Genomic DNA, 72089 nt, shown 5'->3' with positions numbered 1-72089 from the left:
CTCAACCAAACCATGTCTGAATGACCTGAAATTTTGCGCACACATCACAAATAACATAACAAAGCTACAGCAACTCTCAGAATTCCATTCCGACCCTCGGATCAAAATCTCACCTATCAACCGGAATTCGCTAAAATACTAACTTCGCCAATTCAAGCCTAATTCTACACCGGACCTCTAAAATTACTTCTGATCACCCTCCTAAGTCACAAATCATCTCCCGGAGCTAACCGAACCATCAGAATTTACATCCGAGCCCTCTAACTCATAAGTCAGTGTTCGGTTGACTTTTTCAACTTAAGCCTTCTTAAAAGAGACTAAGTGTCTCAATTCCTTTCAAAACCTTTCCGAAACAACTCGTTCACACCCAACACTGATAATGAAGCATAAAGAAATAGGAAATGGGGAAAACGGGGCGGTAACTTACGAGACGACGGGTCGGATCGTCACAAATACCCATTACGAGCAAAGAATATAAATGCATAGAAAACATAAAGTCTCTAAACAAATTCTAAAATAATTGCATAACAACAGTTTATGAATATTCTAAAAGAAATTCTTTTCTTTTTCTAAAAAAAATTACTTCTCTTTATACTTTGGGAGTTCCAACTATCTTGACTTAATTCTATCTCAGTCACCGTGTGATCGGCACGGGTTCAATCCCAACCTGATCGAATAGGCCCAATCTACGAGGTGCCACTCGCTTCATGGATCTCAACGCTCATGCATCATACCTTAGCATGGCTAAGTAATTTCTCAGCAACGAGACACTCGGCCCATGTGCTCCCTACTTTGGCACAAGTAGTTTTAGGAAGTCAACGCCTTGGCCAGGAATCTCGGCTTGGACGATGAACCCTTTTCAGAATAAAGGATACTCTCAAGAATCTTTTCTTTCTACATCTTCTTGTGACTTTTCAAGTCTATATCTTTTCTTTTTGGAACATCATGTACATGCTCATGTTGTTATCCTTAAATGTAAAGCATTGCATAATAATGAAATAAACATCTAGAAGTATTTCTAAAAATTCTTGCTTCTTCATAAATTTTCAACATGAAAAATAGGATATAAGAATAACACAAAAATCTGAAAATTTATGCACATATATCATAATAAATCATCTAAACTTTTGCTAGAACAATTCTAAGTTAATAGGTACTCACTCGCTCCAATTAAGTAAATATAAACTCTTTTAAGAAATTCATCAAACACCTTGTATGTGTGCTTTTGTGAGTTAAACCACTTTGGAAAAGGGTTATATCAACTCATCTCAAAACTTCTCGAGCCAATACGCAGGCCTCAGTCTAATTGACACCAGTCAAACAATTGATTCTACAACAACCGGTGCATTTTAATCAATTTTAAAGTTTCACACTAAAACATGAAATTTATTGATGATATAGAGGAAGAAAGGAATTAACTATCCAATTCTTACATACTGCTACTTTAGGGTAATTGACAATAGGAAATTTTATATACCTGAGTTCAAGAATTGGTAGTTTGTAAAGAACCCTAAAATTTTCTTTTCGTTCCTGCTGCTTTGCGCTTGCTGCGTAAACAAAATAACATTATGTTTCTTGTATAAGGGCTAAGCAACGTGCTTCTTATTAGTTTGCTTAATGGTTTGCCTTCCACAGCCCTTTATGGGCTAAGGCACGTGCTTCTTATTTTTGTTTTGTTTTTCCTTTTCTTTTTTTTCTTTTTTTTTGGTTTTGACTTAACTAGTATTAACTTATACATACTTTTAATATTTAATAATATTAAAATTATTAATATTCCCTATTTGCATATTCAATTATTTATAAATAGAAAAGTAACTTAAAAATTAATTACAGGGGTTTAAAGCCGAATAGAAGTATAATTTAAGAATAAAAAAATTAAATTAAATTTTATATTTAGCGCGTCTTGAAACTTATATAAATTTGAGGAGTGTTATAACTTCCATGTTAGTTGCTAGTGTTGTGACCGGAGGCGGAAGCGGAGGCGGAGGTGGAGGTGGAGGTGGATGTTAAACATCTCAAGGGAGGACGTATACCATTTACTTGGTTCACTTGCTTATGTTTCACTTGATGTTGTGTTTGTGTCTTCTGTCATTAAATGGCTATGAGTTGCACATTAATTTCTGTGTGTATCGACTTGCTTTTTATTTGGAGAACATTTGAGCTTAGTTCTCGCAGCTGTCTTTTTAGTGGGGAAATTCTCATAATTTCTTTACAGCTTGTTTGGATGGTTGTTACGTGTTGCATTGTATGATATTGTTAATTTAAATACAATGTTTGTTTTTATTATTATTAAATATTATTATATTATACTAGCTTTAGGGTACGTGCGTTGCACGTGTTTATCGCGTCAATCAATTAAAATTTATATAAAAGAACAAGTTACGTAAAATTGTAATGGACATTAAAGTAGATGCAAACATTTGTTTATTAAGTTGATGTGATAGTTAGAGTTACAATAATTGGACCTACAACGATAAATAATTTGATTAAGTTTGTTATGATGCATTTACTAAAATGCCAAATATTTTAGCAAAGAATATTAAAAGTAAATATGCATGTATATTATTGTGGGAAAAAATACATGTAAATTACTAAAAAAAATATTAATCATAGGATTAAAATATTGTACGTACATTTAATGTTAGATAAAAAAAACTGTAGTAACAATATTTTGGAGAGGAAAGTTTTATGTCAAATATGTGAAAGAAATTTATTGACGATGTAGTTCTAAATATTAGGAGTTTCTATATAGTTAAAATAAGAAAAAAAATAAGTTTTAATAATTAAAATTTTATTTGATTTTAAAATTTTAGATAATAGAATTAATTAAATAATAGCTTTGACTAATATGAAAGCTATTTCAAAGGATAAAAAATGCAAATAAAATTTTGCTAAGGAGCTTCTTGCTTTTAAGTTAGTATCAATAGATGGAAAGTACGCGTTGCATCTTATTATACGTTCGCTGGGTTACCTCGTATTAATGAGAATAATTTTTTAAAAATAACATAAATATTATTCAAAAGATGTGCTTACGTTTAATATAAGAATTAACAAAAAATTATAAGTTTTAAATGATAATTGTGTTAATCATGTTTAGGAATTTGATCTATTCTAGTAGGTTTTTCTTTAGTTTGTTCTAATACTTGCTTTATTATATAAAAATATCAGAGGAATAACATTTGATTCAAAGGTGAAATTATATTTTATGTCTACCCGCTTTGAAAGTTTTAAAATTATAATAATTAAGACTCTTGAACCTAAAATTAATGTTCGAAGCTAAAAGTAGGATTTCAAGGCATATGGCCTACGTGCCTTGGAACTTGGAAGTCCTAATTTGAATTTGTAATATATGGATTTTAAGCTTCTAAATTTAAAAACGTGATTTTTCTTTTACAAATAAGGTATAGTACATAATCAGAATAGAAAAAAAATTAATACATAAATTTAATTAATTTTGACGTCCTAAATATTTAAGAAACAATTAAAGTCCTAAATAATTAAATAACTATTTTGTTCAGTGCAAATTTTTTGACACTTTCTAAAGTAAAATTGTGTAAGTTTCGATGATAAAAACAGTAGAATAGTAAAGCTTCTTTTATAAAAGCATTACATATATAATTGAAACATGAAAAGATTTATGTAAGGTAAAATTATATATAGTTAAAATAAATAAAGATTTTAAAAAAAATAGAGATCCTAAAACAAAAAAGAGTTCAAAGTGCTTATTTTGTACCGAATAACTTATAAAAAATTAATCTAAAATGAGTACAAAGTGATCGAAACTTTCCTAGTATAAACGAAAGTGCTTGAAATTTAATTGAGTCAAAATTTTATTTAAAAAGCCTCCTAAAACTAAAAGGAGTTACAAAGTGGTCACTTTCCTAGGATAAATCGTGTTTAAAATTTAATACTTCTAAATTTAAGTGGAGGTAGAAAGTGAAAAACTATCATAAGTCTAAAATTAAATGGAATTTGAAAGTGACGACAATTTTATTAAAAGATCATCTTAAACATATAAGTGGTACAAAGTTTCAGAAATTTTCCTGGTGGTAATTGAAAGTTCATAAAATTTAATACTACTAAATCTACATGGATTTGAAAAGGCACGACTTGTAGATCTAAAAGGAATAGAAAAATTAAAGTCCTAAATAGTAGGATAATCATTAAATGAGTATTCCTAAATATTAGGAAATCTATTAAACAAAATATTTTTAACTATTAGAGAAATAATTAAATGACTGTTTTATCTAGTGTGAACTTTATATTTAGAGGGTAAAAAAGACGAACGGCATTTCGTTCAGGGCCTTCGTGCTTTTTAGTTCCAATGAATAAATTATTTTTAAAAATTTCATGAGGTAAAATCTTAATTGATTTTAGAGTATTAAATATTTGGACTTCCTACATAGTTCAAATAAAAAAATTATAACTAAAATATTATTTAATTGCAAAATCTTAAAATTTTAAGAAAAATAATGTAATACAGTTTTGTCCAATATAAGAACTATTAAAAGCAACTAAAAACGGAGAAAAAAGGTCCAATAACAGCACGAAAAATAGTAAAAGAAATAACATGACTAAAGGTTAAAGCATACAGTCTAATACAAAAAGGATTATATTCAACCAAGCTTTACAATCCAGATCAGCAAAATAAGATGTATTGGTTAAATACGTGCATGCAAAATTTAACTACTTGTCATGACCCGAACTTTTCCCACTCTCGAGAGTCGTGATGGAGCCTACTAATGAGAGCTAGGCAAGCCAACCCTTAACTACCTTTTTCATTAAGCAATTTACTTCTTTTAACTATTATCAGTAATAGTCAAACAACGAAATTAAATAAATAAGCGGAAGAATTAAATCAAAGAAACTGAACAATAATGCGGAAATCAACATAAGCCTCTACCCAAGAACTAGTGTCATATCACTCACGAACTTCTAAGAGTACTAAATACAACCGTTTGAAAGAAAAATATAAATTGTTTGTCTCGAATACATGAGATAACAGACTGAAATAAAAGATAGAGGAGACGTCGGTCCTGCGGACTCCTGCAAGGCTACCTCGGTGTCTCACTGGACTGAAGGCTGGCTCTCGCGCTACTGCTGCTGTCCAAGACCTGGATCTGTGCAAAAGAGCATAGAGTGTAGTATCAGCACAACCGACCCCATGTGCTGGTAAGTGCCTAGCCTAACTTTGGCGAAGTAGTGACGAGGCTAGGACCAGACTCCAGATAAACTTGTGCAGTTCATATATATATATAGCGGAAAAGAGATACAAAAATAACCAGTCAATATGGGAGGGGAAAACATGTTGTGGGGGAGATAATATTTCTGAATGAAAAAAAACATCAAGTAAGGAAATAAACAACATAACTAGAATATCAACAAGGAAGCAGAAATCAACAATTTGCATGGCATGACCCTTCGTGCTTTTACTCTCGTCCTCACCAAAAATAATACACGGCATCACCCTTCGTGTTTTACGCTCTTTCTTACCCAAACAACAATCACAAGGTAAATAGGGTAAGGGAATCTATAAACTCGAAGTAAATTAGATACAACAAGTAATGAAAGAAACAATATGACTCGGATTTAAATAAGGAATCAGAAACCAACAAATGCACGGCATCACCCTTCGTGCTTTTACTCTCGTCCTCACCAAGGCAATCATATAATAAAGATGTGCACGGCATCACCCTTCGTGCTTTTACTCTCTTTCCTCACCATATAATCAATAAAATCGGCACGGAATGGTACATCGTGGGGCACGGCATCACCCTTCGTGCTTTTACACTCTTTCCTCACAATAGCAAACAATGCACGGCATCACCCTTCGTGCTTTTTCGCTACTCCTCACCCAAACAACAATCACAAACATGGGCAAGGGAGTAAACAAATAATAATAGAAGTCCCTGCAAGGGAATACAATTAAACAGCTAAATTCCGGTAAGGGAACAATATCAATAAATCTCAATATCTCGGTAAGGGAGATAATCAGCAAAGCAATAAACATCCCAACAAGCGAACAAATCGATAACTCTTTCTCTTTCTTTCACTTCTTACTCCATAACTCACTTTACCACTTGAACCAATGCTCCAAAGGGTTCAATTATCTCCTATACTTTCACAATACCACTCGATCCAATGCTCCTCGAAGTTCAAAGATCACAATTTCTTTCACATGCTCTTTACAACATATAGAAATTATCATTTAGGCATGAAAGATACAACAAAATCAGAATATCGGCAATATAAGGACTCACGGTCATACTAGACACCAACGTATCGTCACCATGCCTATACGTCGTACTCGACAATTAGCAAGTAGCAATTAAGACTCAACTCCTAATCCCTTAAGCTAAGGTTAGACCAAACACTTACCTCGAAGCTTTGAACACCACTCAAGCCTCAATTATAGCTTTACCTCCTTGATTCCACCACCAATCCGCTCGAATCTAGTCACAAGTTACTTAATTACATCAATAAGTGCTAAATGAATCAACCCCAATGCATGAAAATGGGTTTTCCCAAAGTTTTACCCAAAAAGTCAAAATCACCCCCGGGCCCACATGGTCGAAACCCGATGTTCGGACATAAACCCGATTACCCATCCCCCCACGAATCCAAATGTATAATTTGTTTTGAAATCAGACCTCAAATTGAGGTTCAAATCCCCAATTTTTGGAAAACCTAGGTTCTACCCAAAACACCCAATTTCCCTCATGAAAATCTGTGATTTTAAGTTGAAATAATGTTAAAAGATGTTAATGATTGAAGAAAACTAGTTAAAAACAACTTGCAATTGATTTGGAGAAGAAAGGTTGTTTGAAAAATCGCCTCTTATGTTTTTGGGGTTTTGAAAAATGAAAAATAACTGAAAATCCCGTCTATTTATACCCCTCTCAGACCCTCGCCGCGGGCCGCATAAAAAGGACTGCGGCCGCAGAGCTCCACCGCGGACCTCATTAAATGGACTGCAGCCGCACAGGCCTCCCTGAAGACCTGCAGTTCAGCACCCTGCGCGGACCACACAAAGACGACTGCGGCCGCACAGCCTCCACCGTGCCCCGCACAAGGGCGACCGCGGCCGTGCTGGCCCATCCGTGGTCACACGCGATTTCTCACGGACCGCACTAAAGGGTTCATAGGCCTGCAACTTCTTGAACCTGCAGCATTTGACTTTCTAAGCCTAAGGCATCCCGGAACCTACTCAAACTCACCCGAGCCCTCGAAACTCCAATCCAAGTATACACACAACCTCAAAAACATCATACGGACATATTCGTGTAATCAAATTACCAAAATAATATCACGAGCTCGAATAAAACCTCGAGATCAATGAAATTTCTCAAAACTCTTTTAAACATCACATTTCTCAATTAAGGTCCGGATCGCATCAAACGACGTCCGTTTTTAACCAAATTTCACAGGAATGACTCAAGTCATATATAAGACCTGTACCGGGTGCCGGAACCAAAATACGGGCCCGATACCAACTCATTCTAATCAAATTTCATTTCAATATTCCTTAACAATTTCAGAAAAACAATTTTACTCAGAAATTCATTTCTCAGGCTTGGGACCTCGGAATTCGATTCCGGGCATACGCCCAAGTCCTATATTTTCCTACGGACCCTCCGGGACAGTCAAATCACGGGTCCGGGTCCATTTACCCAAAATGTTGACTAAAGTCAAATTTATCCATTTTAAACTCAAAACGTAGCATTTTTCACAGAATTTCATATTTAAGCTTTCCGGCTACGCGCCCGGACTGTGCACGCAAATCGAGGCGACTTTGAATGAAGTTTTCGAGGCCTCGAAAGCACATAATGGATAAGAATGCAGGTGATGACCCTTTGGGTCGTCACATTCTCCACCTCTAAAACAACCGTTCGTCTTCGAACGGACAGAAGAAGGAAGTACCTGAGTCGGGGAAAAGATGAGGATAACGGCTCCACATATCGGACTCAGACTCCCAGGTCGATGCCTTAGGAGGCTGACCTCTCCACTGAACACGAACAGAAGGGAAACTCTTGGATCTCAACTGACGAACCTACCGGTCTAGAATAGCTACCGGCTCCTCCTTATAGGACAAGTCCCTGTCCAACTGGACAGTGCTGAAATCTAACACGTGGGATGGATCGCCGTGATACCTCCGAAGCATGGACACATGGAACACTGGATGCACGGCTGATAGGCTCGGCGGCAATGCAAGTCTATAAGCCATCTCTCCCACTCGATCAAGAATCTCAAACGGACCAATGAACCTAGGGCTAAGCTTGCCCTTCTTCTCAAATCTCATCATGCCCTTCATAGGCGACACTCGGAGCAGTACCCGCTCACCAACCATAAAAGTCACATCTCGAACCTTACGATTTGCATAGATCTTTTGCCTGGACTGGGCTGTACGCAGTCTATCCTGAATGATCCTGACCTTGTCCAAGGCTTCCTGAACTAGATCCGTACCCAACAACCGAGCCTCTCCCGGTTCAAACCATCCAACAGGAGATTGACACCGCCTACCATATAAAGCCTCATAAGGAGCCATCTGGATCTCGACTGGTAACTGTTGTTGTAGGTGTCACACCTCCTTTTTACGCCCCCGCAAGGGGACAAGGGAGTTTTTCCAATTGAAGGACAATCGAGACGGGATTGGTTTATTTATTTCAGAGTCGCCACTTGGGAGATTTAGGGTGTCCCAAGTCACCAATTTTAATCCCGAATCGAGGAAAAGAATGACTCCATATTACAGTCTGCGTACCAGAAATCCGGATAAGGAGTTCTGTTAACCCGAGAGAAGGTGTTAGGCATTCCCGAGTTCCGTGGTTCTAGCATGGTCGCTCAACTGTTATATTCGGCTTGATTATCTGATTTTATACAAATATGAACTTATGTGCAAAATTTAACTTTTAACCGCTTTTATCATTTACTGTTATTTTTATCAAGAATTGCAACATCGTAGAAACACATCTCGAACCACATCGCATCAATGCACCTGTGGTTGTTGGCGTATTTCAACTATGTTGAGATTTAGATTTGGGTCACATAAATGTGCACCCGAGTTTAAGAAAATTAAATTATTAAAGGCGCGGCTAAAGCGACTAGCGTATCATTTACTTTGGGTAGGGCCATGGAATTTTGCTAAACGGTCCATCCCGAAGTCTAAGCAATGTTAAAGTAAATATTACTGAGGGCCCCGCAATTTTATATTTTTATTCGGCGAGGCTCATCTCATTCTTATTTTTTAAAAGGAATTTGCAACGTCGTGGACATGCATCTCGAACCACGTCACAATCAATGTACCCGTGATCAGAGACACATTTCAACTCCGTTGAGATTTGGATTTGGGTCACATAAATGCGCACCCGAATTTAAGAAAGTAATTTAATTAAATCGCGTCTAAAGAGGCTAACGTGTTATAATCTTTGGGGAAGACAGTGGAATTCACTAAACAGTCCATCCCAAATTCTAAGTATTTATTATGACTAATTATTTAGGGCCCCGCGATTTGCATTTTTATTTGGCGAGGCTCGTCTCATTGTCTTTAAAAGGATAAACCTACAATGACTATATTTTCTATTAAGTTCGTCTCTAAAATAAAGAAAATCTCTTAATTATTTACATGCTGAAAAACGTAACTTATTAGTTATTAGTTTACAGCTAATGCGAATGGAAAATTGCGATCGAGTTTGTACAAAGAAAAACTGCTTTCATTCTAGATTCTATTATTCAATAATAGTGAAACATGAAATTGACACACCATAATATCAAAACAAATTACCTAGTATTTGATTAATTCAACTAACATTATTAGATGAAGAAGTTATACATATGCAACCCCATTACTTATTAATAAATCGACTACATTTTTATACAAAGAAAGGAAAATTATATTCAACAACAAATCTAAATAGGAGGGATTCAACAGGAACAACGCCTGATTAATATTTCATTTTCGCTTCAAGCCGAGAGTGTACAAATGTGTACCTGGAAATGACAGTACAAGAAGAAAAGAAGTAGGAGTCAGCAGCAATAATACCACAGCAACAGCAAATTCAGCAACACCGCAAACCAGTAACAACCAGTAGAATAACCCAGTAACAGATTGAAAACTCAGCAATACCAAAGTGCAATCACAGTCAAAGCAGAAGAGAGAACAGATACAAGAGGCAGTAGTTTCGGATTTTTGAATAACACTCGAGAAAAGCAAACAGAAATTATTCGAGTGAAAGTTCAAATTGCATTTCTCTTTTACTCTCAAAATGTTTCAAGTCTGTCCGCTCTCAAGTGTAAAAATCTCTCAATAATCTCCACCCTTTTTTCTCTCAATGTTCAAGTCCTCCCAATAATGTTCCACCCTTTTTATGTCAAGAATAATTCTTATTTATAGCAAGACCTTGTCTTGAATTCCCAACCCCAAATTATTCCCCCAATGGCATGCTTTGTCCTCACTATTAAATGTCTTCTTTATTTTAAACCTTGTCCCCCACGCGTACATTAAATAAATGCCACATTACCAACCCATTACAATATGTCCCCCATGCCTACATTAAACAAGTACAATATTCCTTCCCATTATGTTTTGTCTTGTTCCCCATTATATTAAACAAGTACATCAAAAACTCCACCCCATTATATTTTGTCCCCCATGCTTAACATAAAGAATCAAAATAATGTTCAATTACCAAACTACCCCTCCGACCTTATTGCAATTACAAATCTACCCCCGAATGCAATGCAATTTACCAAATTACCCCTCTGCTCTAAACAATCAATTAATCATAACTTGACCAAAATATAGTCAAGATGACCAATTTCTCAACAATCTTCAACAACAATTATATGAACACGATGAACAACACAACTCCATATTAATGGAACTAAATTAACCATATCGGGAACCAATCCTGGTTAATTTAGCAAGGATACAACAATACAAACAACAAAATACATGATTCAAACTAAATCAAACCAATCAAAAACAACATAAACTCACATTAAATCACTGGATTTAAACATGAACTTCAAACCAAGACGAACATGAAACAAAACATGACGGATTCACATGATTCAAACAACATTACTAATTTGAGATGAACAAAATATTAAACTAACAAATATTTACATAAACAATAATACAAACATGAAATAAACATGAAAAACAACTAATTAAACTTCTATTTTGAAATCTGAAAATTAATTTAACAAAACATATGAACATGAACAAAACCAAAAATCAAATATCTAACCATAGACATGAACAAAACAAACATTTTCCGCTTTTAGATTCGAAAAATATCAAAACAAAATACGGACAAAATAAAACTCAAAAAATCTACTAACCGAATCGAACAACATACATACGGACTGTTTCGACGACCCTCGACCAAAGCTCGGCCACACGACGACGAACGAACTTAAGAAGCCAACTGAAACCGCGCCGAAGCAGCAGCAGCAGTTGTCGCGGCAGAAGTGAAGGAACAAGGCAGCTGGGGGTTCGTTTGGTTACATGAAGGAGCTGGGGTTCGTTTGCAAAGAAAAATGAAGGCAGAAAAAGCAGCGATGAAGACTGGTCATGGTTGTTCGAGCTGAAGAAGACGAAGTGAGGCAGCAGCAGCTCGGACGGCGAGGTTGAAACAGAAGTAGCAGCCTGATGGGTCTGTTTGGCTCGAACGGGACGTCGAGCAGCTGTTCGTCAAGGAGGAAGATGAAGCAGCAGCTTGGACGACGACGACGTCCATGGCGGAACGGGCTGGACGACGAGGGCAGTGACAGCAGTAGCAGGTTTGGTTTAGACTCAAGGAGAGGTTGGACGTCGTTGAGGAAGTGACGGAGTAGGGTTGAGGATGAAGAAGAACCAACAATGAAGGTGTTCGACGGAGGGCTCGTCGTTGGTTCGAAGAAGACGGAGGCAGCGGGCAGTCCATGGGCGAGCTTGAGCTCGCCATGGAGAAGACGAAGCAGCAAAAAGGCATCCATGGGAGCTTGTCTTGGCGCTTTGGAGGAGAAGAAGCAAAAGGGTGTGGGGGGCAGATGTTTTCTTAGTTTTTAGGGTTTTTGGTTTTTTTTTTTTTTTTTGTGTTTTGTTTTGTGTTTTGAACAAATGAAGAAAGGGGTGTTGGGTATTTGGGTTAATGGGGTGGACCGGGTCGACCCGTGTGAAGATGGACTGGGTCATGGAGAAGATTGGACAATTATTTGGGCCTGAGGTTGAAATTTGAAAAAGTGGCCCAATCCGATTTTTCTTTGTATTTTTGTTATTTTTTCTTCTTTTATTTTCTAAAACTAAATTATAAAAGTACTTAAATTATTATTAAGAACTAAATTAAGTTATAAAAGCGCAAATTAACCCCCAATAACAATTAACGCACAATTAAGTAATAATTAAGCATAAAATTGTTCGTTTGGACATTAAATGCTAAAAATGCAAAAGATGCCTATTTTTGTAATTTTTAATTTTTGTAAAACTCATTTAATTACTAACAATTGTAGAATTAAATCCTACATGCAAAATGTGACATATTTTTATATTTTTTATTAATTTAACAAATAAGCGAACACAGACAAATACAAATAATTATCCAAAAATATCACAAAAATACTCAAAATTGCACACCAAGGAAAATCATTTTATTTTGCATTTTTTTGGAGTATTTCTCATATAGGGCAAAAATCACGTGCTTACAGCTGCCCCTCTTTGCCCGGAGACACGAAGGGTTTTCGTGCAAAGATAAAGCGAGCGATTTTTGCCCATTTTTTTGAAAAAGATTTAACCGAACCTTTGCTTCAAAGTTTTCCTACATATCCCTGGCTAAAGGGGAATCAGGTTAATGTAGTTCGGGAAGTTTTGGTAGCTGGGACTACCGTGGGACTGCAATGTTACTGTTGTTGCATGCTGTTATCACTGCTTACCGATCTCCTTGTTACACCGTGTTTAAAAGAAAACAAGAAGCTAGGCTAGACTGTAACTTGTTCTTGTTGCCTTGCTTTCTTGTCGGCTTGTGTTTCATCCGGTGCTTTTCTTCCTTGAATTTTGGAATGATACTGGCCCTTTGCTTTTCTGAATACCAGTTTTCATCATTTTGCTCGGTCCGCTAGGGACATGGCTTTCTTCATCAAGCTTTCGGCGGTTCCTCTGGTGGGTACGACTCTCTTCATCAGACTTGTTATGCTGGGCATGATTTAATGTTCACAAGCCGCTTCTTTCAAAACGCGTCTTTTCTTCCCTTTGACTCATGCGCCTGAATTTGTTCTGTTTCCCGGTGCTGGGGATTTTATTGTTACTGCTGGGGATTCCTGTTGTAACCCTCCGTTTTATTGTCTTCTGACTTGATCTCGAAATGTATGCCTCTGTTATCTGGGCGGGCTCCCAACTTCAACGCTTGAAATATAAAGACTGAAATGTATGCCTCTGTTATCTGGGCGGGCTCCCAACTTCAATGCTTGAAATATAAAGACTGAATGTATGCCTCTGTTATTATGGGCGGGCTCCCAACTTCAATGCTTGAAAGTAAAGACTGAATGTATTCCTCTGTTATTATGGGCGGGCTCCCAACTTCAACGCTTGAAAGTAAAGACTGAATGTATTCCTCTGTTATTATGGGCGGGCTCCCAACTTCAACACTTGAAAAGTAAAGACTGGAATGTATGCCTCTGTTATCTGGGCGGGCTCCCAACTTCAACACTCGAAACGTAAAGACTGAATGTATTCCTCTATTATTATGGGCGGTCTCCCAACTTCAACACTTGAAAAAAGACTGAATGTATGCCTCTGTTATATAGGCGGGCTCCCAACTTCAACATTTAAAAGTAAAGACTGAATGTATGGCTCTGTTATATGGACGGGCTCCCAACTTCAACACCTGAAATGTAAAAACTGAATGTATTCCTCTATTATTATGGGCGGGCTCCCAACTTCAACGTTTGAAATGAAAAGACTGAAATGTATGCCTCTGTTATTATGGGCGGGCTCCCAACTTCAACACTTGAAATGTAAAGACTGAATGTATTCCTTTGTTATTATGGGTGGGCTCCCAACTTCAACACTTGAAAATTAAAGACTGAATGTATTCCTCTGTTATTATGGGCTGGCTCCCAACTTCAACACTTGAAAATTAAAGACTGAAATGTATGCCTCTGTTATCTGGGCGGGCTCCCAACTTCAACGCTTGAAAAGTAAAGACTGAATGTATGCCTCTGTTATTTGGGCGGGCTCCCAACTTCAACGCTTGAAAAGTAAAGACTGAAATGTATGCCTCTGTTCTATGGGCGGGCTCCCAACTTCAACACTTGAAAAGTAAAGACCGGAATGCATTCCTCTCGTTATACAGGTGGGCGCCTGGCTTCAACAACAACTTTTTAAAATAAACGTCATTCCTCTCTTCAGGCGGGCTCCTGATTTCAACAACAACTTAGGAGGAAATGCCTCTCCTATGGGTAAAAATAAACTTAGGAGGAAATACATCTCCTATGGGTAAAACTAGACTTAGGAGGAAGTGCGTCTCCTATTGGCAAAACTAGACTTAGGAAGTGCATCTCCTATTGGTAAAACTAGACTTAGGAAGTGCGTCTCCTATTGGTAAAACTAGACTTAGGAAGTGCGTCTCCTATTGGTAAAGACGTGGAATGTATTCCCTTGTTATACAGGTGGGCGCCTAATGGTAATGAAACGAAAAATGGTATGCCCGCATTATACTGGTGGGCAACCTAGAATATGAAATGAACAGACAAAAAGTATTCCTCTCGTTATTCAGGTGAGCGCCTGTCTTCAAACAAACAACTTAGAAAAATAAAATCTTATTCGAGGGCGGATGAACCCAAAATATCCTATTCGAGGGCGGATAAACCCAAAATATCCTATTAAAGGGCGGATGACCCCAAAATATCCTTAAGACTTGAAAATGTCTTACCTCGAATACTTGCTGGGGATTATTTTGCTTGGGATGAATTTTCCCTTTCTACCTTCCCCATTATGGGTTGTCCGACCCTCTTGAAATTTGGTCGAAAAATCCGTCGAAGATGCTTCTACATCTCGATGATCCGCTGGGGATAACTCTGCTGAAGATAACTCTGCTGAGTAAATATGTTATCTTACTCCTTCCAGAACTACTTCCTTTTGAGTAGGATGTTTCATTCCCCTGCAAACTACTTCCCCTTTTTATTTTTTATTTATTTATTTATTTATTATTATTATTATTATTATTATTATTATTATTATTATTATTATTATTATTATTATTATTATTATTATTATTATTATTATTATTATTATTAGCTTCTTCCTTTGAAGACTAACTCCTTTGAGACTCGTTTTGCCTTTCCACGAAAGGAACCGCTGAGGATACCGATTTTCACCAAACTTGTGTTGGACTGCTCGAAACTGCTAGGGATAACACTGTCGAGGATAATACTGTTGGGGGATTCTGATTCTTTCAGAACTAGTGCTTCACTGAGCTCAAGTTTCATCCCTTTGCTGGGGAACAACTTCCTCCATAGAAACTTATTATGTTGGGGGCAACACTAGTTCTAAGACCACTTCCCTTGAGACTGGCGTTATCTTTATTCTTCCCCGAATGGGTACCTGACTTCCAGAAAATTTTCTAAATGGAAGGAAAATTTTCTGCCCCAGTTTGATAATATCCCTTGCGGCACGCATTTCTGGCATCAATGCCATTTCCCTTACCTGTTTCAAATCAAACAAAATTTGTTAGTTTAAAACATGGTGGTTGGTTGTGATACTCTTACTGGGATGGCTTTTCCCTTTCTCCTTCCTTGCTCTGCGTTCCACAACTTGTTGGGGATGATATTATTTGCTGGGGATAATCCCATTCTGCTGGGGATATCCCTCTTCTTTTGTGGCATAGACGGAAACTGGCATTTCCCCGATCTTTTTTAGTATCATATGGATTTCCCAAACCATGCTCACTGCTCTCCTTGCTTTGTCCACGGGCCTCGGCCTTGAGGTTTATAACCTTTGATTTCGGCAAGGATATCCCTTTTTGACACTCGTCAATCCTTTCGTCAATTCCCTTTTGCTGGGGATATTTTTCTTGACACTGGACTCGCGCTTGTTCCTTGCTGACTAAACCACTTGGATGTACTAGTCAGATCTCATCTGGCATAATTGAAAAGCTGATGGCATATTTTGAAGTCAATTCTCACTTGTTCTGACCGAACACACCCTATTGGAAATTTTTTTTTCTATGAAAGGAAAAAGATAAAAGGGAACAGAAAAAAAAAAGACAAAGGAAAAGATGACTCTTTAACAAAAGAAACTATAAATAAAAACCTATCAAACGCAGATACCGACTCTAATGGTCATGACATGCTTATGTGTTCTATCCTCTACCGCCAATCATCTTTCAAGACCTTCAATTGGCAATTCCCCATCTGATTCTCAATCCTATTTCGACTTGTAGTGCCCGAAGGGTTTTCACTATCAAGCCTCTCTCATTTTGGTTTTTCTCTCAGCTTTCATCGCCTTACGGTGTCCGTAAAGATTTTCACCGATAAGACTCTCTCATTTGTATCACTTTCCAGCAGGGGATTTGGAGTGTTGCCGGTATGACTCTCTGCTGGAGATTAGAGTCCTTTCTGCTGTGGAACAGAATGTTATGTTCGTTGGTAAGACTCTCATTTGTCTGACTTGGCATCTTTTGAAGACTGATCAGAAGGTCTTTCTTTGGACCGTAATGTGGGTTTTTGGATAGGGCTAGAAAGAAAGGGTATTAAAGGCTCAAAAATGCATCGATTTTGGGTTATTAATTACAACCTTCGGAACTAGATTTATTTACAACAAACGCAACATTTGCCCCAGTTTCTTGCTTGGGGATATCTTAATTGATTGATTTTTTTTTTCATTTTTCAAAACTATGACCGAGCCGTGAAGCGCCTACGTATCCTCTTTGAGGAATCAGGTCAAACGTAGCTCCCAATTCCTTTTTTTCATTTGACCTTTTTTTTTGTTATCATTCTTCTTTTCTTTTCTTTTCTTTTCTCTTTTTTTCGTTTTTGTTGTTTTCTTTCTTTCTCTTTTTTTTCGTTGCTACTGATTCCGAACGAGGGGTATGAAAGAAAATAAATAAGGCTCAAAAATGGGTAACGAAGGATAAAGTGTTTAGGTAGCAGAATAAAATGCCTTCGTCATTCCAGTCTTCAAAACATGCCAAGTGCAAACAACATAATTGAACATAGATTTATAGTCTCTTCCGATGGTGACGGACTTGACAATTATGTTAAACAATTTATTTTTTCCTTGCCATTTCAAAAGCACCGTTGGGCGACACTCTCATTATCTTGAACGACCCTCATGCCGATCTTGCTCTTAACGGTTTTTCTTTGTGTTTAACTTGCCCTAGTTCCACACTCGAGCTCTGAATATTCTCAAACCGTTCTTATTTTCCGGGGTTTTATGATTAACTTTTAAGATTAGGCCCAAAGTGTGTGCGCATGTCATGTCACTAGAATCGGCGCTGAACAAAATAACAAAAGGACTAAACAAAAGATGACTGGAAATAATAAAATACCGGATCTTGCGTTAGCCTACCGGTGAAATGGTTTGAATAACAAAACAAACAAAACAAACCAGAACAAAATCCTGAAACAAACTGGACAAAATTTAAACAACCGCTATGACAAAACGGAAAGTTAAGACAGTTTGACACAAGACAATATCCGGCTTATAACCCTAATAATCCGAACAACAGAAATGACAACAAAATAAGCCACCACAAGCTTCTCTCTTACTGACCAAGGAAACGAAGCGTCCTCCCACTTTAGCAAAAACTGGCATCTTAGCCACTGAGCTTTGCATCAATACTGCCAAGACTATTGCCAGCTTCAACATCATCAACCTCCGTCGACAAGCTCTCGATAGGGTTCGAGTGCTCCATGTCACTGTTATTGATCACAATCCTCCCTTCTTGGATCATTTTCTCCACTTCCCTTTTCAAAGTACGACAGCTCTCAACGTTGTGGCCTACGACATTGGAGTGGTATGCTCATTGCGCTACCGGATCAAAGTTCCTTGCAAGTGGATCTGGAGTACATGCGGGGAGTGGCTCAATCAAGCCAGCATGCCTTAGCCTTCCAAACAGACTGGCATAAGATACTCCGATAGGGGTGAGAGTCTTTCCTCGTTTCAATAGCCTCTTCATTCTTGCATGTTGACAGGGCCGGAAACCTGATCCAGGTGGCTTTTAGTAGGCTTGTGTAGGTGGGTAGGCATTTTGTGGAGCTGGGTGCCTGGAAAGTGAAGTATGGCGGGGAAAGAAGTGGTGTTGGGGGCGGAGAAGCATTGAGGAGTGATGGAGCTACTCGGGTAGCTGGGAAAGCTGCCATAAGTGGGTTGGGATGGAGAGTATGGGGGATCTTCCGTTATGGTGTTGGGTGCTTGGGAAATGACAGAGTTCAAGAGGCTTGGCGGTGGAGGGGGTGGTGCTTTTCCAGTTATCCATGCCTGATACATATCTGCCACATGTTGTCTCAGCATTTTCACTTCCTCTACCAACCCATTGTTCCGTTCGACCAATTGTTGTCGGTCATCGATACCGACCCACTCGGTTCTGCGGTTCTGAGCCATTGTCCTTTGATTTTGCTTTGCAAGGAGGAGCTACCACAACCAACCACTTTTCTATATATGAACACAGCAAAGGGAAGCCATCAACGTTAGTGTTAGGGCATTTGACAGACAATCATATATCAGAGATACAATGCACCTAAGCAGTCAGACAATTGTGCCCCTCTGAAAATTTCCCACACTTTCCTTTATTTATTTATTCTTTTTTATTATTATTATTATTTTTTTATTTTTTTTAGTGGTGGTCGAATCTTATGGAGATTGCCTACGTATCATGTCCCCGCATGAATAAGATCTTGCGTAGTTCAGACCAATAAAAGATAAACAATAATAAACATTTTTTCTTATCAATTTGCATAATAAAACAAACTGGGTTTCAAAAGTTTAAAGATGACCTACAAACTCGAAAATCAAACAACCCATATATTCTAATCAAGAGATTTATAAACTCAAAAACAAAAGGCTAGCTCCCTTTCTCTGTTCGACAAATGCAACCAAACGGTTATTTATGCAAATGTGGCCCCTTCCAAATTTCACATGAATTTTGGGGCCGGGGAGGATTATTTTATGACACTTTACAAACTTGTCCATTCTTTTACGAAAATAGCCTTTCGACAACTGAAAGATACTGTAAGGCTATTTCGGCAAGAACAGTTTAAGACGCGGCCGAAGCTGGCTCGACTTATTTTTTAAATAAAAATTCAAACGGTATTCACCTAATCGCAGACTCTTTGTTTTTTTTTTCAAATTACAATGAAAACGTGGTGTTGCAAACACGGCCCTTCAGCGCTTCGGGGACGAAGATTTATAAGGCTGTGTGGGTCAACTAGACCAAAAATCCTAAACATGACCCAAAAGGTGGTTGTTCATGCAAAGTCAGCCTTCCGGCGTCCCTTTCGAGAACATTCGGCTATTTATGACAAAACAGCATCACATGACCTATTTATGACTCTTTTTATCGTTTTTCAAATTAGAAAACTCAATATTGCAAACACGGCCTTTCAACGTCTCGGGGACGAAGATTTTTTAGGCTGTGGAGGTCAACTGGACCAAATCTTAAACGTGACCCAAAGAGTGGCTGTTTATGCAAGGTCAGCCTTCCGGCGTCCTTTTGGGAACGTTCGGCTATGTTTTGACAAAACAGCGTCACCTGACTTTTTTATGACAGAATTAAAATTTTGACATGTTTTTTTCTTTTATTATTATTTATTTGTTTTTGGCTATTTTAGCAAAATGGGGGGTTGGACATCACCCAGCTTATTTATGACATGTTTTTATTTTTATTTTTTATTTTTTATTATTTATTTATTTGTTTTTGGCTTTTTTAGCAAAAGGGGGGACTGGACACCGCCCGACTTATTTATGACAAGATTAAATTTTTTGATTTTTGGCTATTTTAGCAAAAGGTAGGGTTGGACCCGATGAGGGTTGCCTACGTATCTCACATCCGGTGAGAATCAAACCCACGTAGTTCGGGTCTCGTGAATAAGTAAATGAACTAATATTTTTTTTTAATTGGAATTTGTGAAAGAACTGCTTCAAAAGAAGAAAGGAAGTATATATATATATATATTTTTTTTGATTGATTTCTTTTTGAAAGAAAGACTTGTAAAAATTCCTTTTCTTTTGATTTGTACTTTGAGAATTTCAAAAGTAAAAGGAAGATATTTTTTCCTGAATTTTCATTTGTTTTTTTTTTTATTCTAAAAAAGAAAATATTTTTGGAATTTTACTTTTAATAAAAGAAATGCTTCTAAAAAAATATTTTTTGAATTTTGAATTTTCTTTTCAATTTTGAAAGAAGGATCAAAATAATATTTTTTATTTTTTTTTAAAACATTTTTATTATTTTTTGTTTTATCAAAAATGGAAAATAAAGATATTTATATTATTTTTGCAAGACGTATCTTTTTGGAATTTTGCTTTGAATTTTCTTGGCAAGACAAATACTCTTTGCAACAAATAAAGATATATATATCTTTTGGAAATAAAAAAACTTTTCGGATTTATATATATATATATATATATATATATATTTGCGACAAATAATGAAAGACTCTTTTTCATTTTCATTTACATGGCAAGACAAACTATTTTCCTTTTCTATTTTTTTTTTGAAAAACAAGACAGAACAACGACTCTTTTTTTTCTATTTTTCCGTTGCTTTTAATAAGACATTTTTTCATTTTCTCAAAATATCGGCAGAGTTTTGACAGTATTTGGGTTTCTTTCAAAAATAAACAATCAATTCTCTAACCGCTATTTTTTTTATTTCACAATATTCATAATATTCAAACACCGGTCAGCGAGACAAAATAAATGCACGGAAAACAAATAGGATGCATCAGGATGGTCTTTTCATATCAGGTTGCTAGTCCTAGACGGACCCAACCCCTGTGTTGAGTCCTCTAAGTCAAATGCAACGTGATGCAAATAAGCGTTCCTACTAGGGATCCGGCATGAAGTCACGTTATTCTATGTTCAAAAACCTGGGTTGGTGTTCTAGACAGTGTACCCGAGCGGACAACTCGAGTTGAGGAAGGAGCTCCTTTCCGGGAACCAAAAGGCCAGCCGGCTTAGAAACTTTCCGAGCCTCTTTTATTTAGGGTATGACACTAACAGAATAGGGAGTCTCAGCCAGTAAGCACATCCCCGGAGGTAAGAAGAGAAAGGTTTCGGCACAGTTTATATACAGTTCAAATAATATCAAAGCGGTAAAAGCATCATTTAGCACATTGAGCCCAAACATATAATAAAATCATATAATAAATAAAGCCAAATAATAACAATTATTCTAAGCTCGAATTCTTAACCCTGAACTAGTGGTTCTGGGTGTTATCCCCAGTGGAGTCGCCAGAGCTGTCACACCTCTTTTTTACGCCCCCGCGAGGGGACAAGGGAGTTTTTCCAATTGAAGGACAATCGAGACGGGATTGGTTTATTTATTTTAGAGTCGCCACTTGGGAGATTTAGGGTGTCCCAAGTCACCAATTTTAATCCCAAATCGAGGAAAAGAATGACTCCATATTACAGTCTGCGTACCAGAAATCCGGATAAGAAATTCTGTTAACCCGGGAGAAGGTGTTAGGCATTCCCGAGTTCCGTGGTTCTAGCACGGTCGCTCAACTGTTATATTCGGCTTGATTATCTGATTTTATACAAATATGAACTTATGTGCAAAATTTAACTTTTAACCGCTTTTATCATTTACTGTTATTTTTATCAAGAATTGCAACATCGTGGAAACACATCTCGAACCACGTCACATCAATGCACCCGTGGTTGTTGGCGTATTTCAACTATGTTGAGATTTGGATTTGGGTCACATAAATGTGCACCCGAGTTTAAGAAAATTAAATTATTAAAGGCGCGGCTAAAGCGACTAGCGTATCATTTACTTTGGGTAGGGCCGTGGAATTTTGCTAAACGGTCCATCCCGAAGTCTAAGCAATGTTAAAGTAAATATTTACTGAGGGCCCCGCAATTTTGTATTTTTATTCGGCGAGGCTCATCTCATTCTTATTTTTTAAAAGGAATTTGCAACGTCGTGGACATGCATCTCGAACCATGTCACAATCAATGTACCCGTGATCAGAGACACATTTCAACTCCGTTGAGATTTGGATTTGGGTCACATAAATCCGCACCCGAATTTAAGAAAGTAATTTAATTAAATCGCGTCTAAAGAGGCTAACGCGTTATTATCTTTGGGGAAGACAGTGGAATTCACTAAACAGTCCATCCCAAATTCTAAGTATTTATTATGACTAATTATTGAGGGCCCCGCGATTTGCATTTTTATTTGGCGAGGCTCGTCTCATTGTCTTTAAAAGGATAAACCTACAATGACTATATTTTCTATTAAGTTCGTCTCTAAAATAAAAGAAAATCTCTTAATTATTTACATGCTGAAAAACGTAACTTATTAGTTATTAGTTTACAGCTAATGCGAATGGAAAATTGCGATCGAGTTTGTACAAAGAAAAACTGCTTTCATTCTAGATTCTATTATTCAATAATAGTGAAACATGAAATTGACACACCATAATATCAAAATAAATTACCTAGTATTTGATTAATTCAACTAACATTATTAGATGAAGAAGTTATACATATGCAACCCCATTACTTATTAATAAATCGACTACATTTTTATACAAAGAAAGGAAAATTATATTCAACAACAAATCTAAACAGGAGGGATTCAACAGGAACAACGCCTGATTAATATTTCATTTTCGCTTCAAGCCGAGAGTGTACAAATGTGTACCTGGAAATGGCAGTACAAGAAGAAAAGAAGTAGAAGTCAGCAGCAATAATACCACAGCAACAGCAAATTCAGCAACACCGCAAACCAGTAACAACCAGTAGAATAACCCAGTAACAGATTGAAAACTCAGCAATACCAAAGTGCAATCACAGTCAAAGCAGAAGAGAGAACAGATACAAGAGGCAGTAGTTTCGGATTTTTGAGTAACACTCGAGAAAAGCAAATGGAAATTATTCGAGTGAAAGTTCAAATTGCATTTCTCTTTTACTCTCAAAATGTTTCAAGTCTGTCCGCTCTCAAGTATAAAAATCTCTCAATAATATCCACCCTTTTTTCTCTCAATGTTCAAGTCCTCCCAATAATGTTCCACCCTTTTTATGTCAAGAATAACTCTTATTTATAGCAAGACCTTGTCTTGAATTCTCAACCCCAAATTATTCCCCAAATGGCATGCTTTGTCCCCACTATTAAATGTCTTCTTTATTTTAAACCTTGTCCCCCATGCCTACATTAAATAAATGCCACATTACCAACCCATTACAATATGTCCCCCATGCCTACATTAAACAAGTACAATATTCCTTCCCATTATGTTTTGTCTTGTCCCCCATTATATTAAACAAGTACATCAAAAACCTCACCCCATTATATTTTGTCCCCCATGCTTAACATAAAGAATCAAAATAATGTTCAATTACCAAACTACCCCTCCGACCTTATTGCAATTACAAATCTACCCCCGAATGCAATGCAATTTACCAAATTACCCCTCTGCTCTAAACAATCAATTAATCATAACTTGACCAAAATATAGTCAAGATGACCAATTTCTCAACAATCTTCAACAACAATTATATGAACACGATGAACAACACAACTCCAAATTAATGGAACTAAATTAACCATATCGGGAACCAATCCTGGTTAATTTAGCAAGGATACAACAATACAAACAACAAAATACATGATTCAAACTAAATCAAACCAATCAAAAACAACATAAACTCACATTAAATCACTGGATTTAAACATGAACTTCAAACCAAGACGAACATGAAACAAAACATGACGAATTCACATGATTCAAACAACATTACTAATTTCTGGAAAATACATAACAACATGAGACAAATTGAAGAGATAATTAATTAAATTTCAATTTGAATCTAACAAACATTAAACTAACAAATATTTACATAAACAATAATACAAACATGAAATAAACATGAAAAACAACTAATTAAACTTCTATTTTGAAATCTGAAAATTAATTTAACAAAACATATGAACATGAACAAAACCAAAAATCAAATATCTAACCATAGACATGAACAAAACAAACATTTTCCGCTTTTAGATTCGAAAAATATCAAAACAAAATACGGACAAAATAAAACTCAAAAAATCTACTAACCGAATCGAACAACATACATACGGACTGTTTCGACGACCCTCGACCAAAGCTCGACCACACGACGACGAACGAACTTAAGAAGCCAACTGAAACCGCGCCGAAGCAGCAGCAGCAGTTGTCGCGGCAGAAGTGAAGGAACAAGGCAGCTGGGGGTTCGTTTGGTTACGTGAAGGAGCTGGGGTTCGTTTGCGAAGAAAAATGAAGGCAGAAGAAGCAGCGATGAAGACTGGCCATGGTTGTTCGAGCTGAAGAAGACGAAGTGAGGCAGCAGCAGCTCGGACGGCGAGGTTGAAACATAAGTAGTAGCTTGATGGGTCTGTTTGGCTCGAACGGGACGTCGAGCAGCTGTTCGCCAAGGAGGAAGATGAAGTAGCAGCTCGGATGACGATGTCCATGGCGGAACGGGCTGGACGATGAGGGCAGTGACAGCAGTAGCAGGTTTGGTTTAGACTCAAGGAGATGGTTGGACGTCGTTGAGGCAGTGACGGAGTAGGGTTGAGGATGAAGAAGAACCAACAATGAAGGTGTTCGACGGAGGGCTCGTCGCTGGTTCGAAGAAGACGGAGGCAGCGGGCAGTCCATGGGCAAGCTTGAGCTCGCCATGGAGAAGACGAAGCAGCAAAAAGGCAGCCATGGGAGCTGGTCTTGGAGCTTTGGAGGAGAAGAAGCAAAAGGGTGTGGGGGGCGGATGTTTTCTTTGTTTTTAGGGTTTTTGGTTTTTTATTTTTATTTTTTGTTTTGTTTTGTGTTTTGAACAAATGAAGAAAGGGGTGTTGGGTATTTGGGTTAATGGGGCGGACCGGGTCGACCCGTGTGAAGATGTATTGGGTCATGGAGAAGATTGGGCAATTATTTGGGCCTGAGGTTGAAATTTGAAGAAGTGGCCCAATCCGATTTTTCTTTGTATTTTTGTTATTTTTTCTTCTTTTATTTTCTAAAACTAAATTATAAAAGTACTTAAATTATTATTAAGAACTAAATAAGTTATAAAAGCGCAAATTAACTCCCAATAACAATTAACGCACAATTAAGTAATAATTAAGCATAAAATTATTCGTTTGGACATTAAATGCTAAAAATGCAAAAGATGCCTATTTTTGTAATTTTTAATTTTTGTAAAACTCATTTAATTACTAACAATTGTAGAATTAAATCCTACATGCAAAATGCGACATATTTTTATATTTTTTATTAATTTAACAAATAAGCGAACACAGACAAATACAAATAATTATCCAAAAATATCACAAAAATACTCAAAATTGCACACCAAGGAAAATCATTTTATTTTGCATTTTTTGGGAGTATTTCTCATATAGGGCAAAAATCACGTGCTTACAGTAGGCAAACTCTGCTAAAGGCAAAAACTGATCCCACGAACCTCTAAAGTCAATAACACAATCTCGGAGCATATCCTCCAATATCTAAATAGTCTGCTCGGACTGCCCGTCCGTCTAAGGATGAAATGTTATACTCAAACCTGGGTGCCCAACTCTCGTTGAACTGCTCTCTAGAAATGCGAAGTAAACTGCGTACCTCGGTCCGAAATGATAGATACCGGCACACCATGAAGGCGAACAATCTCCCGGATATAGATCTCAGCTAACCTCTCGGATGAATAGGAGACTGCCACAGGAATGAAATGCGCTAACTTGGTCAGCCTATCAACAATGACCCAAGCTGCATAGAACTTCTTCCGAGTCAGCGGAAGTTTAGTAATGAAGTCCATAGTGATCCGCTCCCACTTCCACTCGGGAAGCTCAATCCTCTAAAACAATCCACCAGGCCTCTGATGCTCGTACTTAACCTACTGACAATTCAAACACTGTGCCACATATGCCACAATATCCTTCTTCATTCTACGCCACCAGTAATGATGTCGCAGATCCTGATACATCTTCATGGTGCCCGGATGAATAGAGTACCGGGAACTATGGGCCTCCTCTAAAATCAACTCTCGAAGCTCATCCACATTAGGCACACAAACTTGACCCAGTAATCTCAAAACTCCATCAGCATCTAAGGTAACCTGCTTGGCACCTCCACACTGCATCGTGTCTCTAAGGACACACAAATGGGGATCATCAAACTGTCGATCACGGATACGCTCCAATAACGAAGAACGAGCTACCGTGCAAGCTAATACCCGACTAGGCTCAGAAATATCCAACCTCACGAATCGATTGGCTAAGGCCTGAACATCTAAAGCAAGCGGCCTCTCACCGACTGGGATATAAGCAAGACTGTCCATACTGGCTGACTTTCTACTCAAAGCATCGGCCACCACATTGGCCTTTCCCAGGGGATATAACCACCTCCTCTTCAACTCCTTTTGCTTGAATAAATACTAAAGACTCTTATGATCAGTGGAACACCTCATATGCCATGCCATACAGATAGTGCCTCCAGATCTTCAATGCGTGAACAATGGCTGCCAACTCCAAATCATGAACCGGATAGTTCTTCTCATGAATCTTCAACTGCCTCGAAGCATAGGCAATGACCTTGCCATCCTGCATCAACACTGCACCAAACCCAATAAGGGAAGCATCACAATAGACTGTGAAAGGCCCTGAACCCGTTGGCAATACTAACACCAGTGTCATAGTCAGAGCTGTCTTGAGCCTCTGAAAGCTCGCCTCACACTCGTCCGACCATCTGAACTGGGCACTCTTCTGGGTCAACCTGGTCATCGGGGCTGCGATAGATGAGAACCCCTCCACGAACCGACGATAGTAGCCTGCCAATCCCAAGAAACTCCAGATCTTTGTAGCTGATGCCGGTCTAGGCTAGTTCTTGACTGCCTCAATCTTCTTCGGATCAACCTAAATACCCTCTGCTAATACGACATGACCCGGGAATGCAACTGAACTCAACCAGAACTCACACTTTGAGAACTTAGAATATAACTGACTATCCTTCAGAGTCTAAAGAATCACTCTGAGATGTTTCTCGTGCTCCTCCCGGCTACGGGAATATATCAGAATATCATCAATGAAGACTATCATGAATGAGTCCAAATAAAGCCTGAACACCCGATTCATCAAATCCATGAAAGTTGCTGGGGCATTTGTCAACCTGAATGACATAACCAAGAACTCATAATGTCTGTACCGAGTGCGGAATGCTATCTTAGGGACATCGGATGCCCTAATCCTCAACTGATGGTAGCCAGATCTCAAGTCAATCTTTGAAAATACCTTGGCACCCTGAAGCTGATCGAACAAATCATCAATCCTTAGCGGTGGATACTTATTCATGATTGTAACCTTGTTCAATTACTGGTAGTCAATGCACATTCTCATCGAACCATCCTTTTTCTTAAGCATGGGTCTAATGAAACCCTTCTCAAGCAAGTCTTGCAACTGCTCCTTCAATTCTTTCAACTCAGGCGGGGCCATGCGATACAGCGGAATAGAAATGGTCTGAATGCTCGGAGCCAAATCAATGCAGAAGTCAATATCCCTATCGGGTGGCATACCCGGCAAGTCTGAAGGAAAAACCTCAGGAAACTCGTGAACAATAGGCATAGAATCAATAGAGGGAACCTCAACACTAGAATCGCGAACATACGCCAAATAGGCCAAACACCCCTTCTCGACCATACGTCGAGCCTTCACACACGAGATAATGCTGCGGGTAGAATGACCAGGAGTCCCTCTCCACTCTAAATAGGGCAAATCCAGTAAGGCTAAGGTCACAGTCTTGGCATGACAAACCAAGATAGCGTGGTAAGGTGATAACCAGTCCATCCCCAATATAACATCAAAGTCGACCATATCTAAAAGCAACAAATCAACATGAGTCTCAAGACCCCCAATCACCACAATACAAGAACGATGAACCCGATCGACCACAATAGAATCACCCACCGGTGTAGACACATAAACAGGAATACTTAATGAATCACTAGGCATGACCAGGTACGGTGCAAAATAAGATGACACATACGAATACGTAGACCCTGGATCAAATAGCACTGAAGCATCTCTATCACAAACCAGAATGGTACCTATAATGACTGCATCTGAAGCCTCAGCCTCGGGCCTAGCTGGAAGGGCGTAACATTGGGGCTGGGCCTACCACCCTGAACTGCAAACTTACTAAAGTACGCCTTGAAGTGTTGCATTAAAAATTACTATTTTGAAACTATCTCGAGAAGACGAAGTAGCACACGAGGCAATTTTTATAAATCAAAATCTGTAATGCATCCTAATTGAATTAAAACTTTTTTAGAGTCTGCTAATTGCATCTCCACGCTTGAAGTTACCATAACTGCTATTTCTCTCTGGGTGATCTAAACTAAACACTTTCGTCTAATCTTTTAACACGAAACAGAAAAATAAAAAATTGGCATTTAACTATAAAATAGTAAAACATCTAATATATTTAGAACTCAGAAATTTCACCAAAAAATCCATGTCTCCAAAATGGCAAAATCTAATCGTGACCGACGCAGACACACATTCAATATGAACATACCAGAAAAAAGAAGAAAATATTTAAAGTATTTATTCGGATTACTTTATTCCAGAAAGATTTAAAGGATGAAAAATAAAAAGTTAAAGGCATGTTAGACCACATACAGTTTAATCAAGATTCAAGTAGTGCATAATTTGCTGAAGACAAAAAAGAGAATTAACTTTAATGACCTGAGGCGTAAACACTAATATTTGTGGTGATTTTTAGACTCGGTTCTACAGAGGATTGAAAAATTGTCTAATATTTGATTTGTATTGGTTCCACAATCAACTTTTCTATTTTATAATATTTATAGTATAGAACTATAGATGATAATTATAGAATTTGATTTCCATTCAAACAATGAATGAACGAATTTTTCTTTACAAATTTGACTCTAAGAATGTCATGTTGACTGGGACTTTGCAATATTTGAATTGCTTTTACATTTTTAGGCATAAACGTTTAAGACATAATTTAATTATTGAAGGGCATAACAGGCAACTAATATTTTAGGGATATTTTTGTCGTTCACATTTAGCGTAAAACATTCGTGCTTTTATAATAACTAGTTTTAGTATACGTGTGTTGCACGTGTATGTTGCTTCAATCAATAAATATATTTATATATAAGAAGAAAAAGTTACTGAAAAATAGCAATTTATATCAAAATAATTTAAGTATTTTCTTAAGGAAATCATTTGTAAAAGGTGGTTAAATTTTAATTGTTTCTAAATTTTATACATTAAAACTTCTGAAATGATTCAAATAATATATATTCGATAAATAAAATTGCTTTTAAAATCTTAAATAAGTAAATATTAGGAAAATTAAGCCATAAAATAATTATAGTTGTGAAATAATTTAATAAAATATAATTTAAACAACCAAGAAAATATTTTCGTATGAAAAGGAAAATAAAGGATCACAATTGATCTTGCACGCTAAATTTTCCTTGTACGATATAGGTACAAAATATTTATATGAAAATTATACAATATTTTTTGTCCTTGGTTGAAAAGAAACTTTACTTTTTTATATTCTCTTCTTTTTCTTAATATAATTTTATCCTTATTTAGTTGGTTTCGAACTTCAAAATATTAGGTAATATTTAACATTTTGCTTGATTTTAAAGTCCTAACTATTAGGAAAGTAACTTAAATTACATATTTGTCAAATGTAAAACTTATTTTTGAAAGTTAAAAAAGACGAACTACATTTCAGTAAGGGCATTCATATTTTTAATATATTTAAAAATTGTTGGATTATATTATTTTTGTCTAATAATTAATTCATAGATTTAATTATTATTTTTATTATAATAGTAACTCATTAGATTTTGTTGATTAAAGTTCTTAATATTAGCACATCCCAGATTTTAAATATTGAACTGTAACAAGAAAAAATGACAATTATGTCAAGGATACTAATATAAAGAAATAATTCATATAAGGTAATTTAAATTTAAATTAGTTTTAAAGTAACACAAAAAATAAATTAGCCCAGATAGTTTCCATGTTCCCCTATATTTCTTACCAATTGAACGTGCATATATTGGGTGAGTTTATTAAAGCGTTTAATTAATAGAATTTTAGGTGATGTTAAAATCCTATATATTAAGAATTTAATATGGAATGATTACAGTTATATAAATAATTTAAATAAGGTAAAATCTTAATTGATTTTGAACTCCTAAATATTAGGACTTCATTCATAATTTAAATCGGAAACTAAGTCCTAAATATTAGAAAAATAATTTGAATTACTATTTTGTCCAATGTGAAATTTATTTTTAAAGGGTAAAAAAGGCGAACGACATTTCGCTAAGGGCCTTCGTGCTTTTAATATATTATTATTATTATTATTATTATAGATTGTTACTTCAAATACAATGTTTGTTTTGATTGTTATTAAAATATTATTGTATCATATCATTAAATCCATCGTTACATTAAAAGTACCACTTTATGGAACACCCGATTTAGTGTGGTCGCGTCGTTTTCTTATTTTTTTTCTCTCATCTTGCCCTTTTTTATTATTAAAAATCTTATTTTATTCTCCACCCTACTATTTTATATAATAATATATTACCTCTTACCTTACTTTTCCTTTATAATATTTGTAAGTTTATTCTTCATATTGTTGGTGCATAACGTCATGAAACGACCGGAAACAATACAATCTATCCAAACATTGCATACATCAAAAACGATACAGTACAATACAATACATACTACACGATACATTATGAAACGATACACAACAAGTATCCAAACAAGTTGTTACTGTCTAAACTCATGGCAGACACCAGAAAGGTAATTATTTTCTGCATTAAATCGTAGTTATTCAAGCACTCTATTTATACTTGCTAAAAGAAATAGGTTTCTAAAACTTGAGTTGTTGCTCAACGCTGACTAAGATCCCATATTAGAAAATTACCCAAACTAAACATGAATAGTGTGTGTGTGTGTGTGTGTGTGTGTGTGTGTGTGTGTGTATATATATATATATATATATATATATATATATATATATATATATATATATATATATATATATATATATATATAGAGAGAGAGAGAGAAAAGAAGCGTCCACAATTGACTCAAATATTTGCTTCTTCCAGCATTGCACACCAAAACATCTGGATGAGTTTATGACTCAAAATAACTGGAATTTTGATGAGACAAGTATTTTTTTGGAATCTTTGTACATACCCAAAATCATCACCGTAAGAAACCCACAGAACCCCAAATCATCATCTCTTGTTGTACTTACCCACGGTAAGTAACCCAAAAATAACGCTTACTCACTCCTCTTCCACTGTTATCCCCCAAAATTGCAAATTCTTTCCTTTTCCAAAGCTGTTGATATACGATTTCTCTATTTAATCGTCCAAATCTCTTTCTTATTTATACAATACAGAAGAAATTCGAAGATTTGCTCTACAATCAAGTTGTGGGTAAGCTTCACTCTATATTAAAGTTGGTTTTAGGTTGAATTTCATAATGAAACTCGAGGAAGATGAAGTTTCAGAATTGTATTACGATTGGGTGATAAATGTATCATAATTGTATCTGAGTTGTATTTGATACATCAATACCTAAGACAATTCTAATACAATACTAATACTATTAAAATACAATATTGTATTATAATTTAAGTTTAGAGTTGATTCTAGGTGGATGTTTAAATTGAACTTGAAAAAGATTAAGATCAAAGTTGTATCATAATTTAGAATTGTATCACAATTTGTACCTAAAAAAATACATGATACAATACTAATACAAGTATAATACGATATTGTATCAGTTTAAGTTTAGAGTCGGTTTTAAGTTGTATCATAATTGTTTAAGAATTCTTTCACGATTGTATCAAATTTGTATTTGAATTATGAGCAGTTGTGAGATCGTGACGAATTTCACAGTTTGTATCATAAATATATGATAATTATATATTAATTTATTAGTATTGTATCATGTATTATTTTGGATATTAATGTACCATCTACAAGTTATATACAATTGTGATACAAGTATGATACAATTACGTTTTACGTATTGATATATCTGATACAATTTAAGTACAATTATGATACATTTATCACACAATTCCTGAATATTTCTTCATTTTAAATGTTGCCCGGTCTCCCAGCAAAAGAACGATGCAATTGATGATTTAATAATATAAAATTGTCGACAATGGTGGGAAGAGAGAGGATGGAGATTCTGGGCGTAGATTAAGGAATTTTGTTATAAAAAAAAAGTACAATTATGATACAATTTAAGTACAATTATGATACATTTATCATACAATTCCTGAATATTTCTTCATTTTAAATGTTGTTCGCTCTCCCAGCAAAAGAACGATGCAATTGATGATTTAATAATATAAAATTGTTGACAATGGTGGGAAGAGAGAAGATGGAGATTCTGGGCGTAGATTAAGGAATTTTGTTATAAAAAAAAGTACAATTTAAGTACAATTATGATACATTTATCATACAATTCCTGAATATTTCTTCATTTTAAATGTTGTCCGGCCTCCCAGCAAAAGAACGATTAATTGATGATTTAATAATATAAAATTGTCGACAATGGTGGGAAGAGAGAAGATGGAGATTCTGGGTGTAGATTAAGGAATTTTGTTATAAAAAAAAAGAGGAGGGAGGGAGGGAGGGAGGGAGGGGGGGAGAGGAAAGGATATAATTGAATCCCTTAATTGAAGGCACTAATAATTGAATCCCTTAATTGAAGGCACTAATAATGGGGTGGGAGCCTTTTAAGGAGCAATCTACACAATTTGTAAGAAAAACCTAGATGCTTATTAAAAACTACAAAACATAAAGAACATTGGTAAATAAGTTTCTAATATAGTATAATTAGGTAAAAGTCTTCGAGGATGGCCTTACTCTTATTGATTGACAACTTACAAAGAATTGGATATTTTACATACAAAAGAATATATGAACAGGAAGAAATAGTAATACACAAATACAAGTATAGGAAGAGCATATGAATGACCAACTCAGTTGTATTCCTAGAAATACAAGTAGTTGGAGGAATCTGGATAGTTACTGGTGTCTCTACAGAGTATAGCTCGAGCTTCAACAATTGAACGAGGGGGCTCAATATCCTTCTCTTGTAGAGCATTTCCTTGCAATCTTTGCATTTGGGAAGCAAATATGTCATCCAGAATCTATAAATCATACCATGCAAATATTTCAAGAACCATTTGCATAAATATGTACTACATTATATATACTGAAATTTAGCTCCACTTACCCCAAGAGCATGGTAAGAACCACTATACCATACTCGGTTCTCTTTTCTTCCTTCTAAGAATTTCAGTATGATCTAGTATAAGAAAAGAACAAAATGCCATTAACTCAAGGGTAAAAAGAAAAAAGTTAAAATTAATCATTGTAGTCGAACAGCTCAAATTTGAGATGGTCACTAGATAAACCAACCTGTCCCATTTTGTCCCAAAATCCACGGCAGATTGCAACAAATATTACACTTGTAAAGACTTCTTTCAAGTTGCTTAAGGAATCTGAGAGTTGTGAATTCAACAGTTGCATTCTTTCACGGATTTCAGCCTCCCCATCTGCTTCCTTCGTTTCCTCCAAAATCCTTTGCAAACGTGTGCAACGATTTGCTTGCATCTGAAGCAGCAAAATTAGAGAGAAAGTTTAACCACCTCATTTCATGCATTTATATTCCAGTCAATAGTGTGATATGATAGACAGTAAAACACATGGAGTAAACACATCACAAGATTTACTCTCACTGATAAATAGCTAATTATGAGATAGTAGTTGCTTACATTACTAGCAAGCTTGATTATTATTGCTTGCATGTAGTTTTTGTATTTAGTCCTCAGTAATACCGTAACTCCATTCAGTTGCTCCCCGAAATTGGACTTCTTCTCTCCATTCGCTGGTAGATAGGATGCCCATGACTTCAAAATGTCTTCTAGTTGACAGTGTAGAACGTCTAGAATTCTCTTGATTGTGTTCAAGAAAGTGCCCAACTGTCAAAACAAGGCCCCAGCATATTTAGTTAGTTATGCTTCCTCTGCATTTGTGTGTATTAGCAGCTTATGCGTCTCTCTGTTACAACACTAATTGTTATAACCTGTCCATCTATTACTAGCAGTTACCTGATTAGGAATGCTATAGAGAGTAGTTGATTGCCTTCTTGCTAATTTCTGAACTTGCATGCCGAGCTTCTTTGGAATGCTATCCTTCAGTGGGGTCAAGATATCATTGTACTGTTTCTCTATGGCTTTTATAATTGCTCTTTCTACATTAGCAACAGCCTGTGATATCAACAGAAAGCGTTAATCAGCAAATGGAAGGGGTTCTCATTTATTTATACATTTGCACAGCCATGAAACAGCATCAAGCATCTGTCTATATGTTTCCATGAATACGAAAATAGAGCTTACATTCTCCAAAATGACAGTGTACTGAGGCCAACGGTTGATTACTACTTCATACTCAGTTAACATTTGTTTGGTTTTCTCAAACATTTCTTCGGCAAAAGGAGAAGTAGAATAGTTCGTAATAACACCAGACCATAACACCTGAAAGAGGTGATAGTTAGAATATGGAAAAATTTTAAGCCTCTCTTGCACAATAACAAAACAAAAGGGGTTATTTCAAGTGAAGATTAAGAGCTGAGTTACCTTTTCTGCCTTGCAAAGCTCAAGTAAGTGAAGTTGCAAATCCTCTATCCATACCATTATATAACTATGAAAGAGACCTCTCGAGTCTACACCACCTTGCACTCGACTGAATCATGGGAGAAAAGGTTAAATGACTTGTCTAAGAAAGCATAACAATTTCTTTGCTTCGATACAAATTTAATTGCGTTCAATATAACCTGATGTTCCATGTGTCTAGATTCCTCTCAAAATCAGCTGCTGCAATCAAAAGTTCATTCACATGTAGAGAAGGACTTGATGGAGGCCATGCAGCGAGAAAGTTCTTGAGCCTCTTACACAGTTCAGTGCTGTAAACTGAAGCCGTGATGGTTGTAAGGTCAATTGAACTGAAAAATGAATGTTCCCACTGTAAGACAATCTGAAGTTTTATTGGCAGTTTAAGTTGCACAACTGCAACAGCCAGCATAATACGAGAACTTGGAGCAGTAATTGTTGGCATTTTTAAGCCTATCTTGACATGAATTTCATTGAAACGCATGACAATATAATCATGGATATGCACCAACAGATTGATATCAAATTGCATCTTACTTTTAGTTGCATCATACCTTGGAAGTATATGTTGATTGTGGATCTTAATATCTGCCTGGATTTCATTTGATATTCGGGAGCAAAGGTTCTTCATCTTCGAATAAGCAGTGGTTATTGTTACTGAATCCATGACAAAGCCATCTAAGTTTGTTGACAGGAATTCATCAGTTTCGACCATGTGTTTTCGGCACCTCTTTGCTGCTGCTATCTGTTAAATCATATTTTCATTAGACTTATATGATGAGACATCAAAAAGTGTAAGCAAAACCAGACAACCGAATGCTCTACTCATTTACCTGTATATAGTTTCTAAGTGTCATCTGAGCATCTTGAGCAAGTATGTCATGGAGAAGAGTGTAAACTTGAACGGCAGGAGCAAGTGCTGGTGCTGCAGTTTCTGCTACAGGAGCTGAAATGTCTGCTAAACCTGTGGGACAGTTTTCATCCAAGGACTTGTAGTTTTCAAACACCGTGGCCAAGAGACTTCCAACTTCTGTTTCGCAATCCAGAAGCAAACTTTTCTGAAACAAGAAAAATTGTAAGTTTGCGTTCTCAGCTCAGGTGAAGTTTTTGCCGGCTTACTGAAACTAGCATGTCCAGTTACAATGATTTTAACAATTCAAAAAGATAAGCCAGTATTTAAATAGCAAAGGGTAGAGGATCAATTAGATAGACCACTTGTAAATGGTAACATATGCCTTCGCTTTAGTTTCTGAAAATACTTTTACCTCCTCTTTAAATATATTTTTTCTCTCTCTGAAATAAGAAACTAATAAGGTCGCGCCATTGTTCTATGATACCATTTATCTATGACATCTCACTAGAAAATGGAAAGCAGGTCAAATTTCAATGTTCAAAGAAAATGTAAAGCAGGTCAAATAAAATGGTAGAAGAGAGTAACATATTTGAAAGACAAAGGATGCTGCAATTAATTTACGAAGGTTTGAGAACTCTTGCATTTACGGGAAAACTAGATTAGCATTGCTGTAGAATTGGATTTTAAGAAATAATTCTGTAAAATGTCTAAATCTCCAGAATCACATCATCATCGAAGGTTTGAGAGTTCAGAGTCTGATACCTCTTGTCTTGTTAAACTTTTGTCGTTCCTTGCCTTCATCACTGGCACAAGCAACTCATGAATGAGCTCTAAACAATCTTTCGTTGGAGTGGCAACATCCATGACATATGAAAGGTACCTATTGAACTCTACTTATTCAGCTTTCTTAAAGAGACATTAAAGGATATAACATTTGCATATATCACAAGCATACCTTAATTTAGTATAGGTATGTGAGACCCCATAGTACAGAGAAAATTCTGTCAGTAACCAGTTCCAAGGTCCCTCAGACCTTAAACTTCGTGCACTGAATTGTTGAGCATGCATGGAAGCCTCCAGTAATAGATCATATGCAAGAGTCTCCGCAATAGGTCCACTCTGTCATAAATGGGAATCGAACGCATGTCACAAATTATTATTAACTCCTGCACCTATAAAATGAGCTAAGACACCATACACCAGCAGCAGTTTTGAGTATGTAGATCTTAATAATAACTGACAAATAATGTTTGAGACCTCAAGTCAAAAAGGGCCAAAGGATAAAGACCTCGAGTTAAATGGCTTAAGGTTAAGTCTCCAGTCTGTAGTTGTTTTCTTCTTTTCTTTTGTTTCATAAAAGAATCGAGAAAGAAAAAGATATATAAATATCTTTTATGTCGAACATTATGTGCTAGCTAGAAAATATGTATAAATATCAAAAACAGAGATAGGAGATGATGTTACACTTAGCAAACTGAATTAACAACCACCACCTTAAGGGAAAGATAATGAATAAGCTTAGAATCATACTTTTAGCAGATTCAAATTTAAATGTTACTCTTCTGACTTCAGATGAAAAATTATGATGTTACCTACTCATATTACTTCCTTCTCCTATTTAACGTATATTACGACAAAAACATTCAGATTCCACGGGACAGAAGTTAAATATGGTGGAGTGTCCTTGTTAAAAACCTTGACTTGTGTTGTCTCATCAGTTGTCAATGTACAATTGATTGATAGCTGGACCTTCCCAACACATTCATTATCATCATGATAAATCGGCCACCAGCGAATCTTATCATTCTGGAACAGTTACGAAACTGATGTAAGAAGGTGGTATAATAAGAATTTGAAAGCTGAATAAAATAGTCGTAACAATATGACCTATTGGAGGTTTTGACATACACTGCTGTCAGTCACGGCTGAGATCGGTATTGAAGTTCGACCCAAAGTACTTCTCTTCATATCCTGTACTTCAAGCAAAAGAGCATCTCCTTGGTTCTCTGGGAAACTGTATTCAGAAATATGTTATCTTGTCTGGAGAAATTAACATCTGAGCATAATTGTCCGATATCAAATAGAAACTGAAGTACAGGACTATCTTACATATGAGAATGCGAGCATCGGGGCATAGTGTCACAAAAATCTAAATATAACGATCATATTTCTAAACTACTTATAAAGGTGACCATACAATTGGAATCTTGACATAACTGTTCTTTTCCTCATCTTGCAAATTCTAATCAGAGAAAAGAAGTGAACGTAACAAAAAGAAGTTCCCTAAGTCTCTCATAAAGCTTATTGTAAGATAACCACACAACTGGAAGTCTTCTAATCCTAACAATATTCAGGATACAGTTCACTGGATTATTCAACTGGATTATAAGCAATATAGAACCAGTATGAAGTGAAAAAAACAACTTACAAGTCATGGTGATCACCACTTCCAGGCTGCAGCATAACAGCAGAATTTGGTTCAAATTTAGTATCTTCCATTGAACTCTTCAGGAGAACTAAGCATCTCAGGGATTCTGCAGACAACATAGTGGAAAACAACTATGTTATTTATGTACGAGGATCCTAAAAACTCTACATGGTTTTTGTTTGATTTTGATAGTTCCAGAAATCTACTTATTTCCAGAGCGTGCATGAATTCTTAACACGTAAATAAGAACCAATATAGACCATCAATGTGTTATTAGTTAAGGAATCAACTAGGCCTCAATACCAAACTAGGTTGGATCGGTTGGATGAATCGGGCCATCTCATTCCAATATCTTTTGTCTTTTAGAACAAATTAGGAGTTCTTTAAAAATAGAGTGTTCCCAAGTCTCACACAAATCCGTAACCACATTAGAAAACCTCCTTAATAATACAATCTAATACAGATATAACAACTAGTTGGCATCGCCTATATGGTTCGTTGCTTCCATTTTATTAAGAATGTTGCCTTAATTGCGAGAGGTAGTAGTTCTTTTGATACACTTCTCTTCATATGATTTTAGGTCTACATTGGCCCTTTTAGCACCCTTCAATCACGATATTGTCTTCACCTAGAGAAGACCATCACCATCAATGCTTTATCAGGAAATAAGAAAAGAAAAAAACGTCAATCAGGTTGCTATTTTATCATCTAGAATAATCATTCTAAGAGAATCAAGCAAGCCGTTCGTGTTGAATTATGTAAACCTTTTAGAAGACTATGTTTTTTGAACTCCACAGGCATTTTTGGTACTCCCTCTGTTTCAAGTTAGATGACACACTTTCCTTATTAGTCCGTTCCAAAAAGAATGACACATTTCTGCAATTGAAAATAATTCAACTTTAAACTCTTTATTTTACCCTTAATGAGAAGCTTTTATAACCACACAAATGTCATGACCCCACAAAGCTTTTTTTACCCTTAAGCTTTTAAGACCTCAAGTTTCAAAAGTCTTCTATTTTTTCTTAAACTCCGTATCGAGTCAAACTACCTCATCTAAATTGAAACGGAGGGAGTACTTGTTTCCGTGATCCAATTGAAGAGAAAAGATCATTCAATAAGAAGTACTAACCTTCGGATGTCAGCAGAGATGAATGAATTTTAAGAGAATTGATTCCATTTTTCACCAGTGAAGAAACATGCCGTACATATTCCGCTCCGGCCTGCATGCTAATTGCACCTCGCATTGAGTTTGCGCTCTTAAGCTTCCTCTTTGGTATGATTCTTAACTTTCTTACTGCAATTGGTTTTGAAATGATGTCAAGCATTATATACTATGCAAGTAAAAGATACACATTACATTACAGAATAAGATATCTACTTGCAATATAGTGTCACAAATTTTATTTCATTTTCTTCGTCTGGAACATCTAAAAGGCTACATTCTAACACATCTTAGGCGAAAGATTAGTAGATGAAACCATAACTTATTAATCAAATATGATTCACAGCTATTTATTTAATGAACTACCCATTCTAACACATCTTAGTCGAAAGATAAGTCAACTATTAAACTTTAACCAGAAAGTGATGTGTCTAGAAGGGAACAAGATTTCATAGAAATTGCAGGATTAAACCATAACTTATATTCAAATCTGTCTTCACAAAAGAAAAAATAACTAGCTCTGAACTATAAATTACCTACCTTACCTCCGAGGCTCGGACACACACATACAAATAAAAACCAAAGAGCTGCACTACCTATTACCTCAAAAGTTAAGCATAAACAAGCGTTCTTGAGTTATACCTTCCACACGAACCTTCCCCACTAATTTTCTCACTTTCAAGGGTAATGTTTGTCCATTTGTCTTATTGATCCTTTCTGTTGTCTGCATGCCTCGAGGTTGGAGCAACAGTTTCTGCAAGCTGCGAAGTTGAATAAGATAGTTAGCGAATGGTATTAGTCATGGAAAAAGTGTTGTGGCCTTTAAAGCTGCTTTTAAGTGATTCAATAAGAGAAAATATAAGCTAGCATACCAGAAAGCACCTCGAAGCAGCTGGCATTCATCGCGTAAAAATTCCGGTGCTTCAACACATCCTCTTGCCCAAGCATTTAGGCATAGACGAATGCAGGCATCATAAGCCAAGAGAACTTGCCATCCATTTTGACTGATGTTGTCAAAGAAATGCTCAGTAGTTGCAATCTAATAAATAAGACTTAGAAGAAGTACACATCTTTTTTTAACCCTAAGCTTTTGAGGCAGCAAGATAATTTAAGTAAAAAAGAAAAACCTGGTATCATAACGGCTTGGAAATCCCACAGAATTTCCTTGCTGGAACGAGGGCACAGTGTTTGTTTCCACAAAAGTTGATTTATCTTCCCTGTACCAAAATGAAGCTGTCATGGAAATGAAAGACATCTGCAAAAATGTTTCATGCTGAATGTCATTTCACTTTTTCATACCCTCGGCTTTCAGTCTCTGAAAGAACTTGTTCATTTCTATGACAAGCCTCTTCTGGAATATTTTTCTTATTGTGCTCAGTTCCAGACAACCCTCCAGAAGTGCTCAATCCACTTCCACATTCCTGTTCAGAGTTATCTTCATCTGCTCCAATATCCAATATGGGTGGTGCACTTGGGGTTCCTAAGTCATTTAGCCTACCAACAGGTGTTGCCTGCATTACATATAGTTAACCTCTTATCAAGAAAAACTCAACTTCGATCATATAATCAATCAATCAATGAAGGGAAAAGGCTAAAAGTTACCCCCTTCTATGATACCTAAATATCTTAATTTTACCCTCCGTCATACTATATCCGTTAGAAAGTTGTCTCACATTTGCCTTTGACCTTAACATACCTCCAAACTAAAGTATAACAAAAGGTAATTTTAAACCACAATAAAATATAAGTGGGAAACTTAAACCTTTTACCCAAAGTTTTTTAAGACGTGGAATCTACCCACAGTCCACAGAGCCGCCAACAACAACAACAACAACAACCACCTAGTATAATCCCACAAGTGGGGTCTGAAGGAGGGTAGTGTGCAGTGGCGAAGCTAGGAATTTTTCCAACGGTATTCAAATTTAAAAGAAGTGAAAAAAATCTCCTACAAAGGGTGTTCAATATGTGTTATATACCTCTAAAACGTAATATTTTACATATATACACAATGCAATTTTTCGACGATGTGAACATGTGGCTTCGCCACTGGTAGTGTGTACGCAGGCCTTACCCTTACCCTGGGGGTAGAGGGGCTGTTTCTGAAAGACCCTTGGCTCAAGAAGATGAAAAGAAATAATTAGAACAATAACAACAACAAAGGTCAGAAAGATAGTACCAGCAACCTAAGGACTAGAAAAATAAATGGAAAAAGCAATAGCAATATCAAGTAACAATGGCAAGATACTAGGAAACCGGAGCAGTACATACTAGAGCCACTTAAAAGAAAGGGCAAATACCAAACTCTTTGCTAATCGCAAAGGTACAATAGATGGCCTCAAAGTATAAGGAATAGTAAAATTAAAATATTTCAGATAGTAGATAATTGAACCTTTTCCCATAAATTAATGATACTCCTTTCTATGCTACCTAAATATCTTAATTTTACCCTCCATCATACAATATCCATTAACAAGTTGTCTCATATTTGCCTTTGACCCTAACATTCCTCCAAACTAAAGCATAAGGGAAGCTAATTTTAAACCACAATAAAAAAAATAAGTGGGTAATTTGAACCTTTTACCCGAAGTTCTTTAAGACGAATAATCTACCCACACTCCATGCTAGAGCCAACAACAACAACAACTCAGTATAATCTGATAAGTGGAGGTCTGGGAGGGTAGTATGTACGTAGACATTACCCTTACTTTGGGGTAGAGAGACCCTTGGCTCAAGAAGATGAAAAAAAAACAATAGAACAGTAACAACAACAAAGGTTAGAAAGATAATACCAGCAACCTAAGGACCAGAAAAATAGATGGAAAAAGCAATAGCAATATGCAGTAACAATGACAAGATACTAGGAAACCGCAGCAGTCCATGCTAGAGCCACTTAAAGGAAAGGGCAAAGACCAAACTCTTTGCTAATCGCAAAGGTACAATAGATGGCCTCAAAGTATAAGGAATAGTAAAATTAAAATATATCAGATAGTAGATAATTGAACCTTTTCCTATAAATTGATGATACTCCAATATAGCAAACTAATTGAGAATGACATATGCACTATGTGGTTGAACTTTATCACGCAGATAGCTAGGAACACTACTCAAAAGTGTAGCTTTCTGTGCACTTCCCATAAACTCCAGCTCACTAAATCTCCTAATACCATTTTCTGGTACTTCAACTCTAAGATTCTCTTGTAAAATTCCTCTATTCAGCGTGGAGCCATGTCGATTGTTTAATCCAACTCCTTTAACTTCACATCCGTTTGTACTCAATGTTTCTTGTTCAGAGTAATGGCCATCGATTTCATCTGAAGCTGAAGTCACACTCTCACTCTCATCATCAAAGTCGTAATCATAATCATCTTCATTGCTGTCTATACTAAGTGTTTTCACTGTGTTATGGGGTTTTAGAAGACCCGAATGAAATTTCAAGGGTGGTAATATATGTGAATTTGGGGTGTAAGTGGCTAACGGAGATCTGGGAATTGAGTATCTATCATCAAAGTTTTCAGATAATGGCGATCTTGGATTACATGATTGTTTTACTTCAGTCCCCTGCAACCCAAAATTTACCATACCAAGAATCAATTAGGAAACAAAATTAACAAGAACCCAGATGTAAAAAAGAGTGGATATATACAAAGTCGCACACTTTTTTTTTCAATTGTACCAGTAATTTGGCTTACCTGTTTGATCCAGTTAATTGCAGACTCGTCCAAACCTTCTGTGAACATTTCTGTTTGTTGGTTTCTACAAAAAAACCAAATGATTTTTAGAGAACTTAAAGGATTGTGAAGGAATAAGAAGAAGGGGGAATTTGAGGAGGAAAAAAGGAAAGAAAGCTGAGAGAGAGAGAGGTATAATGGGGGTAAAGAGAGAGACAAGAAGAGCGGTCTTGTGCTCCACCTCCTTCTAACGGCTAGTTTGAAAAAGGCTGAGATGAATTTAATACCATATGCTGTCTCCCCAATAATTCTTTTCTATTTGCCGTTCGAGGCTAAAGTCTCTCACTGGAAATATTATTTTGAAGAATTAATCTAAATAATTACTCACCCAACTACTAAAATTAAAAGTAACCATATATATATATATATATATATTTGTGTAAAGATCTCTTATTATTTTTGGTTCTCTATTCTGCGTTCAGAATCGCATTGGGATCCAACTATTTCGAATTTAAAATTTCACTTTATTAGTAAAGTGCTGCCAATTCAAAGGCAATTTTATATCCCTGGGTCGAATCTAAGACTTCGATTAAGATGGAAAGATATTTATCACTTCATCACAATCTATGGTTCTCTCCGAAAAATTAATTATGGTTGAGTTAAATTAAAATATAGAAATATTCATATTTTTGGTGGCTGAAAGAGTATTTGTAAAGCCAAGTACTATACATAGAAACTTCATTTGCTCTTACAAAATTTACTTTAGATCTTGTAAACACTTTAATGGCCTTCTCTGAGCAACGACCACAAATTTAGAAGTAGATCTCCGCAACTTCAAACACTTAAATTGGATGACTTTGTTAGAACATAGAAATAAAGGTTGTCAAGGTAAGGTAATAATAACCACAAAAAAAAACACTTGATCAAAGTGTGGTGATAAACTCATAATTTGGATTTTGCAAAAATGTACAAATAGATCCGATGTTCCATCTGTTAAACTGCTTCATGCCCTGAACTAGGTTGCTGATCTTCATGGTTCAGACCGGCAGTGGCAAGTGTTGTTACGACGAAAATATTGAAAACAGGCATTGAGGGAGACATTCCTTGTAGCCAATCCAGGAAAGTATTGAAAGTCTTGGCAAGCCAAGTATAATTCATGGAAATCAATATGATCATGGGATATGCATACCAAAATATATATTTTGGTACTACCAGACAGACCAGCAATAATAGAGTAAGACTTGTGGAGAAATCTCCAACTCTTATACATATTTGCCACTGCTCGCTTCTGGGGTGAATTTTTATGGAGGTGAAGGAGAAGATGGTGAACGTGAAGAGAAGAATGCTAGCTTCCATTAAAGTAAACTGGTGAGAAACTGCTACAACGTTGAACGGATCCCATTGCCAGGGAGGTCCGATTCCAGATTTGAGAATGTTTACTAACACTAAGATAGTGTGCCTAAGATCAAAATGATCAATGGATACCATTTGTTTCCTTCAGAATCTCCGTAGATATTGTAGAAGATGTTTTAACCTTTCCGAGTTTATATAGATCATAACAGGTGCAATCCCAATTTTCCTACTTGCAGGCTAGGTAGTGGTAGGAATAAAGGAGGATAAGGGTCAAAACATTCAAATCCTATGATACTTAAGGATATGTATATGTTGACTTGTGACTACTGACTACGTAAGTCAAGTCGCTGAAGCAAAATATTAATTAAGAGCGGCTGGTCGACAGAAACTGCAACATTATATTGACTTGTCATTTTGTGCGTCTTTGGGTTGTATAAATCTACAATTAAGGGTTTAATACCTCCTCTCAGGTTGACTCCCACATCAAATGCTTCTAGCTTTTTGATACTCTCTTTTTAGTGACCTTCACAGGTAGGCTTTGGCTATGTGGTTCTGACTTACCCAACGGTTAGTCTTCGCCTTCTGCTCCATATTTGCCTTTCCGAGTTCTGTAGCTGGCAAGAAAAAGATCAAATTTAAAAAAGTAAAAAGAAGTTGCAACGGAGAGTCTGAAGTCATAAATAACTATGAGAGACCAGGGTTCTGGTTCCAACAGAGGCAGAAAATCCTAAGTGATTCATCCAAAAATCTAAACCTTTGACAAAAAGAGTTATTTGGATACCTATTAGCCCCTTGACAAAGGTCCTCGGTAGGTGCGAGTTGTGATAAGGATTTTCATGATGGCTTTGGCACACAACCTGAAAAATTGGGCAACATCATGATGGGCTGCTCGGCATGACGGACAATGCGAGGTTCGACAAACGTACCTTGAACGGAAGCAAGGCGCATCTTACTTAGATGTGCGGGTTGGCAAAACAATGGCAAGGCAAAGCCATGTCAAGCAGGGGCAAAGACATGGCAAGGCAAGGCGGGACAAGCAATGGCAAATGATACGGACAGATTTGATCAAGTCGGGGGCGACTTGACATGGGCGGGCAGCTGTGACAATGAATGTGTGCGGCTAAGTCAGCGGGCAGCGAGTTGTGGCAATGACATTGGCGCGGAGCAGTGTCAAAGGCAAGGTTGGGCGCAATGCCAGCCTTGGCACAAAGCAGTTGGGCGAAAATCAGACACATGTTGTGCACAAGCAGCAGTTGGAAAACATGTGCTTTAGCAGTTGGCAATTGCAACCTCTTCCAAGACATGCTGGTCATGGCCTAAAAAGTGTGCCCACGTTTTTGTACTTTGTCTTAACTTGTTTGCCCATCAGTTGGGGCTTGTCAACTGATTGTAGCCTTATAAATACTTGCCTAGGCTGTCCAAAACGGGGCAGAGAACTTAGTCTAAGGCATTGTGTAGCCAAAATTCGTCTAAGTCATTTCCTAAGGGTGGGAAAACCATTTTGGGGCAGGGAATTAGGGAATTCTTTGTCTTGGCCATAGGGTTGGCTATTGTGTTCTTGTATTCACATATTAATACAAGTTGGGAAGAAATTCCTGTATATCGTGTGTGCCTTTATCTACTGTTTTTGCTGTCTATTTTCTTTCTAAGTGCAAACGTCCCTAACAATAAAACTAAGTGTTGGAAAGGCTGAAGTCAAGGCTGGACTTGACTGCCACACGGAGGTGAACCTCGGGTTGAGTTCGAGTGACACAAATCACCCCTGTGACAATTGGTATCAGAGCTAGGTTGGATGAAGAATGGCTGGTGGCAACGCAGAACTGAGGGAAAAGGTTACTGCATTAGAGGCACTCGTCGAAATTGTTGATGAGGATCAATTTCTGACTATCTTGAGGCTGAGATGAACAGGCTGAGCCAGGAGTGCACAGATCTGAAAATGGAAAATGGGTTGCTGCGTCGTGCTGTTGGCAATGATGAAGCACAGCATGGAGCAGATCGTACCAAGGTCAGAATTCCGGAGGCTAAAGAGTTTAATGGCGCAAGGAGTGCCAAGAAACTCGAAAACTTCCTGTGGGATATGGAACAATACTTCCATGCTGCCAAAGTGCAAGATGAAGACAAAGTCCTCATTACGACTATATACTTGGTGGACGATGCAAAGCTGTGGTGGCGTACGCGCGTGGCAGATGATGTAAGTGCTGGTAGGCCGAAGATTGACTCTTGGGAAGGGCTGAAGAAAGAGTTGAAGGATCAATTCTTTCCTAGCAATGCGGGCTGGATTGCTAGAGATCGTTTGAAGAAGTTGAAACAAACTGGAACGGTCAGGGATTACGTCAAGGATTTTAGTTCTTTGACGTTGGATATTAGCAACATGTCTGAGGAAGACAAGCTGCATAATTTCCTTTACGGGTTGCAGTCGTGGTCACAAATGGAACTCCGAAGGCAAAATGTGAAAGACTTTCCTAGTGCCATTGCTGCTGCGGATGCGTTGGGTGATTTCCGGTTGGGACAAGATGGTTCTGATTTCTCTACTACTTCAAAGTCCAAAAACGGGAACAAGGACAAGGTAAAAGAGTGGAGGAAAAATGGAAATGACAAGGGTAATGCTGTTGAGGGCAATAGCAATGAGAAGGGAAAGCAATGTGCTGGACCTTCGACAAACAAGGGACAAAACAGCAAGTTTGATGGTTGTTTTATTTGCAAAGGGCCACACATGGCGAGGGATTGTCCAAGAATTGAACGGCTTTCAGCGTTGTTTGCTGAAGAAAAGAGTGAAGACGAGACAAACGAGGAAGAACATGGGCAAGCAACAGCATATTTAGGGCCTATGGTGGTGCTGAAAAATGCGGAAGCTGCTTCGTCGAGGACGACGAATTCTTCTGGTGGGGGTGGTTTGTTAGCCCCTTGACAAAGGTCCTCGGCAGGTGTGGGTTGTGACAAGGATTTTCATGATGGCCTTGGCACACAACCTGAAAAATTGGGCAACATCATGATGGGCTGCTCGGCATGACGGACAATGCGGGGTTCGACAAACGCACCTTGAATGGAAGCAAGGCGCATCTTACTTAGATGTGCGGGTTGGCAAAACAATGGCAAGGCAAAGCTATGTCAAGCAGGGGCAAAGACATGGCAAGTCAAAGCAAGGCAAGGCGGGACAAGCAATGGCAAATGATACGGACATATTTGATCAAGTCGGGGGCGACTTGACATGGGCGGGCAGCTGTGACAATGAATGTGTGCGGCTAAGTCAGCGGGCGGCTAGCTGTGGCAATGACATTGGCGCGGAGCAGTGTCAAAGGCAAGGTTGGGCGCAATGCCAGCCTTGGCACAAAGCAGCTGGGCGAAAATCAGACACATGTTGTGCACAAGCAGCAGTTGGAAAACATGTGCTTTAGCAATTGGCAGTTGCAACCTCTTCCAAGACATGCTGGTCATGGCCTAAAAAGTGTGCCCACGTTTTTGTACTTTGTCTTAACTTGTTTGCCCATCAGTTGGGGCTTATCAACTGATTGTAGCCTTATAAATACTTGCCTAGGCTGTCCAAAACGGGGCAGAGAACTTAGTCTAAGGCATTGTGTAGCCAAAATTCGTCTAAGTCATTTCCTAAGGGTGGGAAAACCATTTTGGGGCAGGGAATTAGGGAATTCTTTGTCTTGGCCATAGGGTTGGCTATTGTGTTCTTGTATTCACATATTAATACAAGTTGGGAAGAAATTCCTGTATATCGTGTGTGCCTTTATCTACTGTTTTTGCTGTCTATTTTCTTTCTAAGTGCAAACGTCCCTAACAATAAAACTAAGTGTTGGAAAGGCTGAAGTCAAGGCTGGGCTTGACTGCCGCACGGAGGTGAACCTCGGGTTGAGTTCGAGTGACACAAATCACCCCTGTGACAATACCTATGGTGGGATTTAGCAAGCACCTAGTAATTATACATAATTAGAAAAGCTGAGCACAAGCTAACCCAAACAACATCATTTGGAAGTAAAAAAAACGTAAAAAGTACTCTGCACGCTAGTTATGAAGTAGTTGCACAAACGGAGTAATAAAATTGCAAGTTTGCAACCATGGGAAGCAGTATAAATGGAGACTGAATAAGAGCATCATAAGAAACACACATTCTGCATCGTTAAAACCTCTTATCCGAGACACGGTTCAGTACCAAACGTCCAGTAAAGTGTATCAATGGACAACTCAAGCAATGTCAGAACACAAGCTAGAAATCACTTCGAATATCAATGGAGTTCAGAAAGAGTGCATTTGAGAAAACTATCCAGCCGCATGACAAAATCCATGTAATTACTCATGAAGTAACCAGCACATGATGCAATATAGCAACAACCAAATCTATGCATGGGACTTAAATATGAACCCAAATATAACCAGAGTATTCGTTCCAAAAGTGATATGGAACAAAACCACCTTAAACCTATCCTCTGTTTCAATTACAAAGTAAGATAATCAGCTAAAATCAGTTCTCTGGTAATTTCTCCATTGAAAGTAGCAGTTATCAAGATACAAGAAATATGGGAAAATGTGATTAAAACACAATGAAGGATGAAAAAGCTAAATCACAACTTTGAACTAACAAAATATCTAGCCTCAGAATATGACAGTAAAATAGGAAGTACAAAGGTCCTTGGCTGCAGTTCAGATACTCTTTCTGGCAGGACTAGGTAAATTTTGACAAGACAGAAAAGGTCTTTAGCCATCCAACAGTCGTAATCACCCTGCAGAACCATTTAGTCGATCTTCACTGATGAGAAAAGATAATGCACGAAGTAAAATGATGTGAGGAAGCCAATAGTGCCAGTTGACAGCATGATTGCGACTGCCATTATCAAAGAGTAGCCAAGGTAAAGTATAGCTGATACTGGGCCACTCAAGCTCTGGAGGTCAAAAACCAAGTAATTGATGGAGTACAGGAACACATAGAGAGCAACAGAGCCTGATGCATAGAATGCTTTCCACCACCACATCCAGTCCTCCACACAAAGATGCATATAAGTGAGCACAACTGAAACTTCAGCACAAACAGTAACCAACAGGAGGAGGACAATAAGCAGAAAACCGAAAACATAGTAGAACCGTCCAAGCCAAATACTAGAGAGGATGAAGAAGAGTTCAATAAAGAGGGTTCCAAATGGCAGAGTTCCAGCACCAAGAACAAGAAGCCAAGAGGGATACTTGCGTGCAGGGATCTCCCTAGGAATCTGGTTAGTCCGCACAGGATATGAAATAGGCTCAGCTCGTGTTCCAAGGTATCCTCCCAAGAGGGTGAGAGGCACTGAAATACAGAACCAGAGTGCTAAGAGAGTGAAAAATAATGAGATGGGGAGTGCTCCAGTACTTCTGCTTCCCCAAAGAATGAAATTCAGCACAGTGAGGATGACGAAGACAATCCCAGGAAAGAAGCACGCAGTTGACCAAGAAACCGATCTCCAACCTTCGGAAGTGCCCTTTATTGTTCTCCAAGCACGCACACTAACGTAACCAGCAGCAATTCCCAGGAAGAGATAAAGCAATATCATACCTGTTAGCAGCATTCCTCGTGAAGCTGGTGACATGAAACCAAATGCAGCAAAAACAATAGTGACAACTGCCATTCCAGTAATCTGAACCCCATCTCCAATCATAACACACAGTAACGTTGAGTGATTTGGCTCTCTAAAAACATCACCAACCACAAGCTTCCAACCAGAAAGCTCCTCATTCATCTGTGCCTGAGCCTCTTTATCCAATTCCTCATACTTGGTCAAATCCCTTCTAACTGTTCTCAAAAAGATAACAAAAACAATACCAGCCAGGAAAAATATTACCATCAACGAGTTGAGAATTGAGAACCAATGGACCCGGGCACCTTCCATCTTCAGATAAGCATCCCATCGAGATGGCCATCTAATATCACTTTTCACAAATTCAACCTCATACGTGAAAGACACTCTTTCTTGCTCTCTTATTATTTGAGACTTCTCAAGTTCAAGTGGACAACTTATGGATGAAGAATTGTCGTACATATGGAGTTTTGTCATCTTTTCTGGCTCATACTTGACACTGCATGGAACAACCTCAAACCCAACAATCTCAAAACCAGATGCTTTACTCTTGTCTGTCTCTGAAATGACACCCATACCTTCTTCACCAGTACCAATTATCTGAATTCCAGCACCCTCGTACTCGTGAATCAGAACCCTGAACTTAAGGTGGTTGATTATGTAATCTTCGTTACTGTTTTGTGGTGAGTAACCTACTGGAAACCCTGTCCACTGAATTTTGAGCCCATTTTGGTTGGCATATCTCAAAGCAGGCAAATTATCCAGAATCATGTTAACCTGGTACAGATCACGGGTCCTCTGCTTCAACAGCTTTACCTCATGCTCATTTAAGGGTGGGGTAGTACACAGGTAAATAGATTCATTGACATTCATCTTAAATCTATAGGGAGAGTTGTCAATCTGATCTCCCATGAGCAACTCTCCCAGATTCTCAGCACTTTTCTTGACTCCACCTGGGGGCTTGCAGTAAGGAAGACTATAGTAGCTGAATGGAAGTTCAGTTTCAATCGAAGTCAAAGAATTCACTTTGACAATGATTTCTTCACCTGTTGAATATGTATGCATGTAGCTTCCAGGAAGATAAAACCCATTACAGGCATGAGAAACAAGAATGACATAAAGGAAAACAGCCCAATATCTCCTCGTTGAAATCAACGGGGAAGCCATTGCTCAACAAAAACACCGATCGCCTGAAAACTAGTTTGATCCACCACAAAAAATACAAGATCTCTGTAGATTACTCCAGGAACTCTGCAATAAGGATCAGTGTTAATGATCTTCCTTATGATTGATCATGAAACAACTACATATCCACATTGATCGTGTTAGTGAACAGCTTAACAGAAACTCACACATATTATCGTACATATTGAAGTTGGTAGTAAGTTAACCACTCATTACGCAACTAATCACTCATAAGATCTAGACGCCAGTGAAGCAGAAGAAAATGAAATCCAGAAGTAACTCAAATCAAGCTAACCCAAATCCAACTAATACTAGTAGTGAGACACAACCAGATGGTCATGCTAGGCAGATCCAGCTACAGCAAGAGAAAGTGCACAAATTCTCAAATTTATGTATAAACAACAATTACACCTAGACTCAAGTATATTTTTCTGCACTCATTATGACAAGGAAATAGTTAGTGCAAAAATAATCCCTCTGCTACTACACTGAATCCTAAATCCACCTCTACGTATTGGATAAACTTTTCTGACTGTCAATAGAGCAAGAAACAACTTCATATCGCAATAGATCGTATTACTGAACAGCCTAGCAGCAACTCAAACACACTACTATACATATTAAATTTCATGATTTAAAAAGAAAAAAGAAACAACCATTCATTCAAATCTAACTACACAAATGAAATAACTCAACTAACAAGAACGCAAATCTAATGCTAGCACGAGCAGATCCACCTTAGTGCAGCGGATGCACGAACACACAAACACAGTGCTGTCTTCACTCGAATTATATATACAAAATTTTAATTAACAAATACGTATAAATTTATGCTAGTATATCCTAACTCATTTTAACAACAACAAAAAGAAGGATTAGTAAGTACAGTAACCTACACAGCTACTAACTTAAAATCCTAGATCCGTTTCTGCGGTATACTAAATAAAGTTTTCCTGCTATAAATAGAAAAGCGAACAAAGCGTAACTGGAGCATTAATTGAAGTAGATCTATAAATACAACAAGAAAGCAATAATAATCAATTAAATGGTTACCGGCGGAGTGAGTGAGCGATCTGGAAAGTGAGAAATGACGGTGAAATCGAAGGGGATTTGCAATTTGGCAGATGGGGTTGAAGAAAAGGGGGAAAAGGCAAAAGAGTCGTGAAGTGTAATCCAGAGGGCACTGGAGTTTGCAATAAAAACCGTTTGCGCGTGTTATATATGTGGGGACCTGTTATCGCGTGAGTTTCAATCAGGTTTTTAGATCTTGCTGTACTATCTGCCTTGATAATTTGGTAGATCTATCGCTCCTGTACATTGGGGACAAAAGGGGAAATATAGTTTTAACTCTCTACCGTGATTTGGGAACTAAGAGGGGTTGCTCTGATGGTAAGCAACCTCCGCTTCCAACCAAGAAGTTGTGAGTTCGAGTCTCCCCAAGAGCAAGGTGGGAAGTTCTTGGAGGGAAGGATATCAGGGTTCTATTTGGAAACAGCCTCTCTACCCCAGGATAGGGGTAAGGTCTGCGTACAAACTACCCTCCCCAGATCCCACTAAGTGGGATTATACTGAATTGTTGTTGTTGTTGTTGTACCGTGATTTGGGAAACTTTTGACAATCTCTAGCCCACAAATCTATTATATAATTTGAAGCCAAAAACTAATTATTATAGCTAGGCAAAGCCTTAGAGCGTGTTTTGGAAAGTCACATTGGAAATAAATTTGGATGTAATTGGGTGTAATTACACAGTTTGCCATATTTGTTTGGCCAAATAATTATTTGGTCAGCATGAAATTGGATGTAATTGGAGGAATGTAATTACACTCTCCAATTCTCAAGGAGGAGGTAAGAATTGATGGTAATTAGAAGGTTGCTTTTTAGTTTCTTTACTTTTTATTTTTATTTTTATTTATTTTCTTTATAACTTTTATTTCTATTATTTTAATTTTTTTATTTTATTTTTACTTTTAATTTTTTTTGAAATTTTAAAATATTTTTTTTTTATTTTTTTTTTGAAATCTATTATTTTAATTTTTTTTTGAAATTGTAAATTTTAAAATATACTTTTAATTATATTTTTCTTTGGCATGTTTGTTTAGCCAAGTAATTACTTGGTCGGCATGTTGTTCACTTTTGAGTTAGAATTGATAGATTAGTTTTGGTTAATGCTATGACATTATATTTATAAAATATTAATTTATTTTATCAAACATGAATTCCACGATGTTTTTTACAAAATATATATAAATTATTTTTATAATATTAGTTATAAATATGTGATTGCTAATTAATATATATATGTACGAAAAATATACATCTTAAATACCAAATATAATATTATTTATACTTATAAAAATTTATAGGCATATATTTATTATATTAACTTTTAAGTTTTCTTAATTACTTAATTTTAAATTTAATCTAACTTTGTAATTATACTTGTACAACCAAACAGTAAACTTATAATTATACTGTAATTACACTATGACAAACAAACAGGTCATCTTAATTACATAACTATATAATTACTGCATTAGTAATTACATCAATTTACCCGGTGGCTTTCCTAACAGACCCTTAAAGGTAGGCACACCCTTTTCCTTTTACAGCATTTTGTCCGTACCATCACAAGCCCTTGTACCTCTTGTGCACTGCCTTAGCATTAAGCTCGTCGATCGAGCCTTCGCCGTCGCCGACGGTGGAGTCCACGGTGGTTAAAGCTGTGGTTGTGTTTGGTGTAGTAGCCATTTCGTTAAAATACCAAATCAGCCCCAATAATATTGTTAATATTTGATAAATTAAAATGCAAAGGACGTGGCTTTATGTAAAATTGATGTTTAAGGGGCATTTTTTGGGCGTGCAGTATTTTTAGTCGGGAAATGTCACCGGAAAAGGAGGGAAAGTGGGTGACGGTCGGTGGTCCATTATAGAGAGAAAAGTGTTTTGGACTGTAGTGGTCCTCTTAAGACTCTTTATATGTTTTTGACACGTTCCTCTTTTTTTTTGCTGTGTTGGGAGGAAATTTCGAGCAGTTTCTATAGAGAGTTCCGTGCCGGAGTTTCGCCGGAAATGGTGCCGGAGAAGAAGAAAAAGAGAGAGAGAGAGAGAGTTGAGAGCAGGCTTTGGTCTTAACACAATTTTGTGGTTGTATGGAGGTATGGACATACATTTGCAAAGAGAATATCCATATACATTTTTATATGTGTCACATAGCATAAATTCAGAGCTTGAGATTTCCATGCAAGCTTCTTCAATTTTATTTGAAGTTCCTAACCCACCTTCTCCCCTCCTAGCTAGTGATTCTCCAATATACAAAATAGACTGTACTATACAAAAAATATATTAAAAAGACTGTTACTATACAAAATAGATTATTATACAAAATAGATTATTATACAAAATAGACTGTCATTATACAATTTATATATTATAGACTGTCACTATATAAAATATATACAAAATAGACTGTCATTATACAAAAAATGAGTGTGCGCTTGTATATGGAGATGAAAAGAAAAAACCTAAATACCACTGAATATCCATTATGCATAACGTTGAAATATATACAAAATAAACGGTCACTATACCAAAAAATTATACTAAATAGATTGTCACTATACAAAAAATATACAAAATAGACTATCACTACAATTGAATATTGGTATATTACACAATATATATATACAAAATAGACTGTCACTATACAAAAATTATACAAAATAGACTGTCACTGTACAATTTATATACAATAGACTGTCACTATACAAAAAAATATACAAAATAGACTGTCACTACACAAAATATATACAAAATCGACTATTACTATACAAAAAAATATACAAAATAGACATTTCGGGCTATTAGATGTAATATGTTTGGGCCGGAGGACATTTCGGGTCAAAGGGGAAAAACATGGGCTATTAAAATTTTGAGGGGCTATAGAGGGTAGTTTTCTCTCTATTTTTCTCATACATGGGCCTCTGCGTCTCTATCTTCGCTGTGTAGAAATGACACCGGGTATCCACTCTAAAGGCTACTATTTAGGAATTAGCCAACATATTCTAAATTTTAATTTTTCAGTTCAATTTTTTAGGGCAAAAATATCTTCAACCGTTCAATTGTCGCGCTGAGTCATTTGGTTCACTTAATACAACACTTATTTATACGGTGATTAATAATAAATTGATTGTTATGTGATAATTAATAATGAAAGAATTATTGTTCATCAATTTACTTATATTTTTAAACAAAAGACATTTCTATTTAAATAGTTTAATTTTTGCATTGCTAGCACCCGTATTCTATGTAAAAATTGCTTGGGCGACCAAATAACCTATACCTATTTTTTTTAAAAACTTTTAACTTGTACCCACTTTTTAAATAACTTCAGCCCCATTTCTCCTCCTCCTTCTCCTCCTTCGTTTTCTTCTTCTTTCTTCTGTTGCTGTTGGTGCAGATTATTTCTTCTTCGTTTTATCTCAATTAATATTCTTTCAACTGACCTAATAATGCAAAAAAATTTAATTGTTTGCTATTACAAAGCGTCCCAGAATGATCTAATATCTTTTTGAACCTCTGTATTGAAAAAGTTATAGCAAATTATGATAGTCTAGTAATACTTTCCATTTTCAATTACTCATAGTGAGCCTCTGAGTAATTGTAAACAGAAAGTTATTTTAATTGAAATAATTCACTTTCTTTTAGGTAATATTTGTAAACAGAAAGTTATTTTAATTGAAATAATTCACTTTCTTGCTTCCTAGAGCCTCTGAAATCTCCTAATATTATGAAGAAATTCTTTTCTTTGAATGAAAACCTCTAAATGTGTCTGAATCTTTTAATATTTTAATGCTACACAAGCTTTCTTTTTAATATTTTTTTTTGTTCAAACAATTATCATCAGCTGAAAGAATACTTGTAATAGCAAATGATGGTGTCTGGGACGCTTTGTCTGCATTATTAGCCAAGTAAAATATTAGTACAAACAAAAACTTCACCTCTAGAGCTGAAGTTCGACAGTTACAAAACAAAAACTTCAGCTCTAGAGCTGAAGCTTAGAAACAAAAAGCCAGTTACAAACAAAAACTTCAGCTCTAGAGCTGAAGTTTGACAGCTACAAAACAAAAACTTCAGCTCTAGAGCTGAAGTTCGCCAGTTACAAATAAAAACTTCAGCTCTAGAGCTGAAGCTTAGAAACAAAAAGCCAGTTACAAACAAAAACTTCAGCTCTAGAGTTGAAGTTTGACAGTTACAAAACAAAAAATTCAGCTCTAGAGCTGAAGCTTACAAACAAAAACTTCAGCTCTAGAGTTGAAGTTCGCCAGTTACAAACAAAAACTTGAGCTCTAGAGCTGAAGTTCAACAGTTACAAAATAAAAACTTCAGCTCTAGAGCTGAACTTCAGGCCCGGCTACTAGAATGCTGAAGTTTTGCGTGATTGTCGTTGCTACTTCAGCCCCGTATGCTGAAGTTATGCGAAAAAGCGGGTACGCTTGTAATTTTTTTTGCAAAACGAGAACAAGTTAAAACGTGACACAAAAAGCGGGTATAGATGCAAATGCCCCTTATTCTATTCAACATGTTATCTCATACACAATAATATATATAAATTCTCGTGTAACTTAACAGGGGTAATATTTAATATCGCCAATCAAATATTGCATTTATTATGTAGGGACTATCTTTTTCTTATGTACGAACGGAATACTATATTATCTTATGCAGGATTTTATGTTGGGATTAGCCGCTCCAAAACTACAACCAAACGATCTGGTCCTTTGGAGAAAATAAAAGGGAAAGTGCAAAATAAGCTAGAGCTAACGGGGAAAACAACTACTAACACCTGTAAAATAGTCACTAGACAAAATCCTCAAGTATATATCTTGTTTTCTTAAGGAGCCCAGTGTCAGCTTTGTGGGTAGTAATAGAAGAACAACAGTTTGATACAATTTGCTCTGGTTGTAATATGGACAAATTGAACAGGGAACCGAAAATAACTTATAAAGAAATGATCTTTTATTGTAATCTATGGAGTAAAAAGAACCTTTTACTTTCTCAATAATAAGGTAGAAATCTTGTTAAATCTGAAAGTGATGCAATTGCAGAATTGAGCCTTGAGAAGAAGCTGAGTTGGTAGAGTTAGTTAGTACTGGTAGAAGTTAGTTACAGTTTGTTATAAGAATTTAGCGGAAGTGAGTGGTAGTTAGCAGTATAGATTCCTTCATTCAGCTGAAGTGTAAGTATCACGACAATTGTATTGCACATATTCATTCAGATATAATAACATCTCTCTTCTCTCTATACTCTCTCTCTTACGAGTTAGCTAAATATCTCAGATCAGTCCCTAATTTAGCCTCATCTTCCTCGAGCTGCAGCTCCTGGATTAGTTCTTTTCATCTTAATTCTTCTTTGTTGCATCAATTAGTATCAGAACTGCTCGATTCTTGGCATCGACATGGGTCGGGATAAAAATCAAGACAAACCTATTGACCAAATGGATGGTAAAATTTCAGAAATTCAAGAACAGTTGCAGAAATTAATGGAGGGTATGACTAGCTTGACTAATCGAAATACACAAACTGATAAGGAGTTGTTTGAGATCAAGGAGGCCATTGGGTTCATTAAACAAAAGGGAAAGGAAACAGAGCAATTGGGAATTGAATCTCCATTTGACAGTGACTGTTCGATGGGCCAGAGTCGTCTGAATCGACCTCGAGAATTTCAAGCAGGCTCTACTCCAATTGGTAATTTCTTTACCCGATTTTCCAGATTAGATTTTCCTTGATTTTCTGGGTATGATTTGAGGTCTTAGTTGTATAAGGTGGATCAGGTTTTTCTATGGAAGAAATCTCTTTTGATGAGAGAGTGAAGGTGGCTTCAATTCATTTTGATAGGGAAGCCATTGCTTGGCATAGATCTTATATGAGGTCACGGAATACAAGTGTGTTCCCTACTTGGACTGAATACGTGTTAGCTTTGAATGAAAGATTTGGAGAAGATTTTGAAGACCCTATGGAGGCAATTAAGAATTTAAGGCAAATTAGAGGTGTAAAGGAGTATGAAGCTGAGTTTGATAGACTTTTGACTGAGGTCAATATATCAAATCAGAATACTATTAGTTGTTTCTTGGGGGGTTTGAAACCAGAGTTGAATAAAGCTGTTAAGATTCAGTCGCCAAGGGCTTGATGCAAGCCTATAGGATTGCTAGATTACAAGAGGGTGTTTTCGAAGCACAAGCTCAGTCTTAGGGAGTTAAACCTTACTTCAAACCACAGAACTCTATATTACCTACCCCTTCCTACTTTAAACATCATAATTACCAAAAACCTCCCATATCAAATCCTACATTTAAGAAACCTTTTGAACCAAATTCTAGTAAACTTAACAAATTGCCTGGTAGAAGGCTAACTGCTGCAGAAATGGATGAAAAATGGGCCAAGGGGCTGTGTTTCTTTTGCGACAAAAAATATGAACCATGGCATATTTGCAAGGCAAGAAAACAGATATAATGGTAGATGTGAATGATGAATATGGAGTTATTGGTGAAGATGAATTGGAGCAAGGTTTAGAAATTAATATAGAATCGGATGAACTAATGACAATCTCTCTGCAGGCATTTACTGGAGTAACAGGTTATCAGACCACAAGGGTCACTGGTTATCATGAAAAGAGACCTTTACAAGTGTTGATTGATATAGGAAGCAAGCACCCACAATTTTATTGATGAAGAGGTGGCCAGGAAATTAGGGTGCAAGCCTAGTCCCATAGCTGAACAATCCATAAGTGTAGCTGATGGAAGACGAGTGCAAACTGCGTCAGTATGTAGGAACTTGCAATGGCTGCTATGGGGCACTACATTCTCTTCAGACTTTTTACTCCTGCCCTTGGGTAATGTTGATATAGTATTGGGAGTACAATGGTTGAGTACTCTTGGTAGAATCTTATTTGATTTCAAAAATTGAGCAATTGAATTTGTCTATCAAGGAAAGAAACATGTGCTGAGAGGGGCTAGCAGCAAGCTGAAATTAACTAAAACCAGCACTCTGAATAAAAAGCCTGTGGACGATGCTCAATTTTTTATGATGTCTTTAATCACAAATGCGATAGAGGGTATTCATTGTAATAGCATACAAGTTTCTCAAGGTAATGAGATATCTCTTATTTTGTCTACCTTATTGGAGCAATATACTAGCATTTTTGAAATTCCTACTGTATTGCCTCCCCATAGAGGTTCCTTCGATCATAGAATTCCTCTCATAGATAAAGCAATACATGTTAGTAAGAGGCCTTAATAGATATTCTGGAATAAAGAAGGATGTCATCGAGAAGCTTGTGCAGGAACTGTTGGATTAGGGAGTGATACAACATAGTATCAGTCCTTATGCTTCTCCTGTTGTTTTAGTGGGGAAAAAAGATGGTAGCTGGAGGCTTTGTGTTGATTACAGAGATCTAAATCAGCTGACTGTTAAGGATAAATTCCCTATACCAATTATTGAAGATTTATTAGATGAATTGGGGGGTGTTGTGGTTTTTTCTAAAATTGATCTTAGAGCTGGTTATCACCAATTAAGGATGGCTGTTGATGATGTCCATAAGACTTCTTTCAAACTCATGAAGGACACTATGAATTCTTAGCTATGCCATTTGGCTTAACTAATGCTCCATAATCCTTCCAAAGTCTTATGAATTCTGTCTTTAAACCCCTTCTCAGGAAGTCAGTCTTAGTCTTCTTCGATGACATATTAATTTACAATAAAAATATGTCTGATCATATTATGCATCTAAAGGTTGTGTTTGAGTTAATGGCATGACATCAGCTGTATGCTAAGCCATCCAAATGTGCTTTTGGGGTACATGAAGTGGAATACTTAGGGCATTTTATTAGTGCAAAAGGAGTGGCTACAGACCCTAAAAAGATTTTAGCTGTTAAACAATGGTATGTTCCCACTACTGTAAAATAGCTGAGAGGATTTTTAGGATTAGCAGGTTATTACAGGAGATTCATCCGAGGTTTTGGTGCAATTTGTAAACCTCTAAACGAACTGCTCAGAAAAGACAACTTCAATTGGACAGCTGAAGCTACAACAACTTTTGAAAAACTGAAGAATGCCCTGGTGACTGCACCTGTTCTAGCCATGCCCAATTATACGAAGCCTTTCATTATTGAGACTGATGCAAGTGAAATAGGCATTGGTGCTATCTTGATGCAACAGGAGACATCCAATTGCCTATATTAGTAAGTCACTGGCTCCTAAACATCAATCTATGTGTGTTTATGATAGGGAGCTATTAGCTCTCATCTTTGCTGTCACGAAGTGGTCACACTATCTCCTAGGAAGGTACTTTATTGTCAAAACTGACCAGAAGGCATTGAAATACCTGTTGGAGCAAAACATACATACAGAGTTCCAAGTAGCTGGAATCTCTAAGCTCATGGCTTTTGACTTTTCTATTGAGTGTAAGAAGGGAAATGAGAATAAGGTCGTTGATGCTTTGTCTAGAAATAAGGAAGCTGAACTTCTAGCTATTTCATTGTTGTCCCCTAATGATCCCTTATATGCTCAGATTAAAGAAACTTGGTCTTCAGATGGTGCATTACAGGAGCTAATTACAAAATTACAAGTTCAATCTTTCAGATCTTATACTTGGATTAATTCTCAGTTGAGGTGAAAAGGCAGATTGGTTGTAGGTGCAGACCATCAACTCAGGCAATCTATTATTACGTTGTGGCACTCTACTCTCCAGGGAAGTCATTCAGGCATGGATGCAACAATCAAGAAGTTAAAGTCTCTATTTTTCTGGAAAACTCTTTCCCAGGATACTAGAGAATTTATTAACAAATGTGACATTTGTCAAAGGCATAAGTATGATGCATCGGCTTATCCTGGATTGCTGCAACCTCTTCCAATCCCTAAAGGTGTTTGGACTGATATTTGCCTTGATTTTATAGAAGGTCTTCCTAAGTCTAATGGCAAAGAGGTGATTCTTGTTGTCGTAGAGAGGTTGAGCAAGTATGGGCATTTTATGAGTTTGCAGCATCCTTATACTGCTCAGTCAGTGGCCAATGATTCCTAGATAATGTTTACAAGCTTCATGGCATGCCTGTTACAATGACAAGTGATAAGGACCCTATATTCCTTAGTTCATTTTGGCAAGAATTTTTTGCTCTACAGGGTGTCCAGTTACAAAGATCCACTGCTTATCACCCTTAGACTGACGGTCAAGCAGAGGTTTTAAATAGAACCTTGGAGACTTATCTTAGGTGTTTTTGCTCTGACAGTCCTCGCAATTGGTCAGCTCATTTACCACTAGCTGAATGGTGGTATAACACTACATATCATACTACAATCAAATGCACTCCTTATGAAGTTTTGTAGTCAGAAACCTCCAATACATCTTCCCTATTTGGTTGGTGAAGTTGTTACTGATATGGTTGATCGATCAATAGCTGCTAGAGAAGCCGTAATACAGCTGTTGAAATTCCATCTGGCCAGAGCTCAGCAGAGGATGAAAGACATGGCTAACAAGCATAGGTCTGATAGGAGCTTTGTGGTAGGAGATTGGGTTTATCTGAAATTACAACCCTATAGACAAATCTCAATTGCTTCCAGGCCATTCAATAAGCTTGCAGCAAAGTATTTTGGTCCTTATCCTATTACTGTGAAGGTTGGAGTTGTTGCTTATTGGTTACTACTACCTGCATATGTTTTGATTCACCCAACATTCCACTTGTCTCAACTTAAGAAATGCCATGAAGTTCCTGCTACCATTTCTCATCCACGCGTATTGCATTTATCCAGTCCTTACTGTCCTGATCCTGAAGGCATCTTGAGCAGGAGGTTGGTCAAGAAAGGAAACAAGGATGCATGTCAAGTCTTGCTTAAATGGTCAGGTGTTGATGCTGCTCAAGCTACTTGGGAGTACCTCACTAATCAAATTTTGTATAGTTACTCGCTTTTAGGAGCGTGCAATCACTTATTTTGTTTGACTCAGCAAAACAAAGGCCACATAAGTTTGGTCAATGGTCAGAGTAGTTTAAAATTAATGTTTTAAACAAGTTTAAGTGCCTGGTTGAAACTTTGCGGAGTAGGGGGAACGGGATGTCAAACCCGAATAAGTAAAAGTGTCTACCAGACTATTCTGCCTTGTACATATTCATTCAGATATAATAACATCTCTCTTCTCTCTATACTCTCTCTCTTACGAGTTAGCTAAATATCTCGGATCAGTCCCTGATTTAGCCTCATCTTCCTCGAGCTGCAACTCCTGAATTAGTTCTTTTCATCTTAATTCTTCTTTGTTGCATCAGAAAGATTTCGAATTAAATTTTGAATTTACACAATTAGTAACCTAAAGAATAAAGTTCATTATGATATTAATCTCTTGCTTTATATTCAGACCAAATTAAATATCTTTTTCACTATTGATGTAGCCAAATGACGTATTACCCAAATCTTCTAGTTTGTTTTAATGAACTAGCTCTCGGATTTAACCATGTAGTATATCTTAGTTGGAAAAAAATCCTTAATAAATTTTCTCACAAGAAGGTCTATAAGAGTCTAATATTTACTTTTGATTTATTTCATTCCAAACAATTAAGAAGTTGTAATTGTAGAAAGTTTATCCCCTTCTTCTTTTCTACTTTTTTGGTTATTTTATTTTTCTCCGTCAAGTTGTGGGAAATTAAAAACTCGAAAACTAGGGTTCGAAAATGTCTAAATTATTCAACCTTTATCTAATTGGTATCGACAAATTTTGCTTTGTGTGAAGGACATATAAATCATTGTAGTTTATGTGATACTCATTGTTGGGTAAGTGGACATACTAGTAGAAAAAGTGAACACGTGGACACTGTGGACCGATTGTAACGAACAAATTGTATGGGTCAAAATTCGACCGAGAAAATTTAGCACGAGGATGTGATTATTGTGAGATTTGTAACTATCATGGGCAGTTTGGCCGAGGTCGATCAGTGATCAACAGAACAGGCCACTGAGCGGCTTTTGGGGCCGAGGTCGAGTAGCATGCAGAGATGTAACGGATAGTATAGTTTTGGAATTTTCAAAAGGAAATATTCTTTTGAATATTCCTCTTGTTGTACCTTTTAGGGTTCTTTGGAAATATCCCATATAAATAGTAGGAGAGATAAGGTAAAAGGAATGTAATATTCTATATGGTAAGAACTCTCTTGAAAAGTTGACTCTCTAGTAAAATACAAACATTGTCTTTCCAAAGAGATTCGATTTGCTGTTTATTCCACATTTCTCGTATCAGATCCGAGAAAAGCCTCCTATATTCTCATATTCATTTGTCTTACATCATTGTCAGAGAGAGGAATCATCCATCTCCTTCAATATTGGGTGAATCATTTCCTCTATTTACATTTAGTGTCATTTATTGTATTTATTGCGTATCATTATTCTCATCTCATTCATTACCGTAACATTTAATAAATATTGCATTAAACCCGTTTTAACATGGTCCCACATCACCCACTTAAACCCATTTTAGATCTAAAGTTATTATCTTTAACTAGGATTAGCCCCTAATCTTTTCATTTAATTAGTTTAACAAAAAGTTTATACTTTTTGGTCAAACAATTTGGTGCCGTCTGTGGGGATTTTCTATTGGAGTTTTAGTTCCTTCTAGATCTAAAAAAATGCAAAAACCCTACACTTCCTTATGTGCACAAATCTAACATGGTAGGCAACAGAGATGAAAAAAGGAAAGCAATAGCCGACCTCACCACCAATCTCCTTCACACCATCAACGAAGTTGATGAAACGGAGAATGAAGATGTAACACCGAATACCTCTCCTAGGCGAAACAGATCGCCCCCTCCTCATGGCAGCATCACAACCTCACACGGTAAAGGGGCCTCTACATCCACTGCAGAAGAAGCATCACCGGCAGTGAAAAAGTTGCTTGAGGCGTGGTTGACAAACACGCTTACCAGCATTCATGACAAGCCTGGTCAAAGGCCGAACAGAGAAGATGCAAGAGTTTGTGTTACATCAGCGACAGATGAGCAACATGTCCCCTTGTAACAGGTATAACTCACAATGTTAGTGATGCAAGTAATGACACTCTCACATCCATTCTGAGGAAAATGGAGGAAATGGAGAACGTGAACAAAATGTTTCGCGACCAAGTGGAAGAGCATCAAGAAAGGATAAACAAAATATCGGACGCCCCAAAACTCCTACCAAAAAGGGATGCCGGTTGTTTTGTTGAGCAATTGTACAACGACGAAGCATCACTACATGCAATACCCAAAACCTTCAAAATGCCACCGTGCCTGAAAATATATGACAACACAATGGACACTGAAGACCATGTGACTCATTACGTCACCATAGTAAATGGCAACGACCTCGCCAAAGAGAAAGTATCATCCATCTTACTGAAGAAGTTCGGCGAAACTCTCACCGGGGGAGCATTGACTTGGTATTCACAGCTGCCCGCACGTTTGATTGAAGCATTCGAGGAGATGGCCGACAAGTTCGTATAGCCCATGCCGGAGCAAAAAAAGCGGAGGCAAGAGTAAATGATATATTTGCCATCAAACAATCACTGGGAAAGAGACTAAGGGACTTCCTTGCTCAATTTAACCGAGTAAGGATGACCTTACCAAACATATTGGAAGGAATGGCCGTGGCAGCCTTCCAAAACGGACTGAACAGAAGTGGTTCGAGGGGGACCAGAAAGCTACTGAGCCACCTCATGAAATATCCCCCAACCACTTGGGACTAAATACACAATGCTTATTGTGTCGAAGTTCGAGCCGACGAAGATAATCTAAATGGGCCGACCCAACGGCTAACTTCGGTACAAGCTGAGTCCAGAAAGGGCCGAAGAAACAACAATATGAGAGATCTATCAGGACCTCGACCTAATCGGGAAAGACATGAGCCTCATGTTAGAGGCACCATCATGCCACCTCTTCTCCACGACGAAGGCCCATCTAGGCCACGAACAGGAACTCACCAAAGTGAGAGAGGTAGCCCCCATTATTATCTACTCACAATTTCTGTGTTTCCCTCTCAGAAATAGTCTACGTACTGGAGAAGCTCGGCCCAAAAGTGAAATGTTCGTAAAAGATGAGATCCGACCTGAGTACCAGAAAGTTAAATGTCCTCTGCGAATTCCACCAAAAGCGGGGTCACAAAACTGAAGATTGTATCGCCCTAAGACAAGAGGTCGTGAACATGCTTCACCAAGGGCACTTGAAAGAGCTGATGAGTGATCGAGGGAGAGCCAACTTCGCCCATAGATGTGAACAGCATCAGGGACCACCCAAACCACCTTCCCCTGCTCGAACCATTCAAATGATCATCAGAGGGGGCAACGACGCATCAATCAACAGCGTGAAGTTCACCACCATCCACAAACTCAAACGGTCGATCACTCATGAACAGTACGACGAACTCAAAGAAAGTATCATCTTCAATAAGTCGAATACCCAAGGTTTGGTTTTTCCTCACTATGATGCCCTTGTCATTACTTTATGCATCTTTGATACAGATGTAAAACGTATTATGGTCGATGATGGGAGCGACGCGTGCATCATCCACCCTCGAGTTCTCGCACAATTGAAGCTCTAGGATATGATAGTGTCACGCTGCATCATACTGACAAGTTTTAACAATGCAGTTGAGTGGACATCTAGAGAAATCATGCTGCCCGTCCTGGCTGGTGGCATCACTTTGGAGACTACGTTCCACATCATGGACCAGGATACGGCATACAACGCCATCATAGGTTGACATTGGATACATTCCATGAAAGCCGTCCCCTCTGGCTTATATCAAGTCATCAAATTTCCCACCTTTGGGGGGGTATTCAGCATCCAAGAATGCTACCGCATTGCCCAAGACTGCACATACACCCAAATATTGTAAGGCAAAGCCGAGGTCGCATAGCAATTAACAAGGTTGGGGTCAGGTGGTGTTAGAGAGAAGGACATTATCAGGGACCCCTAAATCATATGAGCCATATGGTCAACCGTAGAGAATCTCGACCCCGTCCAACTCGATGATAACAACCAAAGCAAGAAAGCTTTCATCGGCCACAAGCTCCAAGAACCAGGTAAATTCCGTTAATTCTTAAAAAGTAATGCGGACCCGTCCCATGCAGACATGCCAGGTATCCCAAAGGAGATAACAACATACAAGCTGAACGAAGAGAATCAGTTGGGGAAGTTCCCTGAGCTTCATTACTCATGTTTATGATCATCTTTACACTGTTTAATCATGGTATTAGTGGAAATTAAGGAAGAAAATTGAGGAATTAAGGCTTGAGATTAAGAGACCTTTGAGTGGGGATTTGAGGGGCCATTTGAGGTCCGATTTTGATGTCCATGATATGTATAGAGTCGTGGGAGGATGAGGATTATATTGATGTAATTTTATCGGATTCCGAGACGTGGGCTCGAGGGCCCGGTTTGAGCAATTTGGGGATTTTTGATGTCAATGGGATATTTTCGAGTGGGCTTTGTTCCCTTAACATATTTTAATGGTTATGTTCTGATTGTGGCTAGATTTGGAGCATTTGGAGTCGATTCGTGAGGGCAAAGGCATCACGGGCTAGAGTTTGGATCGGATCAAGGTGAGTAATGATTGTAAATAATATTCAGAGGGTATGAAACCCCGGATTGCACATCGTAGTGCCATATTGAGGTGACGCACACGCTAGATGACGAGCGTAGGGTCGTGCACTATTGGGAATTGTGACTTAATCCATCTCGAATGACTGTTTACCGCGTATTTGATTGAAAACTATTTGTTATCGTCATGTTTTGGGTTGAATGCCATATTTGGGTTTCGTGCCAACTATTTGAATCCTTAGGGGATTTTTATTTATATTTCCTCACTGTTTGGACTTTATACTTGAACTCAGTCATGCTATATTCTACTGTTTTCATAACTCAGCCATGTTTACTCTGCTTTAACACTTAAATGATTTTTTTAAATGATATTTTGGGTTGAGCACTATGTTTTACTGTTGCCCGAGTGGCTGTGAGATTCTGATTGAGTAAGGCCGAGGGCCTATGTTGTGAGGAAACATTGATTATGATTATGAGTTCGAGGGCCTGAGATATGTACGCCACGAGGTGGCTTGTTGATATGAGGCCGAGATCCTAGTGATGATGCCAAGAGATGGCTTGATATTGCGCTTGGACCGTAAGGGGCCCCTCTAGGAGTCTGCACACCCCTAGTGAGCGTGGGTACCTATTGTGATGTGAGAGATAGCCCGAGGGGCTGGTATTGTTTACATCGTAGCTTGAGGGGCAGTACTTTATATGCTTATCTGTCTTATTTGTCTGTCATTTACCTATTTAATTGTTGAATAGGCATTTCTTGAAGTTTAAACTAAACTTATATGATTTTACACATCTTTACTGAATCGATGTTCTTACCTATTTCACCGCTTCATTATAGCCTATAATGCGCCTTACGTGATTTCATGCCTTCAGTCTTTATTTATGATTATTACTCACTGAGTTGGAGTACTCACTTTACTCCCTACACCCTGTGTGCAGATTCAGGCGCATCTGGTCCCACTACCGAGTGTTGATCTTTCCAGCTCCGGCAGATCCGAAGATTCTCTAGGTAGCTACCGGCGTTCGCAACCTAGAGCTTCTTCCCTTATCTTACTTCTCTTTGTTTTGGATTTGTATTGAACTTTGTAGACTTTCTTGTCTTATTCCGGATTTTTAGATGCTCATGACTAGTGACACCCCGGTATCGGGCTATGTGGGGTTTATCTTCCGCAACTATACTGTTAACTGCTTACTTTGGATTATTTATCATGTTTTAGACTTAAATTCTTATGGTTTGATTGCTTAAAACTAAAATGGAAAGTATCGGCTGGCCTTGTCTTCATGAGAGGCGCCATCATGACCGGGTTCGGGTTTAGGGTCGTGACAAGTTGGTATCAGAGCCTAGGTTACATAGGTCTCACGAGTCATAAGCAGGTTTAGTAGAGTCTCGCGGATCGGTACAGAGACGTCTGCACTTATCCTAGGGAGGCTACAGAACCTTTAGGAAAACTTCACATTCTTGAATTCATATCGTGCGTCCTTGGTTCAACTTGAAAAGTAACTCTTTGAATTCCTTCCATGCGTTCATATGCGCGCATGAGTGCTCAGTATCGGATGTGCATCGATGGCTTATGATTCCCTAGTCTGGAGTACTTGAGGTTGTGTTTTTGCCTGTAGCTGGAGCACTGAGGCGTTGATTATGTGAGCAAGTGCTTTTGGATTTGTATTGTCGATAGCGTCTCTATTAGGGGGGTGATGACGAGATAGTTGTATGATGAGTATGATGTGACTACGAGGTGTATTCATATGATTTGGAAGCGACGAGAAGGGTCTGCTGGAAGATAGAAGAACTATTAGGTGCTTGATTTTCATCTTGATTTGAGGAATAGCCCCGAGTTTTGGGTGTGTGAAGAATCTTTCATGTTTTCTAGTTGGGGAGTAAAGTAAATTTCATGTTGCGCTATGAGTTCAGGTTCAGGAAGATTAAATGACTGCGTAATGTTTTTGACGGTGGAAGGTATGCAGAAATTTTAGTTTGAGGCAAAGTAGGTGGGTTATCTCCTGCGGAGTGTTCTGAAGTTGTGTGATCCTTATGTTGTTTGTTAGAAGATCTCATTTACAAGTGAAATATATGTGTGGCAATTTAAATTTAGGTCGCCTAAGAGAGTGAGTTTAACTGTTACGAGAGTGAATGCAAGATTTGTAGAAGATTTAAAGTACCAGATGGTTTGTGTTTCACAAGCTTATGAAGGATTGAGTTTATTCTCACTATGGTATTATGGCAGCATCAGAGTATATGCGTTATGAGTTATTGTATGTGTTTTGATCTATGGCTTTGAGCCAAGTGGGGGAGTCTGCTATTGATTAGGTGATTGCACGGCTATGTGCTATGTTGGTTCCAGTTTGAGGCGTACTGGTGAATCAGTTATGGCTTGCAGAGGTTGAGGCTGGGGATGGCTTGAGTAAAAGAAATTTTAATACAAGTTATGCTATGATTTTTTGGTGTATGAGAGTCACGAAATGACTTGAGTTGTTATTGGTAAAGGATGCTTAGTGCATAGGGCAGTAGTTGCTTGGTTGCATTAAGGTGAGGTTACATTCTGCACTATCGGAGTACTAAGGAGGCACAAGTTGTTTGGTCCATTTGTTCAGGCTAATTGCATGTTTGAGTAGAGTGGATGACTTTCGAGGATGGTTCTAATGTGTTCAAGATCTTACATATAATAATTGGAGATTTTCAAGTTGTACTTCTGGCCAGAAACTGAGGTTTGCATTTGGAGGGTGTCAAGACTTGTGGCATTTCTATATCAATTATGGGATTCTATACATCAGTATCAGGAAGGTGAAGGTAATGGATTTAGATTCGCAGGAAGTCTCTTCAGAGTGAAGTATTTTGAATGTGGTGCTTTTGGGAATATTTAAGAGAGTAATCAATGTCTTATGAGTCTTAGACGATGTGGTTTTATGCTTGGGCCTCGTGTGGTGAGTTTGGGTTGAGGAATTGTGGTGTTATAGCAAGAAGAAGTATCAAGTTGAAGGTAAATCAGAAGGAACTTGGATAGATGGGATAGCTTGGTAGTAGGCCGGATCGGTATGGTAAGGATATGATTAGTTCCTTGGGTGCTTATGAGGTAATGAGTTTCTACAAGTATTTTGCAGCAATGCTCTTGGGTTGTAGTGGCCTGCGTAGCTTGGTTGAGTTAGAAGGATTTAGTCCTGACAGATTTGGTTTTGTGCAAAAGGGAACTCAGAGAGTTCTTGATGATTTCTACCACGGATTGGAGGTGTATATTTTCGAATGGCATGAGGAGCGTGGGATGTATAGTGATTTCCTTCCAGATGGGCTCAATAGAAAGTTCTTGGTTGGTTGAGTACATAGTTTCTTGTGGCTCGGAAGGGATATGAAGTTCTCATGTTATCCTAGGCTGGTATGGTATATGCGATATGTTGTGGAGGATTGAGATTTGTGTGTGTAAGGTTACGGTTCAGTTCTAAAAGGGAGGTCACAAGTTCTGGGGCAGAACGGGCAGTTTCAGATGATTAAAGAAAAGGTATTGCTAATTGGGGCGATTTGACGAGGGTATATGTTTCAAAAAAAAAAGAGAAACAAGGCAATGTGATTGAGTTGATGGTACTTTAGTAGTATTGCGGCACTCTCTTGTTGGATCGACTACTAATATTCGAGTTTGCTTGGTGGCACAGAAGAATTATAAGAGTACCTCTCGTGGAAAGATTGGGTATTAGAGGTGTGTTATAGATTCAGATGACAGAATTGGGATCAGATATTGAGGTGTGTGTGCTATATGGAGTTGGAGATTGGGAGTTACCATATTCAGGTCATGTTATGGTTGTGGGTCACGTGTATCGGCACTGTATAGTGACTATCGGGGTTTGGAGACCCGAGTGGGTCTTTTGCTGCTCAGTATGTTAGATTTTGATGTAATACTGGGTATAGACTGATTGTCTTCGTGTTGTGTTATTCTGGACAATTGCGATAAGGCAGCAATGTTGGCTATACCGGGAATTCCATGGATTGAGTGGCGAGGTTCGACGGATTATGTTCCTAGTAGGGTGGTGTCATTTTTGAAGACCCGGCAGGTGGCTGGGAAGGGTTACCTTTCTTACTTGGCCTTCGTGATAGATGTCAGTGTAGAGACTCCTACTATTGATTCAGTTCTAATGATGAGGGACTTTTCCGGATATGTTTCTTGCTGCCGAGCATGCCACCAAATAGGGTTGTTGATTTCGGCATTGATTTGGTGTTGGACCCCGTATCGTACGACACCGGCAGAGTTAAAGGAGTTGAAGGAGCAGCTTCAAGGTTTCCTTGATAAGGGGTTCGTTGGCAAGACAATGTGGATGTATGTTCTAACTTGAGTCGGCCTGGTTGGCTCCGAGTTGTATTGTTGAGGGATGTGTTGATTCGATTATTATTGAGCTTATTAGTAATCTGGGGAGATCTATGAGTTACCTTTTTTGTGTTGCGAGGCGTTATGATTTGTTGGTTATAGGCACTCATGGTGCGGTTCCATTGGGGTTTTATAGTGGAAGTTGAATGGTAAGAGCATTGGATATTGCTCGGCGGATAGCGCATCGGTTGTGTCCTTTCAGGTTTGTGTATGTTATGTCAATTGCTTCGCGGTGGTTATGATGATTGCTTTGGTTTTAGACATCATACTGCGCATGGTTGTCGATTTTGAGCATAGTGACTTGAGGTGTTTCATGTGGACCAGTGTTTGGATGAGGTCACGCATTGGAGCGAAGCTATGTGGAGGTATGATCCTGTGGGTCAGATTCGTGTGTTCTGTTTCTATGATGTGTGATAGGTTCTCAGCATTGTGTGTGTTGGTACTGGTGAGCTTGCGGCACAGCTCTTTCATTTGAGTCATTTTCATGATTTGAGTATGTTCGGATTATTGCTTATTGGTGCGCGGATTGCGCAAATTGTGGCTTTAGTTTGTATTGAGGTGTCATGTCACCAGAGTAGTTGTGTGGGATTCGATGAGATCGTTGGGATCTTTAATAAATACAAACGGATTCCACTTCAGCATGTTGGAAGGATAATATTGAGGTTCAGCTCAGAAATTTGCTATGGTCTCTGCTAAAGGAGAAGTGGCTTCATGAATAGTTGATCTGAGTAAAGGTTATGGTTTACTGCGTGTTGCATTTATCAGTGGCAGTATATGAACGTGTTGGAATGAAACTTTAGTTGATAAGAGGTTTTCTATCGGTATTTGGTGGTTGTGTGCAGCTGCTGTGATTAGAAGTTATCGCTACAAGTGTTTGAGTTATGTAGTATGTCATGTAATTGCACCTGCGGTTGCAGGTAGGGGTTATTACAGCTGGTTCGAGCTTATTCAGATGTATAGAGGTAAGATTCTGATCTTGTGGATGATTCCAGAAGTG

General features: G+C 37.6%; 3 protein-coding genes and 1 long non-coding RNA gene across 4 annotated transcripts in view; 1 reads left to right on the top strand and 3 right to left on the bottom strand.

Moving 5' to 3' along the window:
• Positions 1-1596, bottom strand: part of LOC142164892 (uncharacterized) — a 4122-nt gene extending 2526 nt beyond the window's left edge. The window contains exon 1 of the long non-coding RNA XR_012695975.1: positions 1478-1596. This is a non-coding gene — a long non-coding RNA (uncharacterized LOC142164892). The remainder of the gene's footprint in view (positions 1-1477) is intronic.
• Positions 1597-33100: 31504 nt separating this feature from the next.
• On the bottom strand, positions 33101-43314 carry LOC107759021 (uncharacterized). Its single transcript, XM_016576880.2, has 22 exons — positions 43074-43314; positions 42439-42942; positions 40684-40895; positions 40512-40601; positions 40257-40388; positions 40027-40145; positions 39352-39516; positions 38223-38328; positions 37703-37808; positions 37490-37600; positions 36750-36913; positions 36557-36674; positions 35775-35999; positions 35496-35686; positions 35106-35273; positions 34909-35014; positions 34669-34806; positions 34381-34539; positions 34045-34251; positions 33689-33883; positions 33504-33575; positions 33101-33417 (listed from the first exon to the last, which is right to left on the bottom strand). Exons 1-22 carry the CDS (start codon positions 43119-43121, stop codon positions 33259-33261), a joined length of 3495 nt encoding a protein of 1164 aa, XP_016432366.1. The 5' UTR covers positions 43122-43314; the 3' UTR covers positions 33101-33258.
• Positions 43315-48860: 5546 nt separating this feature from the next.
• On the bottom strand, positions 48861-52398 carry LOC107759022 (transmembrane 9 superfamily member 12). The gene is made up of 2 exons (XM_016576881.2): positions 52196-52398; positions 48861-51208 (listed from the first exon to the last, which is right to left on the bottom strand). The coding sequence occupies exon 2, from the start codon at positions 51122-51124 to the stop codon at positions 49145-49147; it is 1980 nt and encodes a 659-aa protein (XP_016432367.1). The 5' UTR covers positions 51125-51208; positions 52196-52398; the 3' UTR covers positions 48861-49144.
• A 6218-nt stretch (positions 52399-58616) lies between these two features.
• On the top strand, positions 58617-60811 carry LOC142165344 (uncharacterized). The gene is made up of 6 exons (XM_075223918.1): positions 58617-58790; positions 58840-59029; positions 59126-59284; positions 59544-59728; positions 59959-60077; positions 60355-60811. The coding sequence occupies exons 1-6, from the start codon at positions 58617-58619 to the stop codon at positions 60809-60811; spliced, it is 1284 nt and encodes a 427-aa protein (XP_075080019.1).
• The last annotated feature ends 11278 nt before the right edge of the window (positions 60812-72089 follow it).

The sequence above is a fragment of the Nicotiana tabacum genome, chromosome 10, assembly GCF_000715075.1.
Source record: "Nicotiana tabacum cultivar K326 chromosome 10, ASM71507v2, whole genome shotgun sequence".
Taxonomy (NCBI): Eukaryota; Viridiplantae; Streptophyta; class Magnoliopsida; order Solanales; family Solanaceae; genus Nicotiana; species Nicotiana tabacum.
The sequence above is the reverse complement of the archived record's forward strand: the minus strand, read 5'-3'. Positions and strand labels throughout refer to the sequence as shown.

Coding starts and splice junctions, on each gene's coding strand:
- LOC107759021 (XM_016576880.2), bottom strand. CDS start 43,121: ATGTTCACAGAAGGTTTGGACGAGTCTGCAATTAACTGGATCAAACAG. Junction 37,601..37,702: donor CAGCCGTGACTGACAGCAGT/GTATGTCAAAAC, acceptor TAACTGTTCCAG/AATGATAAGATTCGCTGGTG. Junction 33,576..33,688: donor TTTGGGACAAAATGGGACAG/GTTGGTTTATCT, acceptor TTCTTATACTAG/ATCATACTGAAATTCTTAGA.
- LOC142165344 (XM_075223918.1), top strand. CDS start 58,617: ATGGCATATTTGCAAGGCAAGAAAACAGATATAATGGTAGATGTGAAT. Junction 59,030..59,125: donor CTTTTTACTCCTGCCCTTGG/GTAATGTTGATA, acceptor TTGTCTATCAAG/GAAAGAAACATGTGCTGAGA. Junction 60,078..60,354: donor ATTTTAGCTGTTAAACAATG/GTATGTTCCCAC, acceptor TTGATGCAACAG/GAGACATCCAATTGCCTATA.
- LOC107759022 (XM_016576881.2), bottom strand. CDS start 51,124: ATGGCTTCCCCGTTGATTTCAACGAGGAGATATTGGGCTGTTTTCCTT.